We start from the raw sequence: 72089 nt of genomic DNA, 5'->3' as shown, positions 1-72089 counted from the left end.
CTCTCAATACCCACCACAGCCTGAACAACGGAAGAAGATATAATCATCGAACACGACAATATCTAAAAAAAATCTATTCAGCTAAAAACCAAACGTGTAATTCAAATATTACTCCTTTATCAACACGCAACATTTTGAGAGTTTGCATTTATGTTTTAACATTTATTATTAAAATTCACCTGTAAACAACTGTTTGTTGCACTGAATTATTGTTTCTTTACCTAATAAATGTTTTCTTCTTTTTCTTCCCTTTTAGTTTTAATTATTATCTAACACAAAGACTTTATAATACTTAATTATACAAAAGAAATTATAACCGGGGATAGATAATGTTTTGTTCTTTTGTGTGGCCTGCATCTCCATGCTGCTTCTTTTCGCAACTATTACAGCATTTTTATTAGTAGCCGCAAATAAAAGCAGGTTAGAACAAAAGCGGCGTTGAAACTTTTTATTTAAAAACGTTATTTTTATTTAACAAGTTGTTGAAGAAAATATTTGTAAAATAAGACCAATCTCTGTTTTTAAAAAGATCGAATATCAAAGGAAAACACGTTCGTAATTGATATTTTTGACAAAAACACCCCTACACATCGATAATCATGCATTGCACGATTCGTGTTTTCTAAAAACTGTATGAGCCTTTAATAAAAAAAATATTTATTCATTTTCTAAAACGCCTTTTCGTTTACTATAACGAATAACATAAATATTTTCATTTGGTTATAGTTCGTATAAAGTATGGTCAAATAATTCATTTCACTGTCACTTATCGTGTTGCAAATACAAGTAACGCGAAGGAAGACGCCAGCTGTCTACGTTACAGACAACTTCTCGGTATTGGGTACGTCAAGTAGGATGGCCTTTATTGTGAAACATGATCGGCTTCTGACATACAAATCAAAAACAGAAAGGACAAGTACGTCAATAAAATATTTTATTCTCTGCGAGTTCCGATTATTCAATTTTGATTGAAACGAATGCGACCATATCTCTAACAGATACGGTTTTATTGCGACTGTTGTTTCCATGGGTAGAAATGACAAACCATGATGTCTCCCTCACAATAATTTGCTTAAGAGACGATCCTCAAGGATAATTTACTTTAAGAAGTATTTATACTTTAAATATGTCTCTAGGTCAGCATTTTCTAAAGCGGTGATGCAGAATATTTCTGTTTTTGTATAGACGTAATATTTCCTAACTAAATTTTCTTACAATGATTAAGGTTTATTGAGTTCTGCAAATTCCTTTTATATTCCTGTTTTGCAAGAACGTTTTAAAGAAATTGCTAAATTTTCTAAAATCTCAATATTTGATAACGAGATAATATTATACCGATATTTGTTTTGAAATGACTGAAATTCATATGTTTCAATAACCATACGTTTTATTATTTTTATTTAGTATTACTAACTTTATAAATAGTTATTGTATCATGTTTGTTGTGCTTGTCCTTATGACTACTCACTATTACATAACATTTTCCAAAGTGACATTTCGAGTTTACATATCTGTGTATTATTGCTACAGATTCCATGCACGTACCGTTAAAATAGTCATTGATTAAAAAAAAACACAAAAAAAAACATGTTAAAGCATTTCAGCAGTAGGTCTTAGTAATTTTCTACCATAAACGTGTAACCCCGTGCGTCCGATGATGACACACTGACATTGACAGGTGCCAGTAACAATAGCAGTGTGTGTATACCACATGATAAATTACGTCATATATACTACACCGGAAGGCAACATTTTGCTTAAACTTAAGACTTACGACAAAGATTATAAGTATCTTCCATGGCCGAGAGTGTAAGATAGGTTAATCCCGACCAGAGCGTAGGGTGTTTTGCGGAAACGAGGTTTACCGCAAAACACCCTGCGCGAGGGTTGGGATGAACCTATCTTGACACGAGGTGGAGCGGCTATGGAAGATGCTTTTTCTCCCACCTCAGTTAAACAGAATTAAGAAAAAATGTACTTTTTTACTGGAACTCTTTTTTGCGTAGTGAAAAGAAATGAGTATGGATATGTGATAATTCGTGGTTGTCATGGATATGCGCGCAGTGATTTAGATTATGTTTATAGTCGTATCTGTCTTTAAATAGTTCTGAGGAGAGTGAAGCATTATTTCTTGGAAGGTGCGTGAAAACTGTTTTATGGTGACATTCGAAGCGAGAAATAATTAATAAGCTTTCTAAATATTACAACAAGACAAGGTGTCTTTGATGCTACAGACGATAGCCTTCAACAAGGGATGCCCGTATGGAACTTCTTTTAATGGTCACCACATTGTAATTACCTCCCTTGTTGAAGATTGTCGTCTGTAGCGCATCATGGAAACCTTGTCTTGTACTTCTAATCTTCATGTTTAAATATCAGCGGGTCTTTCTTATTTTGTGCCAGAAAAGTGTACCCCGTGCGTCCGATGCCACACTGATATTGACAGGTGCCTGTAACAATAGACACAATAACAGTGGGCAGTCAATATTCGGTTTATTTTGTGTCAACGATGTATTGCTTGGTCCTCTATGTTATAAGAAAATGGGAAACAAAAAGTTCTGCTTTCCAAAATGAACATCAGCGCGCACTGGGCGCAATATCACAATAGCAACGACGTCATTTCCGGAATGACTTTCCGTGCGCATATACAGCAGTGCGTTCAGTTAAGATGTTTGCGGCGAACGTTCGCTGTTTGGTTTCCCGCTTAACGTGTATGCGTAGCGTTGCAACAGGGATACAAAACAAAACGTTTGCGAGCGTTTTGTAAACGCTCGCCTTACTGAACGCACTGCAGGTGTGACGCGTATTTTTAAAATACAATTAAATGTCTTTTAATACGAATTTTAGGCTATCTGTTTGATAAAAAGAAAATAATGTTCATTTCGGTGTGAGATCACAATATATTTCAGCTCGTGAACATCTATCGTGAAATATATCTTTTGGTGCTCATCATATTAATAAAATACGATCTTACACTGAAACAAATAATCACCCTCTCATTATTATGGCAATAGTGTTTGGTATGGTCGACTGGATTCGTTCAAATCCTGCTTGTATGTATAGAATGTATCATGTTAATTACTTTTAATAAAACCACATACAAAATACATAAAACGCAAAAACAAGACAAACAAAAAATGCACCCATTGTCGTACAGTTGCCGTCAATACTCAATCATAAATCGGCATACTATGTAGCACAAAGACGCGCGTTACACACATTGCGACGAATTTTACAGCTAAACATCTGAGCAAGAAATTTACTCAAAATAACTTCGTAAAAAAATGTACTCAAGTGTGATTCGAATATTCCAAGACCTTATAATAGAAGTAAAACACAGAATTGTATAAAATAAGAAGAAGAAGAAGAAGAAGAAGAAGAAGAAGAAGAAGAAGAAGAAGAAGAAGAAGAATTAAAAATAAAATAATAATAATAATAATAACATTAATAATAATATTAATTATAATAATAATAATATTAAATAAACTTTAGAATTATTAGAATTATAAGTATTTAATTTCTTTCTATTTACTTTCTATACAGAATTTAAACATTGCACTCAGTTGAGTAAGAACGTCAGAATTTTCGGGAAGTTGGGCATGTTGTATGGAAACAAATAACACCATTGGTAACCTAAATGACACGTGCTAAACTTCTCTCATTATAAGTATTATTTGTTAATTATACTAGTACAGAAAACTCAACACATGTAAAATAGGGTAAGCTCTGTATTATTTTTGTAGCCATGCTTGCTATATATCCTGTAGTCCACACTTCATGGCAATGGGATGCACTTCCATCGTCAGTCCTGAAATTGAGGTTATAGTGGTCCTTACTTCAAATACTTTTTGTAATAATGAACTAAGGTGGTGATTTTAATTGTATTATATGCATATTCATTCTTATATATTGTCATAAAAACCACTTGAACACTTTCGTTTCCTCGTTCAAAACGTTTCCGCAAGCGACTTCTCAAATCGGTACCTTTCTTGTAACTACACAAATTATTATATTGAAACACCTGGCCATACATCCTTGTAAATATAAAATTAGGTAATGGTGCGAAAATATCAATGATTACAAAGGATCAAAGAACGCATAGTACTTCTGATTGTATTTTTCATCTTGCATGCATCAGTAATTCAGAATACTGTTCTGAGCAAGCATAAAACTATATTGTGCATGTGTTGATTGCGAAAAAGCAATTGAAACTGTTATCCAAGATGCATTGTGGATAGAATTAGTAGAATCGGGAGTTAGCTCTAAGATAATAACTATTAAAAGCTGTGCATAAAAGTGTTGCGGCTTGTAGTAAGGATGCTAGTAATATGTCTTACTCAGATTTGTTTGATATATCACTTGTTTGTTTTTTTCAACAATGGTAGCCATAACCTCCCCTTTTATTAATTTTGTTTATCAATGATGTAAGACTGACTTTGACAGTTTAACAGAGTAAGATATTGATACACTATCTATTTTTATGTTATTGTTAGCTGATGATATTGCATTTTTTACTACTGATCCTGTTATAAACAACATATGCTTAATTATCTTTAAATGTATTCTTGCAAATGGGGTTTAAAAACATCATCAACAAAACTAAAAAGTGTGTGTTTGAAAGCAGGAAAAGCTATTGTAGTTTTAGATGGACAGTAAATGACGGACTTGTTGAGGAAAGAATGTGTGGTACTCCGCCTTGTATGAATTTGATTATAATAATATTCCTATGTAAACCCAAAGAGTAAGAGACCAATTTGTTCAAACGTGGTATAAAAACTGTACGTATCAGCCAAAAAGGGAATACTTTTGTAATTTCAAACACGATTTTTTATTTGAAGAATATTTAACGTGAGTTAGAAATGACAACCATCGTAAAGAATAATCAAGATTTAGACTATATAACCTCACTTACTGGTGGTTGATATATTAATATAAGAAGAGAAATTGTCTGAATACATTTTCAGCTTGTTGTACAGCCTATTCAAAACTTAGAAATAAATATTGTATTAAATATAATTTAACACAAATCGTTAAATTTAAATGTTTGATGTCAGTAAAGAGGGATTTATTTTTACAAAACTTAGCTCTATATGTATATAGTGCTATGAAATTGAGTCAAGAAAAGCAAGAAGTTTAGCTGCTTCTACTGGATGTATAATAGTGGTTATATGTTCTTGTATATTAATAGGATATTGTAAATATGTTTTTTTGTCATTATGTAATTGCTGTACCATTATACTTGTGTATCTAAGCCGTAAGTAGATAGTTTGTAAATGGCCAAAGGCAAACATGCAGATTCACCCATAAACTCTGTGAATATAAAAAAACTCATGGCATGAATATTTTTTTCTGTTTTTGGTCACGTAAGTTTCCTTTGGATTATTGGATTATCCTTGTGTTTTCTACAAAATTATGACAAGCAAAGCATCGATCTCTTATTCGAAATTAAGCACGAGTACTTTTGTTTGAAAGAGTTGAAGGCATGAACTTTATCAGCTCATCTTAAATTATCTGTGTGTGTGTTTAAATGTGCAATTAAATATATACGATAGTTTATACTAATTAGTTAAGATTTAAGTACGTGATGATTTTTGAAACGATTTCTAGTGTTTAAAGAAAATAAAACAGTTAAGCCATGCCAGAAATTACGGAGTGATAGCTAACAAACTCAAGTTCTTCCCTGAACTGACGCTAAACAAACACCATGTGTCAGCACGTTGACATGTAGTGGCAAATTGGAGCATAAATAGTCTTTAATTTTCCCTTTTTTGACATTCTAGGGTTTGTAGTTCGGTGTTTTTCTGCCCTTAATTGTCAGCAAAAACGTATAGCAAACACTTGTACGTTAGTCAAGTGAGCTCTCGAGAACTCGAGCGCGTTGGTAATGACCGGCGTACCTGCACTGAGAGGCTAGATCACTGAAAATGAACATTTGTATCTATTTAACCAGCAATGCTTTTAAATTATTCGTCAAAATGACATATAATTACTAAATATAGAGTAATATTTAATGTTCGCGTGAATGGCCTTTTCTGGTTCGAAGACTTAATTCATGATTGTGTTGCTTATTTTTTTGCGTTTAAAATTGCGTCTTGTTTATACGAGTAATGCGCTTGATGTTGGACACTTTCTGATGACACATTTCCTTAATTTGCTCGGACGAGAGGCGTCGAGTGAAAACTTGAAGATACCAATAGGAATGTTGTATCTGAAGTTAATGTCTGTGTCGTGAACTTACAGGTTATGTTCGAGGATCACGAAGCCATACAATAGGCACCACATACAGTGTGTGTATACCGCGTGATAAATTGCGTCATAAATGCTACGTCGGAAGGCAATATTTTGCTTTGAAGACTTTAAACAAAGATAACTTTCCTATTTCTTCACCATTTTATATGAGACATAGCGCAGTCTATACCGCTTACGGGGCCCAGCCTTCTGTCTTTTCCAGAGATTGATTGAGAGTTTAGTTTCTTAAAACACTTCGACAAATCTTTTTACTAAACGACCGTCTGACGGAGCACTGTCAAAACATTATTTTGGAAACAGGTGTTTGGTGAATCTAATCACCTTATCAAACCCCGGAAGTTAAACGAGGGCGGGGCTCTTTAAGCGGCATAGACTGTTCTTTGTTTCATTTAAAATGGAGTAGTAAAAGAAAAGTTATTTTTGATTTAAGTCTTAATTTCAAAGATGCGCAGCACATATTGAACGTTTTGACAACTTTTTTTTATTTTTTGTCTTGGAACGAGCCAATTTTTGCGAAAATCCGTTTAGTTATATACGACTGCTGACAAAAATAAGATCGCAATTTTTATATTTAAGTTCAAAAATTGATGACATTATGCCTTTTTCTTAAACCGTTAGTGATTGTGTAAGCCATAATAAATTAACTTTCGAGAAGAAATATGAAAATCTACGATCTGACTTTTTGTCAGCAATCTTTTATCATCTACTGACGTAGCATGACGTAATTTATTTAGCGGTATACACACACTGACATTCCTCCTCCTACATTCGTATCCTAATAATTATTTTCTGTTTTGTTTTGGTGTCGGCATGCTCTCAGCGTTGGTATCAGGACACGAGCGTTTAGAGGCGTGCAAAGAATGTATGGGGGAATAGGGCGATTTAAAAGGAAGCTGAAGAAAGTGCTCATAACATGTCTAAGACAGGTCTTGATAACAATGGAAAAATACCACTAAATGCAAAAGATATGAGCCAATTGGATCAAGACTTGGGAAACATTTTCACCAAAATGCCTTTGGAAATGGACAGTTTGCCTCGTATTTCTGCGAAGTAGTGCTGTACAGTAGTTATTCGTGAAGGGGTTTCCTCTAGTACCGATAACGTATCATTACGTATTTGAAATATGATAACTAAGTTTATTTGTTTTTGAAATATTTTCAAATCAGGCGCACAATATAGGTTGATTGTGTTTGTGTTTTTTTAGAAATTTCAATGCGTTCATATTTTGAACTTATTGTACCTAAATGATCAAAATGAATAAAAAACCTATAACTGGTGTAACGAAAAATAATTTGGCGTCTTTTACTAAGGAATTCGTGGCCACGTAGCTATTTATTGAAAAACAAAATTATTGGATACTTTTTTTTATCTAAGCACAAATCATATGTTTTTGTTCTGACCATAAAAAGTCAAATGAGTAGAGAAACAATTGCACCAGCCTATCAGCGAGCCACTTCGATGTTGAATATATGGATATATTTTTTTCTTAATCCTTAAAGTTTTTTTGACATTGGAATTGTCATAGTTTGATTCATTGATTGGTGTATACTGACGAGGACCTCAATTATTCGTATTATCATTAAATTGTTTTCTTAATCATTGAAACTCGACAATTTTGATTGCGTTGTTTCCTTAAAACCATTGAAAGAACATAAGTTTTAGCTATGCTAAAGCTTCCACAATGTATGTTCGTCTTGTAGATTCATCGTTTGTCAAAAATATGTAAGTCGATCGGCATCAATAAAGCATGTCACAGAATGATTCAATCATTACTTTGATAGTTCCTGTATGTCGGCCGTGATCGAAGGTGCAAATGACCGGGGAAAATAAGTTTACAGTTGATTAACGTAATTGCTGATATTTTGCTTTTTACGTATGTGATATCAATATGTTATATAATGGTAATATGGGTTTCATAGTTTATTCGATCTTAACAATACACGCACGCACGCACGCGCGCACGCGCACACGCGCACACGCACACGCACGCACGCACGCACGCACGCACGCACGCACGCACGCACGCACGCACGCACGCACACACACACACACACACACACACACAAATACATGCATATGAATATATGATGTAAATATAAAGGAGTTTTTACCCCACTGTGTACCAAGCATTGCACTTTCATTCAAAACAACGACACTGCATTTGCATTGAAGCATAGAGTTCTTTAACAAAATAGCAATATATTTTAATAAACATTTAAAAGAGATTGAATATCACATTTCGTATACAACCTTTAGGCCATATCATATGTTGATGTAGGACAAGCACATTTAAAACCACCGAATGTATTCAAGATGTCGACAATCAATATGATATACAGAAATTAGCTTAAACGTTGGCCTGGCCGTGTTCCCCGTATTAATTACGAATCATTCAGATGTTTAACCACCGGAATAGACGGCGCTGCAACTGTTATCAAGAATTGACTTAATAGTGATGATAAGAGATAAGTAAATCGTGTCATGGCCGACCAAACACTTGACGAGCATCTAAGAAACAAGTGTACTATCGTGCGTTCTGGTCAGATGCATAGACTATAGTAAAAAAAGGTCTATGTACAGCCGAAATGGAACTAACTCCTGACCTGTAGTACATTCCCTTTCAAATGACATCAGTGTGTATCAGTGGACCGTACCAAGGTGATGAGTTTCTATTTGCTTCTTTTAGAAACTAACTTTTTTTTCAAATAGACGCATGTTGAGGTGAGAAGTCTTTATTGGTGATTGTTGGGATAAGAGTGAGGTTTTGCACACGAACTAGTTTAAACCCCCAGTAAATTTACATTTTACTGACTGTTCCAAGGCGGAACCTAACCATCCTTAATAAACACCCCAAGTATTTTATATATAATACATTATATATGTCGTTCCATGTTTCTGGGTTGACAGTGTTTGTTTTTGTATTCTATGTCTATGGCGTTGATCCTGCGCCATTAAACGGGTTTTATCTACTGCATTTGTTTCTATCTATAGTTTTTCATATAAATAGTGTTGTCATTGTAGGATTTATCGTTATAGATCTGCGTGTTAGCTGAAGGGTTTTGTTGCATCTGCTCGTTGAAGTGTTTTTGGCATGTGCTTCGGACCCATCAATCTTGGCCGAAATCTGAGTTGATAAACTTAAGGCTTTTTAGACCTTTCGATAGAATGCCTAGTTATGTCATAGTAGATCGTTGGCCCCTAGAGTGACCCCTAAAATTAAATAAAGTTTAGGTTTTAAATGCCAATGAATGTTTTACAGGTCATATGAGACAACAGCAGGAGTTCATTCCCTACAAATGAGTGTGTATTTAGTCTGGGGCTAATAACAAGCATACTCCCAAATTTTATGTACTTATGCTACAACGCCAATTATTTGCAATAATTTACTTGTAGCATTTTAGTCACTGAATTTTATTTTATAAGAATACATATATATTTTGCAATATTCAAATGTACATTGCATATTAATTTTACAATGTTCTTTTGTTCGTTACGTATCCACCACGTTACAAGTACATGCTTTAGATATTTATCTTTAATGCATATCGCCCTAAGCGCATTTTGTTGTTAAAACGTCTTATTTCTAAATGCGGCGGTCCAGCATGGAAACAAGTTATGTAATATTAACTTATTAATAGCCTTGTGACAGTGACGTGGTAGATACTGACCAAAAGATACTGAAAAAAAAACATTATTCTGGTTTTGACAAGCGTCGAGGATACACCTCTGTTAGGATTTCCTATCAAAATTACAAAATATATGAACATTTTAAACTAGTGAAAAGGAATTGTTACCACTGTTTTCATTATTATCACAATCAAATACAACACTTAAAACTTGTATGCTGTTTTACTTGGATACTTTCGAAGTGAGCGTTGGACGACTAATAGTTATAACAACATTGCTTCATAGTCGACTAAGACTTCGTGACTAACCGTGTATTCCGGACATTACTTTTACTACTACTACTACTTTTAAAACCCGTTACACGACCAGTTTTTCATCCTGTCATCACTCTGGCCTGTTTTACAAGAAGGTAAAATCAAATAAACAACTCAACTATGGATACTGTTTAAAATCTTTAAAAGCTAATCAAATTAGACGAAACTCGGAAAGGACAACATTGATATTTGTTTTCAGAACTGTGAACATGCTCCTAATTTCGTTGCTGTCGCTTCAAAAATAAAAGAAAGTACACAGCCATGTATGTCATAAGGTCACAGCCTAAGTCATCCGAGGACACCATTGATATTTGTTGTCACAACTGTTAACATTGTCCAAATTTCAGTGTTGTAGCTTCAAAATAAGAAAGAATGTCAAAACGGGTGGGCCAGCATATAGATTCTATATGTTAAACAGGTGACCCCCAGGGCATGGTTAATTTTGCACATGTAGCTTTATTTGGACAATCTTGGTAGGGGTCCACTCGACAGTTCTGCACACCAAATATATTTTGTCCAGAAGTTTGTTTTCCTTTTGGAAGCCATGGCAACCAGAGTTCTGCATGAAGTTCATTTCTTTGAACACTTTTGAAAGGGCACCGCCTAAAGAACATCCCGGTGAAGTTTTATCTAAATTGTCCAAGTGGGTAAGGAGTAAATGTTGTTTAAAGCAATTACTGACAATGGACAGCGGACATAGACGATAACAAAAGCTCACCTTGAGCACTTAGTGCTCAGACAAGCTAAATAGAAGAAAAGGAATAATAGCTTTGACCTCAAGAGTTGGTTTTAGATATATGTCTATCATTACTTATTTCATAGAAAATATGATAGAAATCTACTTATAATGGTCAAATATGTACATTATTTCTTTTCCGTTTCGATGATGCAAATGCACAAAAGCATCTGGCGTTTCTATTTGTAGCATACCTCATTCAAATTATCCATATCATTTCATACATGATGAATTTAAGGCTTTAGTTTACAATAAATGGGATTTTCAAAACGATGCATATATAGGATCTGTCACTTAAGACGCAATTTTATTAAACAAGTTCAGGAAATGTGTTAGTTAGCAGCAAGCAATGCTATTTCCGCGCTACATGCATTGCAGAAATGTAGTACCCGGAAGAATTGAATAATTGTACTGTATAATCGATCATTTTATTTACGTTCAAAGAAGAATTAATTATGTAGTGATATACAGAAGGAATCACAATATAAACACTATTACTTCAACGAAATTTGTTTTCTATTAAATGGTGACTTCACATCTGCTTAGATGACATCACCATACAAAAATGCACTAACATATATGAAAAGGGTTTATGCTGGTGTAGATAAACCATTATGACGTCTGCTTTCATACATGTACACGTTCATATTTAACCATTGCGTATGTACAAATTACGCCGAGTGTGGGGTTCGAACCATTGACTGCTCGCTGATAAGGTAAGTATGTTACCAACTGAGCCGACTTGTAAATGTGTTGATCTTATTGCAAACTACTAGCCATAAACTAAAATGCTGTGTAAACCATTTTGATCAAAGAAAAGCATTATTGACCTAGATTTTATACAAGAACAAAAATAACTAGCAATTTCTACGAACTATCTTGTGGACAGGCTGTGCAAACTCCACCGATACTGGAGATGGCTATTGTGACGTAATACCGTAATACGTTAATTAAAGTTATATTTAAGATATAATTAAGATTTAATTAAATGTATATGTGTCTACATACTGTATGTTTAGTAATGTAGTGCATATTTGATTGTCATTTGAATATGTAGGTGGTTGACAGCCGACCTGGTACAAATGTACAAAATGGTCATGTTAATTACAAAAACGTGTATTCCTGGGGTTGTAAAGCTGTCATATTAATACAACAAATTAGTATAAGAGAGATGATTTTAGATGTAAAAACAGAAGGGTTAGAGAAGGCAAGAAAGCGGCCTTGGGTCCTTAATGGACGGCAGTTAGGATGCGGGATTACCTTAAATGTCATGCTGTACTTAGACTTGATTATTATACTTAGAAAGAACGTGGAACAATAAAGAACTAACATTCGAACGGTTGTTGTTTAATAGCTTAAAGACTTCCAACAAGTTAAGTGAAAACTAGCATTACGTGACAGCTATGTACTCAAAATGGTTTATCTTTAGACCACTCATGGTTCATATAATGAAGTTTGAACCTTCAGGCTTATTAATTAAGGCGACCTGTGATAGAGGAGTGCATGCACCTTAGGGAGTTCATTTGCATGTTAAGTCCATCATGTCGCATGGAGTGAATTAAAGGCTGACCGTAAGTGTCTTCCTGGCTCCAACAAGGGCAGTAATGTCAGGTGCGTCCATGCTTCCCGGTTCATTGTTTTGAGTGGAAAACGTCCTCGTTTCGATGAGTATTACCACTGTTTTCTATATGTTTCAACGATATTTTTTAGAAACGACCTTGTGCACCGAATGAAGAGCAATTGCTCGTTTACGAAAACGCTTGTTTTAGATCAAAATAATGTCTGTATTAAACTATCTCGTGAAAACAATGCACGTTCTTACTAGGCTTCCCGACTCACTCAATGCATTTTTTGCTTCAAAACAACTATTTAATACCGTTCTCTTGCGTACAAACCCGACCCGATGCTTTGTTTTGGACGATAATAGTATTGCTATTGTTTTCCGAATGAAGACAGCCAATTTTGGAGTTAAATCGGCTTATTTACAAAAATGCTTGCTGGTTCATTCTGTACATTTTTAGAACCTAGGTTCATCCCAAATTTGGAAGATCTATGGCACATTAAAATAAAGAATAAAAGGCGTCGATTTTTTTAAAATTCATGTATATGTACTATAGCACGTCTAAGAAGGGTAATTTTGTACAGGCAGTGTGTGAATACCACGTGATAAATTACGTCATATATGCTACGTCGGAAGGCAACATTTTGCTTAAAATGAAGACTTAAATCGAGGATAACTTTTCAATTTACACCATTTTAAAGGAAACAAAGGGCACTCTATGCGACCTAGGAGCCCCGCCTTCGTTGTATTGCTGGATACAAGATACAAGATACAAGATACAAGAATCTTTATTTAAAGTCGGGTATGTGTTAGCAAGAAACTTTAGCTCATTGAGTTATTTTCCGACATGAATACCGGAGTTTGATAAGGCGATTAGTTTCAACAAACACCACGACAAACCTGTTTCCAAAATAATGTTTTGACAGTGCTCCGTCAGACGGCCGTATTGTGAAAAAAATTGTCGAAGTGTTTTAAGAAACTAAACTTTCAATCAAACACTGGTAAACGACCGAAGGCGGGGCTCTGTTAACGGCGTAGACTGCGCTATATTTCATTTAAAATGGTGAAAAAATAGGACGTTATCTTTGTTTAAAGTCTTCATTCGAAGCAAAATTTTGTTTTCGGACGTAGCGTTTATGGCGTTATTTATCACGTGGTATACACACACTGACAGGGCTCTCTACTTAAAGTAGAACTGTCATTATTTTTTATGGTTATATAGTAAGTCGAGACACGGTTATGTCTTTATATAAAACAGTTTTAGCAACAAAGGTATAACTTACAACATTTAAGACCTTAAATTGTTGACTGTTTCCTGCAGGTTGTCTCCCGTTTTATTTCGATTGCCAAAGTAAACACTCTTTAAGGTAAACTCTTATTTCCTTTTCATTGCTATTTCCTTAAAAGGTAGTTTAAATAATCCACAATTTTACCATACTTAATTACATAAGCAATTTTAAATGGGCTGTACTCCGTATGATGAAATAGCGAAAAAAAGAGAAAATTGTCGAAACCTGACATATAACTTCGAATCGATTTGTACAATGCATTGAAACTTACTAACTGAAGTACCACAAAGTTCAAAATTAATTTATTTTTTCGCAGTTTTTTTCAATTAAAAAAGATTACTTGGTATGTCTACCTAGTGGAATTCATTCCCGTAATGCGTGATTGGTTAGTTGATGTCATCACGTGATATAACCAAGTTAGGTATTTAGCTTAAGTATTCCAACCGTTAAGGGTAAGCTTTCGTAGCACATGGGATACCACACTGGACTGCAGTTTTGGCGACACCGGTTCCAACCCGGTCTCCGACTCGATTGTTTTTTTCTTCTTTTTTTTTCTACAATTATGATATGAAAGAGTAAAACATTTCTTTAAATATTTGTCCTGAATATCTTTCCAGAAAAAAACCACTTCAATCTGGTGTATAGTCCTTTTAATATATAAAGAACCTCTATTTTTATTTTATCATCAAGTATGCAGAGTTCATTAATTATGCCGTTTATATGGACTACCTTTAAGCGTCTTGTTTTTTTGTCTATTTAGATAATTAACAAAATTATTTTTTTGTGAAAAACTAAAACAAAACGACTGGTAATGCGGGTAAATACAGTGTACCATAGATCTTCAAGATTTGGGATGAACCTAGGTTCTAAAAATGTACAGAATTTACCAGCAAGCATTTTCGTAAATGAGCCGATTTAACTCCAAAATTGGCTGTCTGCATTCGGAAAACAATAGCAATACTGTTATTGTCCAAAACAAAGCATCGGGTGGGGTTTGTACGCAAGAGAACGGTTTTAAACAGTTGTTTTGAAGCAAAAAATGCATTGAGTGAGTCGGGAAGCCTAGTAAGAACGTGCATTGTTTTCACGAGATATTTTAATACAGACATTATTTTGATCTAAAACAAGCGTTTTCGTAAACGAGCAATTGCTCTTCATTCGGTGCACAAGGTCGTTTCTAAAAATTATCGTTGGAACATAATAGTAAACAGTGGTAATACTCATCGAAACGAGGACGTTTTCCAATCAAAACAATGAACCGGGAAGCATGGACGCACCTGACATTACTGCCCTTGTCCAACTGAGCATACGAGATTAACTGGTTCGATACTGCAGTTGTCGAGCAGTTAAGGATGTAATCCTAAACAAAAGCAGTTACTGTGACCTCCAGTGAATTCCTTTGTAACCATACAATAGCATTTTTTGATAAACTATCTTGTATCTCGTTTTTTCATCGTTTTGGTGCACAATATTGAATGATGTAAATGACTAACTATTTTTTTAATGCGTAACATGTTTTACTTATTTGACTTTAATGATCAAAACAAAAAAAATACATGATTTGTGTACTGATTAAAAAATAGTAGCCTAAAAGTTTGTTTTTTTAATACATAGCTTCGTTGCCAAAAAATCCTCATTTAAAAAAGTGCAAAATTATTGCTGATATTTTTTATTTGTACATAAATCTTTTTTTATCATTAAAGCCAAATGAGTAAATATGAGTATCTATCACATATCTATCACATATCTATCACATTTGTATTATATATGTTAACTCTTTTTTTCGTGTATAGGCCGGTGGCCAATCGTACAATAAATATGAACATGAGTAACATGATAATTCATAAGAAATAAATTAACATCGACTTATATTGTGCGCCTTTAACAATATCACAGTGGGACATGTTTGCCTGCTGTGTCTCTATTGTTTCATGTATGCCATTTAATGCTAAGTTAAGAACTAGTTCAATATGTAAAAAATCCCTATCTGAAGAAGTTGACAATTATAGGGTCGAGGGTATTCAAATATTCTTTTGAGGTACTTGAAAGCTCTGTCTAGAACCGTTCTTCAGAAAATATGTACATCCTCCAGAGTAGGTCTAGGTCAGTGTATTGGTCTATTCGAATACATTCAAGTGTTTGTGCACAGTTGACACAGTTCACCATGATTACTACATGTATACAAACCCTGTCGCTTGTATCAATGAACACAAGTATCTGCTCTTTGGGAATTTATTCAGTAACAAACAATTGAAAATGTGTTTAAATACAACGGAAATGAATATGCAAAGTACAGGTAAAAATATATGTACAATAAAACACACACCAATTTGATCAACACTCTAGGAGAAAACAGAACATAAGACTCTTACATTCGAAAATGATAACGTATCAAAGAACATTTCTGTATCAAATTCAGATGTACATTTAATCTGGGATGAAGATATTTGTCCCAGATTTTATTGATTTTTTTCTTAGTGTTTATTCAATGAAACAATGTCAGTCTGTTAAATGAAACAATGTCAGTCTTTTAAATGGAGCAATGTCAGTCTGTTAAATGAAACAATGTCAGTCTGTTAAATGAAACAATGTCAGTCTTTTAAATGGAGCAATGTCAGTCAGTTAAATGAAGCAATGTCAGTCTGTTAAATGAAGCAATGTCAGTCTGTTAAATGAAACAATGTCAGTCTGTTAAATGGAGCAATGTCAGTCAGTTAAATGAAACAATGTCAGTCTGTTAAATGAAGCAATGTCAGTCTGTTAAATGAAACAATGTCAGTCTGTTAAATGAAGCAATGTCAGTCTGTTAAATGAAGCAATGTCAGTCTGTTAAATGAAGCAATGTCAGTCTGTTAAATGAAGTAATGTCAGTCTGCTAAATGAAACAATGTCAGTCTGTTAAATGAAGCAATGTCAGTCTGCTAAATGAAACAATGTCAGTCAGTTAAATAAAGAAATGTCAGTCTGCTAAATGAAGCAATGTCAGTCTGTTAAATGGAACATTGTCAGTCTGTTCAATGAACTAATGTCAGTCTGTGAAATATAAATTTTTTAGTCTGTTTACTAAAACAATGTCAGTCTGTTAAATGAAGCAATGCCAGTCTGTTAAATGAACAAGTCTGTTTCAAACATTTGATGCTAACTCTTACATTTTTTCAAACCAAGTTTTTACCAATAAGGTACAGTACCAATAAAACGTGAATAAGAAAACATAATATCCACACCTCACTTCATACAACAGTCCATACAATCCACCCCTCACTTCATACAACAGCCCATATAACCACACTTCACTTCATACAACAGTCCATACAATCAACGCCAAACTTCATACAACAGTCCATACAATCAATGCCGAACTTCATACAACAGTCCATCATATATTCCACCACTCACTTCATACAACAGTCCATACAATCTACCCCTAACATCATACAACAGTCCATACAATCTGCCCCTCACTTCATACAACAGTCCATACAATCTGCCCCTCACTTCATACAATAGTCCATACAATCTGCCCCTCACTTCATACAATCCACTCTTCACTTCATACAACAGTCCATAGAATCCACCCTTCACCTTATACAACAGTCCATACAATCCACTCTGCACTTCATACAATAGTCCATAGAATCCACCCTTCACCTTATACAACAGTCCATACAATCCACTCTGCACTTCATACAACAGTCCATAGAATCCACCCCTCACCTTATACAACAGTCCATACAATCCACTCTGCACTTCATACAATAGTGCATACAATCCACCCCTCACCTTATACAACAGTCCATACAATCCACTCTTCATTTCATACAACAGTCCATACAATCTGCCCCTCACTTCATACAACAGTCCATACAATCCACTCTGCACTTCATACAATAGTGCATACAATCCACCCCTCACCTTATACAACAGTCCATACAATCCACTCTTCACTTCATACAACAGTCCATACAATCTGCCCCTCACTTCATACAACAGTCCATACAATCCACCCTTCACTTCATACAACAGTCCATACAATCCACCCTTCACTTCATACAACAGTCCATACAATCCACCCTTCACTTCATACAACAGTCCATACAATCCACTCTTCACTTCATACAACAGTCCATACAATCTGCCCCTCACTTCATACAACAGTCCATACAATCCACCCTTCACTTCATACAACAGTCCATACAATCCACCCTTCACTCCATACAACAGTCCATAGAATCCACCCCTCACCTTATACAACAATCCATACAACAGTCCATAGAATCCACCCTTCACCTTATACAACAATCCATACAATCCACTCTTCACTTCATACAACAGTCCATAGAATCCACCCTTCACCTTATACAACAATCCATAGAATCCACCCTTCACCTTATACAACATTCCATACAATCCACTCTCCACTCCATACAACAGTCCATAGAATCCACCCCTCACCTTATACAACAATCCATACAACAATCCATACAATCCACTCTCCACTCCATACAATAGTCCATACAATCCAATTCTCACTTTTATACAACAATCCATAGAATCTGCCCCTCACTTCATTCAACAGTCCATACAACTGCCACTATACAGTACTTTCTGTTAAGCTACATTAAAATTAGAAGTGCTTTAACAGATATAATGCACAAAAACAAGTAACCATGACAAACAATGGTATGACAAAAATGTAAAAAAATCTGTTAAAAAGGACATTACTTTGAATTACACCAGTACACGCAGTCTGCAATCTATTCTGACAATACTACCATATTACATGCATTATTCAATGCAAATTACGTCAAAGAAGTCTTTCTTCAAACACAAACTTTAAAGTCAGTGTTTTGCTTAGAACAAAAAAAGGAGCTAAAATTATTTCAGTTGTAGGAAAATGTTTACGTGAAATAATACAATGATAATGGTACTGCCAGTTTCCCTCATACCACAGCATATCGTATCAATATCATACCTCAAAGATTTCTTCGAATATAATTGCATTTAATTACAGTCCTTAAACTTGTAAATTCAGTTTTATATGAAATGAAATGTCGAAAGTAATTTAACTGATCAAAGTAATAATGTAAAATTAAAATCACAACGAAACATTTAAACAAATTGATTGCTAGTTTCTATAGTTAACCATATTCATAAAGCATAATAAATGTTGTGTTTTATTTCATGGAATCAAAGATGACCTTATAACAGCTGAAAAAAGTTCAGCCATTTCACAGTCATTTGAGCAGCTATGATGCATAGGGGTAAAAAATGAAAATCTTCAAATGGTATTCATTTTACATTTGAAGTTAAGTACCCTATTCTCTTTTCATAATCGAAAGTGATATTTGTCTGAAACTTCAGGTTTCTCAGATGTGGCCATTTGTAGTGTCCATGATGTATTATCTTTTCAAATTGTAAACATTGTGTTTATTGTTTTGTTATCACTTTGTGTAATTTAAACCTTGAACGCTTGAAGAAAAAAACCTTAGTGTATTGCATTTCTTGCTATACATTTTTCATGAGAAAGGCTTAAAACTCTCCTACTTCCTACATTGCAATCTTCAAAAAAATATATGATTATGCTATTAAATATAATATGTATTAGGACCTTTTGTTACTCCATTAAGACCTTGAATATATATATAGTAAAAGTTTATGAAAATAATTACAGATAATGGGAGTAACTGTTGACTGTGTCACGGACACTACCGTGTCACGGACACTACATCAAGCTTTTGCATCAGAATTGTGATTTTATCAAAAACAGAAATATCTCAATATTTTAAGTGGTTTCTCAAACCCAGAAATAGTTGTTCATAATAAATTGATTGAAAATGATGTGTTAATAATGCGTCACGGACACTACAACTTTCGTCAAATGTTAGATTGGCAATATTCTATAAACTGTGTATACACTACCTATATTATTTTTTTTGCAATTGATCTTCAAAAGTTGGATTAACAAAATAGGAAATGTAACAAACCCATGAATCTACTTAATTTATTTTTTTCTAAACCACTCAAATGATAATCAGAATTTGAATAGTGTTTTAAAGCTGATAAAATTTCCTACCTAGAAATATTCATTTTGACTTGTCCATGGTTACTGAAGGTTGTGTTTTTGTGTGAAAATATCTATTTGAATATCACTGGATTAGTAATAATTTCACCCCGGTCCTTCAGGGTTCGAATTTAACTTTGAGGAACACTCGCAAAATTTTGCGAGTGCATTTTGAGGCAACTCGCAAAATGACAAATCAACTTGCAATTTTATTATTTGCTTTATTCCCTTATAATATTGTCTTATTAAAGTAGAAATTAACACCTAAGACATATTATGAATATTTAAAAGTGACTCGACTACTAGAACTTGTTGATGCTTATTCTATTTGGGGGGTATGGAAAGACTAGTCTGATGCTGGCAGCTTTTTGATAACAAAGCTGTCCAATAATTTGACATTGTTCACTTTGTATATTTACCCTCGCCATCGGGTAATTTAATACCCATTCGACAAGCACACTACAGATTTCATTAAGCTTGTAAGTATTAAAAACAATAAAATAATAAATTTAAAATAAAAAAGCAACAGTAAATGTAGCGTGGATACTTTGGACCATTAACTATATCGATCAACGAAGTCTATTCAATTTGACAGTTGGGCGGAAATGTATTCAAAGGATGATGGGGTTTACATATAGTGCGCAAAAGCTCTAAATTTAGCCAATGATTGAGCTAGGTGATTACGTCATTCGTATTTACTTTGTATTATGCACGCCTCGGAGCATCCTGGAAAGATTCGAGATAAAACTCGGCCTTTTCCGTATTTGTTCTATTTTTGAAAACCTACTAGAGCGTGACTCCGTACTGTCTTCTTTATACCGGTAGTGTAAACATGCCACTTATAGGCTGTTCACACTCGACTACATAGCGGAATTAAGTTCATGTTTATTCTACTTTCCTTTTAACATTTTGTGGTCTAGAAAAAGCCACTCGCAGAATTTTGCGAGCTTCAATAAAAGTCACTCGCAATTTCCAAATATCGCTCGCATTTTGCGAGTATGCGAGTCTAAATTCGAACCCTGTCCTTGATTCAGTCTGATTTTGACAATAAATGCACAGAGGCTTGTGATATATTCAGGTGTATCACAGATTTTATTAAATGTTGGACTTAATCAACTGAATCCATATCAGTATAACCAAGGTCCCTGCAGTCTTCAAAGTCATTGTCAAACACCATACCATCTTGTCTGTGTGTGTCAAGATCAGGTAACATGTCACTGTCAGACTCTCCAGTAGTGGATGCTGGGGAGTTGTTTGTGAGTAGTTTCCCTTGATTGTCACCATCAGATACATTCTGGGAACTGTTGTCGGCCTCCTCATGATCTTCTGGTGCAGACTGAAATTCTGCTTCATCATCCTCATCAGACAGGCCAACAGGAGAGGCTGTGGGTGGGGGGATGAAGGCCTGCCGACGTCGGTAAAACAGGAGGTAAGCTGACTTGGTCACCACATTCTTCTCATGGCTGATTGAACTAACTCTACTGTCATCACATAAGCGCCATCCTTGAAGATAAATAATATGTCAGATTTCTTTTTAAAAGAACACAAACAAGAGGCCCAAAAGGGCCTATGCTCTACTGGCATGGCTCTTGTGGTCATTTTCAATCCAGAGCATGTACGTTTGAGTAATAGGCAACAAATATATAGTTCACTTTTAGTGTTTGGGTTAGCTGAAAACGCTGCACATTCAACATCTGAGGACAGGAAGTGTTGTAAGCAGATTAGTTGCATGAACTATTTTAATATTTGCTAAGTAAAGGTATTCTGAGGGTAAGAAATATTTGCTTTTAAAACTGTACTCATTGTCAAAATTTCATTTCTGTAGCCTTAAAAATAAAAAGTCGGTCAAAGGCCAAAGTCAAGGACATTCGAGAACAACATTAATGCTTGTTTGCAAAACCGTTCACATGGTCAAAATTTCATTACTCTAGCTTTAAAAATTAATAAGTAAGTCAAAAGGGGTGGGGCCAGCTTTTGCCCAAGGGGCATTATTTCAAATGTTTTCAATTGCAGCATATGATGCTCCACAACAAATATCAAAGGTATGGGCATTGTGGTTTGAAACAAGAAGATTTTGAAAATATTTCTTAAACAAGAGATGTTTGTCAAACATTATGCCCCCCCCTGAGCGCCATGTTGTCAGGATTATATGGACAATTGAATGAAATATGCATGGACCGAAATGACAGCTGATTTGTTGCCGTTAAGGCAGTTTTAAGATTATGACAATTAAAGTGTGAGGATAGAGTGTGTTATGACCATGACCTTTGACTCTATGAACTCAAAATCCAGTCATCAGCTGGTCACCAGAAACCTAAATGTCAAGTTCGAGGGCCATGGGTGCAGGCATTGTCAAGTTATCACACAGACAAGTTTTTTTCGTTCAAGGTCACTGTGACCTTGACCTTTGACCCAATGACCCCTTAAATCATAAGGGGTCATCTACAAGTCAGATGCAACTCCAAGTCAAGTTTGAAGGCCATGGGTTCAGGCATTGTTGAGTTATCACTCGGACAACCTTTTACCATTCAAGATCACTGTGACCTTGACCTTTGGCTCTATGAATCCTAAAATCAATAAGGGTGATCTACTGGTCAGGCTTAACATCCATGTCAAGTTTAATGATCATAGGTTCAGGCATTGTTGAGGTAGCAGTGGGAGAAGATTTGTTAACTTTTTTGCGTTAAAGGTTACTGTGACATTGACCTTGGCCGGATGACCCCCAAAGTCGATAGGGGTCATCTACTGGGCAGGCCCAACCTTCATGTCAAGTTTGATGACCATAGGTCCAGGAATTGTCGAGTTCGCTTTCAAGGTCACTGTGACCTTGACCTTTGACCTCTAAAATCAATGGGGGTCATCTACTGGTCAGGCCCAACCTCCATGTCAAGTTTGAGGGCCATGGGTGCAGGCATTGTTGAGTTATCACTCGGACAACCTTATACCATTCAAGGTCACTGTGACCTTGACCTTTGGCCCAATGACCCCTAAAATCAAAAGGGACCATCTTCCGGCCAGGCCCAACCTCCAAGTCAAGTTTGAGGGCCATGGGTGCAGGCATTGTCGAGTTATCTCTCTGATAACCTTTTACCATTCCAGGTCACTGTGACCTTGACCTTTAGCCCAATGACCCCTAAAATCAATAGGGACCATCCTCTGGCCAGGCCCAACCTCCAAGTCAAGTTTGAGGGCCATGGGTGCAGGCATTGTCGAGTTATCACTCGGACAACCATTTACCATTCCAGGTCACTGTGACCTTGACCTTTGGCCAGATGACCCCCAAAAACCATAGGGGTCATCTCCTGGTCAGGCCAATTCTCCAAGTCAAGTTTGAGGGCCATGGGTGCAGGCATTGTCGAGTTATCACTCGGACAACCTTTTACCATTCAAGGTGACTGTGACCTTGACCTTTGGCCAGATGACACACACAAAAAAAAAGGGGTCATGTACTGGTCAGGCCCAATTCCAAGTCAAGTTTGAGGGCCATGGGTGCAGGCATTGTCAAGTTCTCACACGGAAAACCTTTAACCATTCAAGGTGACTGTGACCTTGACCTTTGGCCCGATGACCCCCAAAAACAATAGGGGTCTTCTACTGGTCAGGCCCAACCTCCAATTCAATTTTGAGGGCCATGGGTGCAGGCATTGTCGAATTATCACTCTGACAACCTTTTACCATTCAAGGTTACTGTGACCCTGACCTTTGGCCCGATGACCCCCAAAAACAATAGGGGTCATCTACTGGTCAGGCCCAACCTCCAATTCAATTATGAGGGCCATGGGTGCCGGCATTGTTGAGTTATCACTCGGACAACCTTTTACCATTCAAGGTCACTGTGAACTTGACCTTTGACCCGATGAGCCCCAAAAACAATAGGAGTCAGCTACTGGTCAGGCCCAACCTCCAAGTCAAGTTTGAGGGCCATGGGTGCAGGCATTGTCAAGTTATCACTCGGACGACCTTTTACCATTCAAGGTCACTGTGACCTTGACCTTTGGCCTGATGACCCCCCAAAACAATAGGGGTCATCTACTGGTCAGGCCCAACCTCCATGTCAAGTTTGAGGGCCATGGGTGCAGGCATTGTTGAGTTATCACTCGGACAAGCTTTAAAATTATTTTACCATTAAAGGTCACTGTGACCTTGACCTTTGACCCGATGACCCCCAAAATCAATAGGGGTCATCTACTGGTCAGGCCCAACCTTCATGTGAAGTTTGATGACCATACGTCCAGGAATTGTTGAGTTATCACTCGGACAAGCTTTGGTCTACCGACGGACTGACCGACCGACCGACCGACATACCGACATGCCTGTGCAAAGCAATATACCCCTCTTCTTCGAAGGGGGGCATAATAAGTCTCTAGGAAAATTGTGACACCCAAGGCAGTGCCAGTTTTGACCCAAGGGGCATAATTTGAACAACCACTTGTGGGACAATATCCGTATCGTGTTCACAAGCTAGTGTTTACACAATAGCATTTTTATATAATATCAAGGGCCATAATCTAGGCATGCATGGGCGGATCTGGCTGGTTTTCGAAAGGAACCGAGCTCTAATGGATATCTAGATACTGTACAAGTTTCATCGAGATACAATCAAAACTGAAGACTGTATCGTGTTCACAACCAATTGTTTACACAATAGCTTTTTTTATACTATCAAGGGCCATAATCTAGGCATGCATGGTCGGATCTGGCTGGTTTTCGAAAGGAACCGAGCTCTAATGGATATCTAGATACTGTACAAGTTTCATCGAGATACAATCAAAACTGAAGACTGTATCGTGTTCACAAGCAATTGTTTACAGACGCACGGACGCGCGGATGAACATACTACGTACACATTACCATCGCATAAGCTCTTCCGGCCTTTGGCCAGTAGAGCTAAAAATTACACTCTTTAAAAAGATGTTTATGCCTATTTGATAGTGGAAAGTGTTCACCAGTACAACTGTATGATAACAACACAGTGACAAATGGTGACAAGCTTTTCCCATTTAATATAAACAAAATACATCATTTGACAATCAACTTGACCTGGATAAGGCGAGCAAAAACACTGTCAGCAAGTTTCATGATGTTTGGAAGATAATAACTAAGTTAAAAATCTGAACATGCAATAAAACAGCTACCCGGTATACTTTCATGTTAGAGCATAACCCTTGTGGATCAAGGGCATTTCATCTGGACTGGCCATTATTCCAATGTTTTCAAAAAGTTCCAAGACAATTAAATAATAAATAATTGTCTGCACAATGTATAAATCTACAATTATTTAAGATTAAATGGCATTACTCTGATGTTACTGAAGCAACAGATCTCACAATGGTACTTGACTGAGACAGTATGCCTTTTTAAAGCTGCACTCACAGATATACCATTTTTACAACTTTTTTATTTTTTGTCTTGGAAAGAACAAATTTTTGCGTAAATATCTGCAAACCAATGATATAAGATTGCTGACAAAAAATCAGACCGTAGATTTTCATATTTCCATTCGAAAATTCATGTTTTATGGCTTAAACGGTTTAAGAAAAATGCATCAAACATCAATTTCTGAACTTAAATATAAAAATCTGCGATCTAATTTTTAAAACATCTCTAAAAGTCTTATCATAATTTGATAATAAGTAATTCAAATTATTGTCTGTACAAAAGATGAACCAACTATTGTGTTTGAAGGCCAATACTGATATTGACCTTGACAGTGTGCACATAAACACTGTCACCAAGTTGTACATATTTGGTAATCATTAAGTTTTTGTATGCACAAGATCTGCTATTTTTTAATGTTAAAGGAGCACAATTCTCACTGGATCAAACTCCAGTAAGACATTATTCCAACAAACACTAATCTACAGTTTTATAACAATTGGATAATAAATACTGAAGTTATTGTCTGGCCAAGGTTTAGCTGATGCTGCCATTGACGACCACTGGAGCCAAAAGCAATACTTAAATGTTGCAAACAAATGCAATACAACAGCATTTTAAATCTCTATTGAAATTTAATTTAAATAGTAATATGCAGCCTAAGAAAACTCACCCACTTCACTCTTCAGTGTGTTACTTTTCTCCGCACACCTGACGAAGGCAGTGTAGTGGCCGCCGAGAATGCCTCCATGGTGGTTCACGACCCCGTACAGGTCGTAGATGGGTGGGGGCTCATCCTGTGGTCGGCTCCCTATGTAGTATGATGAAAGGTCTAGGCCCCTAAAATGAAAACAATATAGCACATGGATAACAAATAAGATGGTTTAATGACCATTCCAGACAAATGATATCATTAGTGTCAACTTTGCATTCAAAGACGATATCAAACGTACATGTTCCATTTTTCCCCTAGAATAGAAAACAAAAGTTTCATCCCCAACACGAAAAACCTCCCGCTGAAAATAGGTACCAAACATTTTTTTAAGTTATCGAAGTTATAAGTCCATATTTACTTCTTCCCTGGCTTGGAACCAAATATATTTTAGCGTTGATGGCATACAGACAGACAAATAAAGTTGCCCATAAGACATCTGACAGAGTTTGGCAGACAGACAGGTATGTTTCTTTACTCAATAACTGTATCATTATGTTGTATTTTTTTATCTCATGTCATTGCTTGTTGTGAGAGTAACACAAATGATCACTATTTCAATAGTGAAATCTTCACCCTAATGATTTAGCGATGAGCTTTTACTGACGAATGAATAAAATCATTTTTTTTGTGATATGTGATTTAAAGAAGGTTAGAAAGTTGGCATTAAATACAGAAAACTATGAAACTCATTACAAAACACAGTTATACAGCTTCAAGGAGGCTAACTTTTGCTTTTGTATTAAAAGGCAACTCATTAAGATCCAATGTATCTTGTCAGAGTTCTGTTAAAAGCACATTAAATAATAAATAGCCGTAAAATTAGCACTCATTAATCATAAGTTCATTTGCAAATAAAAGGCTAGTTTCAAAGGAAAAACAACATATAACAGGGTAATTACCATATGAACCTGTTCAAGACATGCAAAACACTCCACCCATAAACAGTTCTAATTTGCTAATTGAAATGAATTTCAATATATTGTCATTAACATGCCATATTTACGTCACCATAATGCCCAAGGATTGGCACTATAAATATTAATCAGTAAGTGACGCAACCAACTAATGTATATAATTGGATTATTAATCGAATCCTATTGTAAATCATTATGATTACACAACAGTGGAAGTATTTCAAATACAGTTCACTCCCTCAGTTCATTTTCGAACAATGAACAAACCGGATTTCAAAAATTAGATTTAAATTAACGCTATAGAATCAACAGTTAGATATTCCAGGATTCTTATGGTAATGTTGTGTTGTAAATGGAAACTATGCCTCATTAACTGTTTTACCATTTTGAATACTGCAACACACAATGTTCATATAAATATTCATAACTATTAAACCGATGGACTGAGTGACTACTCACATGATAAAGTATGACAAATAAATGTACTTTGACTTGGATTCATCATACTCGTGTTTGACTACAATTCTGAGAGATTGGATATGTTGCTTGTTTGCAACGCCCATTATCACATTAGAATAACAATTTCAATGTTAAAGCAGTGCTCCAGCTAGCCCATCGTTTGTGTGGTGCTCCGCTTCAGACAAAGATCTCAACAGACTACAAAGTTTTACTCCTAAAAAGAATTGTTTTTGTCAATTGAGGACTTGCCTGAAAATTATACTGTTAACAATAAGTAAGTCAGCTCCATTTTAATGTTAAAGGGGCATTACTTTGGTGTTACTTGAGCTATTTATCTCAAGACCAAACTTGGTCAAGTCATTAGGCCTACAAACACTATCCCTAAGGTAAATACTGATTGGATAAAAAAGAATTTGTTGTTTGCACAAGCAATATAACTCAACTAAGTTTTATTGTAAATGGGGCATAACTCTGTCAGTTACAAAGGCAACTTAACCCACAATTAAACTTGGCGTAGACATTATGCCCACAAATACTGTCACCAAATTGCATCATAATTGGATAATAAATCAGTTATTTTCTGCAAATGGTATTAAAGACACTGACACTAAGGCAGACACCAATTTCAATAGTAATACCACTATGTTGACTATTCAAGCGGCAAAACAAAGGGAGGTATTTATCAAGGGTCGTGATAAAAATATTACCCTAATTTTAATTTCTCAGACCAATCATGTGTGAAGGCTGTTCCCAGCATTAAATAACTATACAGCTTCAAGTGATTTCATATCATTTTATTATATGTGTTCTTATACAGCTGTTGACAAAAAACAAGACTAATAAATACAAACAAAATAAACACTTCATTGGTCACCTGAATGGTTGTCTTTTGACCAATAGCAGAGTAAATCCATTATTTTAGTTAGCTTGTTAACACATGTAGTTGGTGTGGTTACCTGGTGGGGAAGTTGACCATCTTGTCTATTTTGTCTCTCCAGATGAAGTTCCTAAATGAGAACCTCTTTAACTGGATGATGAGGGTGTGGGGCAGTCTCCATGTGGACAGCTGCTTGGAGGCCTCCCTGTGCTCCTTACACTGGGAGCAAAACCTGCAACACACACCATCACAATACATTAACTAACAACACCTCTCTGGTCATCTCCACATGATATCTGATCATCTTTGAATGATTGAAGCAAAGATGAACAAAGTACTGGTAAATCACACACAAATATATCAACTAAACACAGTATGTGTATAATGGGGCTATTTAGGTATGCAGTAATAATAACCCATTAATTATATACATTACTGGTTTGAATCAAGTTTAAAGACACCCTATTATATAATATACTAGTATAACAATTTAATGACACCCTTTTGTGTTTTATAGTATTATTTTACCATCGCACCATGATATTCAGCAGAGTGGAAGACAAGTCAAAATATTGGACATTTAGGGTTCCCATAAAATATCATCAAAATAATAAGTATTATTTGTTTTAGATTCACAAACAGAAACAAATAATTCTAAGATACACATAAACATATATTAAACCAGCCCATATTACAAATATAAAGACTCCAAACATTTATTTAAAAGGACTAAGTTCCAGATTTATGACATGTATAATATATAAGTAAGTCAATAGCAATTAAATAAACACATTGATTGTTCAAATTCAACCAAATATCAAATTTCTACAGAGAATTCCAATAAATTCTAGCACAGTTGCATCCGCAAAAAGCAATCGTTTGATTCCCATATAACCAACTTTCATTCCCTTCATATGGGGTATTTGTTTTTTTATAGCTAGACAAGCTAGACAGTATTTGTAGACAATTGATTAATAAAATCTAAGAGACTGGACATGCTTGTTGTACCCCCTTTTCAATTCTGAATGTTTCAGACAAATGTTTGTAATTATACTTTGTATATCGTTACAGAAGAGTTTCTTCCATTTTATAATATATGAGCCAAATTTAAAGTTTTCAGACAAGTCTAATATAAAAGTATGATCAACGCTGTCAAAGGCTTTTTGAAAGTCGGCAAAAATAGGAGTCCGGGCATATTATTTTCTTCAAGATATTGCATGAATGCAACTATCAGACACACATTTTAAACTATGCATTTGCCTTTAATAAAACCTAATTGGACCTAAAAACCTAAATATTGGAAATCAGTTATTTTTATTTATTCTATTTGAAATTGCCTTCATAGCTACTGTGAAATCATTAATGTTCGTGGGCATGAAATTTCGTGGTTTGCCAAAAAAAAACACAATTTCGTGGGTACTTGAATTCGTGGATTTTCATTTTTGAAAAATAATAATCGAAGATGCGATCGTCCTTGATCGTCTGCATAATATCCACGCGCTGGCCCGTGATTTCCGTCTTCTACGTCACTCGGTTTATGACACTCGCTAATGTGGTACGACATGCCAATTAGTGCATATACCCATGTCACTTATCGATTTAATTGGAAATAAAGGTAATAAAAGAGATGTACCCTGATCATAAATACAGTTAGGGGAAGCCATTGAATGCCAATTAAAAACTTTGCAAACTGTGAAAACACCGAAAATGTGCGTATATTGTCACGTCCGGTGCATAGTAACCTTTAATGTACTAGTAATCGATTAATTATTTCATTAAATAAAAAAATCGAGTACAGACACTCATCACGCACATCTTATAAACTTGGAGATTTTCATTAACAGCACACATTTAAACACGTGCTTATAACTGTCTTTTGCTGCATAAAACACATTTAATTGATTTGGTTCATTATTTTTTAAAGGCAGTTATAATATATTAACAGAATAATGATCGTAAATTATACAGTGAGACAGGTTTTAACACTGTATACTGCGACCTCTGTAAATAATATACTAGAGTATGTACGTATGACAAGAGCTGTCACAGGGACAGCGCAGCGACTATTTCGCCACTTTAAAGTTTGAGGATTGCAAAGTTTTGGTGAAACATGCATAGATCACTATAATATTAGAATACATGCAAAACCTTAACCAGAACCAGAATTTTAAAGTCAATTAAAAAAGGGGCAATTATTTGTATTATATTCATGAAAGAGTTATCTGACTATTAATTAATTAGGTTGGATAGTTGGGGACACATGTCTGAAATTTCAACGCAATATGTGATGTATTTGCTGCGATATTGACTTATATTAATATGTGGTAGGATGGAAATTTTCTAAGTCAGATAATGAAGGACCATTATGAGCATTATATACAAGATAGAGTTATCTAACTTGGTTATTTCAGTAGGTTGAATGGTTGAGTACAAAGTATAAAGTCTATTAAGATATTGACTTATATAAGGTAACATGCAAAACATTAACAAGAATTTCCAAGTTTAATAAAAAAGGCCCATAATTTGCATTATATTCAAAATACTGCTATGTATCAAATCCTAATAAGCAAAGTTAGATAGAAGGGAACACATATCTACGGTAGTTTCAATGCAATGCATCATAAAACCTTAACCAAGGTCTTACGCACACACTAGGTTGAGTAGTATAGCTCTACTTATTCTTCAATAGTCAAGATAAAAATGAACCTGTAGCAAGTAGAGCTTCATTTTATTCTGATAAACATACTCCATATTCTCGATGTCAAATTATGTATACAGTGTACCAAATTTAAGGAACTAAAAATTTGCCGCCTGGTTTGTTTTACTTTTTTCAATATCTAGGAGGTGAATAAAACCTCTGCCCTATAATTCATTATAATTCATTTTTTCATAAGCACAGTATAAGATATTTTTCACAATTGGCAATATTTCACTTTTGAGAAGCTGTAAGTTTCCAAGGGAGGGAGACTATAGATTTAATCTATCGTTTGACCTATGGAGACAGTGCTGACATAGGCCGCTGTGAGATGAATTGGTCTGTCTGACTGGCTAGGGGGGCCCATTGACCTCACCAGCTTATTGATGTCTATTTAAATATTGACACTGACAACATTCCCTTTCTCATTGACTGTCGAAAGGAAATTTGTGCTGTGGGCATATTTTTTAGAAAAGGGGAACCAAATAGACTACAAAGGTTTATGGAGTTGCAACTTTTGTCTAAACTTATCAGTGTCTGGTGAACATATGTCATTATTTTATGACATCAATGAAATTGTTTTAGTTTTTTTGAAAGACTAGAACTCCGCGAGTCGGATGTGTCGCCTGACGAATTATTTACTGTCGACATTATAGCTGTTAGATTGGCATTTTATTCATTTATAGACAATGATGTTGCCATTTAACTTTCAAGTGTAGGTGGCATTTGAACCCTCAATCAGATATACCTACGGAATAAGTTTTAGGTTGAAACCTCCTATAGTTTACGAGATATGCCACGGACAAAACCTAAGCAAGAAAATTAACAAAGGGCAATAACTCTAAAAATATGGCACCAAGAGTAACAGTTCTTGTGCACTGCACTTGCCCTCAATGAGGTCAATCTAGCTATGAAGTTTCAAGTTGATACCTCTTATATTCTTCAAGATATGCCCCGGACAAAACTTTAAGCATGAAAATTAACAAAGGGCAATAACTTTAAAACTAAAAAAGCAAGAGTTACTGTTATTGTGCACTGCACTTGCCCTCAATGAGATATATCTAGCTATGAAGTTTCAAGTTGATACCTCTTATATTCTTCACGATATATATATGCCCCGGACAAAACTTTAAGCATGAAAATTATCAAAGGGCAATAACTTTAAAACTAAGAAAGCAAGAGTTACTGTTATTGTGCACTGCACTTGCCCTCAATGAGATCTATCTAGCTATGAAGTTTCAAGTTGATACCTCTTATATTCTTCAAGATATGCCCCGGACAAAACTTTAAGCATGAAAATTAACAAAGGGCAATAACTTTAAAACTAAAAAAGCAAGAGTAACAGTTCTTGTGTACTGCACTTGCCCTCAATTAGATCTATGTACATATGAAGTTTCAAGTTGATACCACTAATAGTTTAGGAGATATACCCCGGACAAGCGAAAATGGGACGCGGACGCCGCCGCCGACGCCGCCACCGCCGCCACCGACAAAAGTAACCCCTATATGTCGTCTTTTCAGGCGACACAAAAATCAGCAGAAAACAATTTACTTGATTGTTATGAAAAGCATGATAGTGTTTCCTGACTGCCAACTACATTGTACTTGACAAAGATGGTAGCGTTTCCTGACTGTCAATTACATTATTATGAAAAAGCATAATAGTGTTTCCTGACTGCCGAATAGATTGTCCTGTCAAGCATGATAGTATTTCCTGACTGTCAACTACATTGTAACGTAAAGCATGATAGTGTTTCCTGACTGCCAACTTCATTGTTACATAAAGCATGATAGTGTTTCCTGACTGCCAACTACATTGTTATGTAAAGCATGATAGTGTTTCCTGACTGTCAACTACATTGTTATGTAAAGCATGATAGTGTTTCCTGACTGCCAACTACATTGTAATGAAAAGCATGATACTGTTTCCTGACTGCCAACTACATTGTAACCTAAAGCATGATAGTGTTTCCTGACTGCCAACTACATTGTGATGTTAAGCATAATAGCATTTCCTGACTGCCAACTACATTGTTACGTAAAGCATGATAGTGTTTCCTGACTGCCAACTACATTGTTATGTTAAGCATAATAGCATTTCCTGACTGCCAACTACATTGTTACGTAAAGCATAATAGTGTTTCCTGACTGCCAACTACATATTTACATAAAGCATGATAGTGTTTCCTGAATGCCAACTACATCGTTACATAAAGCATGATTGTTTCCTGACTGCCGAATAGATTGTCCTGTCTAGCATGATAGTATTTCCTGACTGTCAACTACAAAGTTACATAAAGCATGATAGTGTTTCCTGACTGCCAACTACATTGTAATGAAAAGCATGATAGTGTTTCCTGACTGCCAACTACATTGTAATGAAAAGCATGATAGTGTTTCCTGACTGCCAACTACATTGTAATGTAAAGCATGATGGTGTTTCCTGACTGCCAACTACATTGTAATGTAAAGCATGATAGTGTTTCCTGACTGCCAACTACATTGTAATGTAAAGCATGATAGTGTTTCCTGACTGCCAACTACATTGTAATGTAAAGCATGATAGTGTTTCCTGACTGCCAACTACATTGTTACGTAAAGCATGATTGTGTTTCCTGACTGCCAACTACATTGTTACGAAAAGCATAATAGCGTTTCCTGACTGCCAACTACATTGTAATAAAAACATGATAGCCTTTCCTGACTGCCAACTACATTGTAATGTAAAGCATGATAGTGTTTTCTGACTGCCAACTACATTGTAATGAAAAGCATGATAGTGTTTCCTGACTGCCAACTACATTGTAATGAAAAGCATGATAGTGTTTCCTGACTGCCAACTACATTGTTATGTAAAGCATGATAGCGTTTCCTGACTGCCAACTACATTGTAATGAAAAGCATGATAGTGTTTCCTGACTGCCAACTACATTGTTATGTAAAGCATGATAGCGTTTCCTGACTGCCAACTACATTGTTATGTAAAGCATGATAGCATTTCCTGACTGCCAACTACATTGTTATGTAAAGCATGATAGCGATTCCCGACTGCCAACTACATTGATATGAAAAGCATGATAGAGTCTCCTGACTTCCAACTGGCTGGGATTTGACAGGCCCTGGTGAGACCTCCTTCAGGGAAATAAGACTTGGCTGGGATTTTGACAGGCACTGGTGAGATGTCCATCAGGGAAATAAGACTTGGCTGGGATTTTGACATGCCCTGGTGAGACCTCCAACAGGGAAATAAGACTTGGCTGGGATTTTGACAGGCTCTGGTAAGACCTCCATCAGGAAAATAAGACTAGGCTGAGATTTTGACAAGCACAGGTGAGATGTCCATTAGGGAAATAAGACTTGGCTGGGATTTTGACAGGCACTGGTAAGACCACCACCAGGGAAATAAGACTTGGCAGGGATTTTGACAGGCACTGGTGAGACCACTACCAGGGAAATAAGACTTGGCAGGGATTTTGACAGGCACTGGTGAGACCACCACCAGGGAAATAAGACTTGGCTGGGATTTGGACAGGCACTGGTGAGACGTCCATAAGGGAAATAAGACTTGGCTGGGATTTGACAGGCCCTGGTGAGACCACTACCAGGGAAATAAGACTTGGCTGGGATTTGGACAGGCACTGGTGAGATGTCCATCAGGGAAATAAGACTTGGCTGGGATTTGACAGGCCCTGGTGAGACCACTACCAGGGAAATAAGACTTGGCTGGGATTTGGACAGGCACTGGTGAGATGTCCATAAGGGAAATAAGACTTGGCTGGGATTTGGACAGGCACTGGTGAGACCACCACCAGGGAAATAAGACTTGGCTGGGATTTGACAGGCCCTGGTGAGACCACTACCAGGGAAATAAGACTTGGCTGGGATTTTGACAGGCACTGGTGAGATGTCCATAAGGGAAATAAGACATGGCTGGGATTTGAACAGGCACTGGTGAGACCACCACCAGGGAAATAAGACTTGGCTGGGATTTGACAGGCCCTGGTGAGACCACTACCAGGGAAATAAGACTTGGCTGGGATTTGGACAGGCACTGGTGAGATGTCCATAAGGGAAATAAGACTTGGCTGGGATTTGGACAGGCACTGGTGAGACCACCACCAGGGAAATAAGACTTGGCTGGGATTTGACAGGCCCTGGTGAGACCACCACCAGGAAAATAAGACTTAGCTGGGATTTGGACAGGCACTGGTGAGACCACCACCAGGGAAATTAGACTTGGCAGGGATTTTGACAGGCACTGGTGAGACCACCACCAGGGAAATAAGACTTGGCTGGGATTTGACAGGCCCTGTCGAGACTTCTACCAGGAAAATAAGACTTGGCAGGGATTTTGACAGGCACTGGTGAGACCACCACCAGGGAAATAAGACTTGGCTGGGATTTGGACAGGCACTGGTGAGACGTCCATAAGGGAAATAAGACTTGGCTGGGATTTGACAGGCCCTGGTGAGACCACTACCAGGGAAATAAGACTTGGCTGGGATTTGGACAGGCACTGATGAGATGTCCATCAGGGAAATAAGACTTGGCTGGGATTTGACAGGCCCTGGTGAGAACACTACCAGGGAAATAAGACTTGGCTGGGATTTGGACAGGCACTGGTGAGATGTCCATAAGGGAAATAAGACTTGGCTGGGATTTGGACATGCACTGGTGAGACTACCACCAGGGAAATAAGACTTGGCTGAAATTTGACAGGCCCTGGTGAGACCACTATCAGGGAAATAAGACATGGCTGGGATTTGGACAGGCACTGGTGAGACCACCACCAGGGAAATAAGACTTGGCTGGGATTTGACAGGCCCTGGTGAGACCACTACCAGGGAAATAAGACTTGGCTGGGATTTGGACAGGCACTGGTGAGATGTCCATAAGGGAAATAAGACTTGGCTGGGATTTGGACAGGCACTGGTGAGACCACCACCAGGGAAATAAGACTTGGCTGGGATTTGACAGGCCCTGGTGAGACCACCACCAGGAAAATAAGACTTGGCTGGGATTTGGACAGGCCCTGGTGAGACCACCACCAGGAAAATAAGACTTGGCTGGGATTTGGACAGGCACTGGTGAGACCACTACCAGGGAAATAAGACTTGGCTGGGATTTTGACAGGCACTGGTGAGATGTCCACAAGGGAAATAAGACTTGGCTGGGATTTTGACAGGCACTGGTGAGACCACCACCAGGGAAATTAGACTTGGCTGGGATTTGACAGGCCCTGTCGAGACCTCCATCAGGGAAATAAGACTTGGCAGGGATTTTGACAGGCACTGGTGAGATGTCCATCAGGGAAATAAGACTTGGCAGGGATTTTGACAGGCACTGGTGAGATGTCCATAAGGGAAATAAAACTTGGCTTGGATTTTGCCCTAGTGGTGGTGGGGGTGGGGGTGGGGGGCAATACTATTGACAGATTGTCTTAATCCCTTGGGGTTGCTGATTTTAAGGTCTTATTAGGAGATCAGCTTTGGCTCACACCAAAAGATTAGAAGTATCTTCCATGGCCCAGTGTGTAAGATAGGTTCATTTGGACCAGAGCAGAGGGTGTTTTGGGGAAACAAGCTTTACCAAGTTTCCGCAAAACACCCTGCGTGAGGGTTGGGATGAACCTATCGTACACGAGCTGCTATGGTGGATGCTTTTTCTCCCACTGCAGTTAAACAAAATAAAGTAAAAATTTATTTTTTGCTGGAACTCTATTGTGCCTAGTGAAAATAAATGCATATGGATATGTGATAATTCATGGTTGTCATGGATATGTGTGCAGTGATTCATCAGATTATGTTAAATGTCAAATCAGTCCTTAAATAGTTCTGAGGAGAATGAACAGTTTTTTTTATAAAGGTGGGTGAAAACTTTTTTTTGGTGAAAGCGAGAAATAATTAATTAGCATCTAAATATTGCCACAAGACAAGATTTTTATAATTGTACAGACGACAGTCTTCAACAAGGGAGGTAATAAAAATGTGATGACCATTAAAAAGGAGTTCCATACAGGTACTTGTTTTATCTTTGCCTGTGGGCAAGATAAGAATTTCTAGCATGGTTAACATTTTGTATCTACTTATCTGAGGTGGGAGAAATACTAGTTACAATTTTTAAATATTTAATACATTCACTTTACACTTAAACACTAGATTTAACATTTTGTGAATCCATACACAGTATATCAAACGCAACATTTAAAGCCAACATTTTGTGTGTATATAAGTGGTATATTCTAACGCTACATGTAACTCCAACAATACGTGAGTAAATACGCGGAATATTCAAACACTTCATTTAACTGTTACACTTCATATGTACATACGCAGTACAATCAAAAACTAAATTAAACTCCAACATTTTGTGCATACATACCAAGCCTCTTCAGGTGAGAGAACCTCGGGCTCGGTGAACAGCTCCATACACTGGGCCAGGCTGATCTCATTATCTGTAACACACAAACACTGGTAACATTCAAGGATATTGTACATGGAATGCCAACACAGGGAATTACTGAAATATAGAAAATCTAAATGCAAAGCCAGATACATGAAAATAAAGTAAATCTACTTTATTAAGTATTCAAATATTAATATTAATTTTATTGAATAACACAGCTAACATTAAACACTTTTTTTAAACCTTAAATATTATATCATCCAGTCCTTAGTTTTGACCTTATACAGATCTTAAACCGTTGAAATGTTTGGATTGGCCAGCTATATCGCTTGAAATATAATATACATAAATCATAGTGTAATGGATATTTTACGTGGGAATGGAAGTAGTACTCGAATGAATTACAAAGTTGACATCTTCATTCATTTGTTGTTATTACTACCAGTATATATTTCTTTTTTTATTTAAGTGAAGCAAATCTTAAAAGTGTAACTACTTTTTCTTATTTCTTATTTTGTATTGCATCTAAAAATGACATAAAATTAAAGTTTGCATAAGGTTTACTATCTAGATGTTTCCCATAGCTCTCCATTCCAATTATATGTTTTTTATGTGTCATCAAGACCAAGAAGATTGTAAGTTATGAATTAAGAAAAGGGAGCCTATATTACTTATCCATTTAACCAAATGTTACAGTTACACCAAAATGTACTGAACTAACCTTCAACTGAGGCTGTCACCATGCTACTATCACAGTCAAACTCCTGAAAAAGTTTATTTCAAACAATCATCACTCACAGTGGCATTATAATCTGCGAATGGAAGGCTGAATATAATGTGGCTTTTAACCAGCAATAAAAGTAAAACCACTACTTAACTATCTAAGATGACAAAATATTTTCCCGCCAGAAATCAAATAATTAGACAAAAAATAAAGCGCTCTCAAATCAGAAGTCTTTTGGTGAAACCATGCCCACAAACCAAAGGAACACGTTATTTAAACTATCTAGAATCATAAAGGCAAGTAAAAATAAGGGTCCATAAGTTACCATTTCCTTCGATTGTATGAGGACATATCCCGTCAGTTTGTCATTGTTCTTCCAGTCAATGGATAGGAAAAACTTGCTCGTAAGGTCTAACGAATTGTCACCTAAAACATACAGAAAAGGCAATATAGTCTTAAACTAACCTTCAATATTGTGTAAGAATAAAATAATCTTATTAAGCAATTAAATAAAAGTATGATTTTAACATGATGGCCGCATAGCGAAACCCAACGCTCTGTTAATGTTTTTCAGTAGAAAAGGGACATAACTCAACAATCATCACCAGGCCTTGCTACACATATCCATATTGTCTCTGGTAACATGTGTACCACGCTCCATGTGGATATCAGCTACAGCCTAGAGGCAAGCTAATAAAGTTCTATAAAGTAAGTATGTTTATTCAATTATATGGAAGGCAAAACATATTTTGTTCATATGATTACAGAAAATTTAATTACAAATACAACAAAACTCACCTTTGTCCTCTAGCCTCTCCCCATCTGACCCAGTAAGCCCCACCCCATCAGAATTGACAGGTTTGATGTAAAACATTGGAGTGGGCCTATCTGGGTCCCCAGACTGGACACCCAAGACAGGCCTTACTGGCGATGTAAAACTCTCAGGCTCCCCCTCGGCCCCTATTGGCCTGCTGGTGTCAGGTGCGTTAGAGGTGGAAGCTGAACTGGTGTTCAATTCTGATACTGAGCTGTAACCTATATCAGGTTTACTTAAAGAGTCTTTGTCTTTTATATCAATGTCTCCTATAGAAATGTTAACTTCAGGAGAAATGTTCCTGCTTGACATGCTTTCACTGGCACATACACCAAGGCGGGAATCACTGAAAACTGCTGAGTCACTGTTGACAGGAAGTGAAGTGAGCGGCGATTCTGGGATTGTTGTATCACAGATGTCAGGAGATCCCAAGTCGTCACGGTGCTCCTGCTCTGCTGTTATGGTGCATGAGCTGCTGAAAGACGACTGGCTATCGAGGCTAGTCTGGCTGCCGGATGATTGGCTGCTGCTACTGAGGTTGGAGGAAGAGGCGTGGCTTGTCAGTTTGGGAGCATGGTCAGCTTTAACCGGGGGCTGGAACATCTCTACAGAGTACCTGCAGCATGGGGCGGGATTGTAAGCATGGTATGAATGTATGACTGTCTATGAATGTATTGCTCTTCAAATACTGCTTGGCAAAATCTGTAATTTTTTCAGAGCATCAATCTTTACTAGGGATGCAAATGAATATTCGAATATTCGATCAAACGTTTGGTATTCAAATATCAAAATTGGTATTTGAATATTCGATTTTTGTTGGTGAATGAATAGAATAATAATAATAAGTTTGGTTGTCTTGTTTCTACAACGATTGTCCCGTAATGCCAGTGGTGTGATGTGATGTCATTAAGGGACATACCGTCGGGTACTATAAAATAAGTCCGTTCTAATTTTACAATGTTTGGCTATTAGACAAGTGACATTAACAAGTTTAATCATTTTCGGAAAAATCAAATGCCTTTACCAATTAAGGATTTAACGAATTGGCCTTCACACAAATGTGCTGTCTTCTGTGCAACATTGCTCAAATCGCAAATAGAGGTCAATCCCAGAACGAGGCTACTCGTCCTTCGGATAGACCTTCCATTGGCGCATAATGCCATTTGACTAGCAATCCATCTAGAGTCATATTTTTACAAATATGAAGGCAGTGAAATTGAAATAATTCGATTTATTTTGTTTGTTCGTATTATTATTTAATTGCGTATTTCAGAGCCGGCTCATTTATGGAAAGTCAGGGTTCGTCGAGCATACTGGCTACAATGAAGTAGGGTTACAATGACTCCGCTATTACTTTAGCAAATGATAATAAAAGTTTACTATTACTTTAAAATATGTATTTTGGTAATCGAATATTCGATAAAAAGAATTGCCGAATATTCGAATATCAGTTTTGCCATTCGTTTGCATCCCTAATCTTTACTAAATATTTCAACAAAAAAATGCAAGCATTTTCACAAACATATTGTCTTCTTTATAAAAACTAAATCATGTGAATCATATTTTAAGAGTGAGTCTCTTTCATACAAAATTGGTTTTGTGGTATGTTAGGGTGACAATGTATCTAATGTTGTGAATTTATCCACTTATTTTGCAAACAGTCATCTACTTGTAGCTATCCAAATAAAAAAAAATCAAAGTTCTTAGATTTTGAGCCTTGCATAATTAAAAATATGTATTTGAACATGACTGTAATTGTCGTGACAAAAAATGATTAAAAGTCAAGACAAGGCTGCTAGTCAGTCTACCAAAAGGAACATTTATTCAGCCTACTAAGTGCAATTTTGAATGATTTATGTCAAGAACATAATCCTCTATACATAAAAGTATTGCCCAGACAATGACTCCTTCAAATGTTTTTGTCATATCATTGAAGGTTTATACATGGGGAAATGTAGGACTAGGAGTGCCTGCTGTACCTTCCACATGTGAAACCTGTTCTCTATAACCATAAGTACTTATCCTAATAAACAGATCTTGCAAATTATGAAAAAACATTATATTTTAATGAACTCCTTTGAATAGTATCTAGCACCTGAAAATCCTATGCTTTCCCAAACATGATCATGAATAAAAACCATAAGTACTTATCCTAATAAACAGATCTTGCAAATTATGAAAAAACATTAAATTTTAATAAACTCCTTTGAATAGTATCTAGCACCTGAAAATCCTAGGCTTTCCCAAACATGATCATGAATAAAAACTACAGTCACTGCCTGTTTTCTTTCCAAAATGTTGGTTCAAAGCAGTTCAAGACCTATATAATATCATTCTTTTTGAAAACAAAGAAAGTATTAAGTGCAATCACCATAGAAAACAAGAGTTGTTGTAGGACAGCGCACTTGACTTTATACTGCCTTGTCTTAAAATGAATATGATAATGATGTAATATGTGCCTGTGAAAAGCAATAAAAAAAGGCAATGAAAAAAGTTACCAAGAAACGCCGCAATGGGACAATACAAAGTTTCAATAATTGACAGATGGACATCAACCTTCGTTGTGAGATTCAGTTTCAACTGTTTCTTGTATTTTTAGTAACAGTGACCTTGACCTTGACCCTAGGGGCCCAAAATGCATTCCCATGAAAGTCTCAATAAACTCCTCCTATATACCAAGTTTGGTGCTCGCCCATAAAAACAACGTACATCATCTAATAACCAGGTTTCACTTTGTAAAAAATTATAAAAATTTGCCTGTCAAAAGCAATAAAAAAAGAAAGTAAAAAAAAGTAAATCAAGGGCCATAATTTGTTTTTAGAGTCAATACGGAGTTATGTAAACTATTAATACGGAGTTATGTAAACTATTACCCCGGTATGTGTGATGGCACTGCGTAAATATGAAGGCCATTGAATGAATAGTATCTGAGTACCGAGTTAAAAAACCAATGTTGCCACTGAAGTTTAGCCGGACACAATGTGCCCTAAAACTTAAACCTTAGTTAATCATGGGCCATATTTGAAGTTGGGATGAAATTGTATTATGTAAAATCAATGTAAGATGGTTGTCTATTATTGTGTGTGAAGTATAAAGGCAATTGAATGAAGAGTATGGAAGTTATTAGTAAAAATCCCAACTAACCCTTAAACATAAACCTGACACAATGTGCCCTCAAACTTTGGCCCGAGTTCCTAAGTCGATCAGGGGCCATAAATTGTATCTAGGAAAACACCCTAATATTTTACCTCATTGTGTGATGGTCCTGAACAACTGTGTGAAGTATTAATTAAAAGTATAAAGGAGTTATAAGTGAAAATGCTAACTTGCCCTAAAACTTGAACAGGACACCAATGCCAACACAGACGTTGGGACAAGTACTTAAGCCTTCATATTCTTCGAATAGTCAAGCTAATAATCTATTTTGTAATCTTCCAAAGAACAACAATGTAAAAGAGGATAAAATCAATCATTGTGACCTTAATATTCAAGCAAATCAAACATTTTTTCTAGATTCAATCTAACTCAATACAATACCTATCACTCTCACCTTGCATATGACTCCATGAGGTGGCAAAGTTTGGAGAATGTAGCCCTGGACTCCGGTACGCTAACGATGAATGGTGTACCCACGGGCTCGGGGCTTGACTTACACGATGCCTTGTGAGACGGCCAGTGCTGCTTCTGACACACCCTGGAGGAGGGAGAGAGCAGAGGGATGGTTTAAGGTGTCCACATTTGAGAATGTTTGTTCTACAAGTTACAGAGCTAGATCATGGCTGCCATGGCCACTGTTTCACATTCAACTCTCTAACTTACCTTGAAGGGGTATTTACAGGTTCAATCTTCTGAATATAAATACACAAGTCAGAGACCTAATGAATACTTTTGTTTATATGATATACAAATGATAGCTTTTGTTGCTCAACCAATCAACAATAACAGTTTTGACCTATGTTAGCTTGTATTTGTTCCAATTGAAAAGACGCAGATGTGTAAATATATGTATGGCACAGACAGAACAAGGGAGAAAAATGTATCTTCAAAATATACAGGGTAGCAGTATGATCACCTGTAAGTACAGGGTGACAATGTGATCTTTAACAGGTTGAGGGTGACAATGTGATCTTTAACAGGTTAAGGGTGACAATGTGATCTTTAACAGGTTGAGGGTGACAATGTGATCTTTAACAGGTTGAGGGTGACAATATGATCTTTGGAAGGAACAGGGTGACAATGTGATCTTTAACAGGTTGAGGGTGACAATGTGATCTTTAACAGGTTGAGGGTGACAATATGATCTTTGGAAGGAACAGGGTGACAATGTGATCTTTAACAGGTTGAGGGTGAAAATCTGATCTTTGGAAGGAGCAGGGTGACAATGTGATCTTTAACAGGTTGAGGGTGACAATCTGATCTTTGGAAGGAACAGGGTGACAATGTGATCTTTAACAGGTTGAGGGTGACAATCTGATCTTTGGAAGGAACAGGGTGACAATGTGATCTTTAACAGGTTGAGGGTGAAAATCTGATCTTTGGAAGGAACAGGGTGACAATGTGATCTTTAACAGGTTGAGGGTGACAATCTGATCTTTGGAAGGAACATGGTGACAATGTGATCTTTAACAGGTTGAGGGTGACAATCTGATCTTTGGAAGGAACAGGGTGACAATGTGATCTTTAACAGGTTGAGGGTGAAAATCTGATCTTTGGAAGGAACAGGGTGACAATGTGATCTTTAACAGGTTGAGGGTGGAAATCTGATCTTTGGAAGGAATAGGGTGACAATGTGATCTTTAACAGGTTGAGGGTGAAAATCTGATCTTTGGAAGGAACAGGGTGACAATGTGATCTTTAACAGGTTGAGGGTGAAAATCTGATCTTTGGAAGGAACAGGGTGACAATGTGATCTTTAACAGGTTGAGGGTGAAAATCTGATCTTTGGAAGGAACAGGGTGACAATGTGATCTTGGAATGTACAGGTTGACAATAAGATCTTGGAATGTGGTCTTTGATATATAGAAATAAAATTGAGAAACACATCACCTTTTAAAGAATGATATTATACATGTGTTCCACATTTTAAAGACACACAAAAACAAAACAAAAATGTAATATATTAGGTTTTATAATTTAACCATAAGTTTGAGTTAACCATAAGTTTGAGCAAAGAAAAGCTACCCATAATTTGCCAACCAAAATTCTTAAAATGCTGGTCAATGCCTCTGATCTGCTAAAGAGTCTAAAAGATATTGAAATAGACATTTCAATGAAATTCTCAAAGATACTCATTACAGCTTCAAGTGTCTCAGAAAAAAATGCTCAAAGATAATCCTGGTATTCATTCTGAGGTGGTTATTAATATGAAGAGAGCCTAATTGATGTGTATTTACTGGTCGCAGTATCCCACTTTAAGGCACTTGGTACATCGTTTCAGCTTGGAGCCCTCTGGACACAGTTTCCTGCAGCTGCTGCATCGCGATGGGAACTGTGTGGGCATTATTGTACGCTGTAATATACAACATGGGAATAGATTAACATAAGGTCAAGAAATCCATGGGAAAAGTGTCACATACATAAGGCCAACAAACATTTATCTTACGTTACTCAGGCAGTTTTGATAATATGAGGTACTGGTAGCACAAATTTGTTTTTAATTGCCCATTTTTTTAATATTGAATTTTGAATAAAACAATTATGATTCAAGTCTTTGGTTCCCGTTAGTTATTGTGTGCTGGACACACCTTTAATTATAATTTAGAAACATCATGCAGTTGAAGTTTGAATAGCTGTTAAAATTCACTTTTGACACATTTAAGAAATATTTGGCAATGTTATTAAATCAGACACATGTGTACTATTGGGTTTGAATGAAAGTCAATTTTCATTTATTTATGCTGAACAATTATAAGCTGTTCAAAGACCTAATATATAATTGAATATTTTTATAAAACTACTGTATGTGTATACTTAAAAAACACATTGTCACAAAATCATTTAATGTTAATATATCACAATCCAACAAATTACAATGAATGCTATGTTTAAACATGCATGTACTGCACATTTGTTTGTTTAATTGCATTAGTCATTTCTTATCACGCATTAAAAAAATGATACTTTAAGAGTGATCGTTACAGTTTAATACATGTTTTTGACTTACATCCTTATAAGACATGCACAATGTTTTAGCTTTATTGGCTTTTTCTCACTCCTAGAGACTTTGGTGGTGCTTATAAAAACTTATAAAGACTAATTGACCCAGACTAATTTGGATTTTACATAACAACATTAAAACTAAGAACTTACAGTAATGTTCCAACAATTGGGCCAATTTTATAAGAAATGCAAGTTTTTTATTATAACATAATATATGGAGAATATGAAATATCTAAGCAGGTGAAAAAGGAACGAATGTGGCAGTGTCTGATAATCTCAAGATTGAATGTTTTTGGCCTAAATGATGGGAACATGGCTCAAAATCAACAACAATTAGAGGCTAACATATTTTATTGCTTGTTTTCTTGTCTGAATCAATATTTGTTCATATAAATCCCTTTAAATTGCTTAATTACTGGGAATCACATAGAACATTAAAAACAAAATATATACATTTGTTAGTTTCATCACATGAACAAGTATGTTTTTTTTATCAAGATGTTGGTTCAGTTAATGCTCTTTGAATTAAAACCCAATTTTATACACAAATATTAAGTATTTAAAGTTTTTATAATCAATTGAAATGTTCATAGTTTTCAATTAGACCCATATTCAAAGCCTAAAATCCATTCTAGTTCATTCTCTCAATCAATCTGATTAATATATTATATGTTCAAGTTTAAATTGTATTTAATGAGAGTGAACCTTAATGATTACTATACATAAACATGTTGAATAAAATATGTTTAAATCAATTAATCTGAAACTCACCCCTACTGATAGTAAGCAGATTGGACCTAATTGACTTTGGAATAAGGTAATCCCATTTGAGTGTTTCATATATATTTTTCTATGAAATAATTTGTTCTGTAGTTCATAATATTGCCATTAATAAAATACAAAAAAAATAAGCAATTTATATTAAATTATAAATACAGTAGAAACTTGATGGCTCGATATTCTAGGGTCCGGCCAAAGTAGTTCGAGCCTCGAGAATATCAAGCCAAGCGGGATTGCTTACAGAATGTTATTTTTTCATTTGTTACATAAAGTCTTATTTACCTCGTTTGTTATTGGCTACGCTATCTCCGCAAGAGAAGGAAGAGTATTTATTGGGCATAGTTACGCACCCTAAATTTCGTAATATGACTTATTCGATTATTAGATAATATCATTTTATTTTTTATTAATAATAAAAATACTTTTATGCGAAAACAAGCAATTGTAAACAGTGGGTAACACAAACATAGCTTAAAAGTTATATCAAAATGCATAGTAATTTAGGGATGGATAACAATTAGAGACATAACTTAAAGTGATGGCATGTTTATTCAAACTGTTAAACCATTTAAATTCGACAATAATTATAATATCAGTCAAGCAATTTTAATCGATTAGCGCCTTGAGCTAAATGAAGCCAATCAAACAAATCAAGGCGTAAGATTCTTAACTGAACCCGCGAAAATGACATCGACCCAAGCAACCAAATCAAAGTGTGAAATTCTTGTTTGGGACCGCGAAAACCACTTCCGAGCGTGGAGAAATATCGACCCTCAAGATATCGAGCCATCCGATCAAAATTTATATGAACAAAGAGTAAATAAAAATCGGTCCTTTTAATTTGGTTCGAGCCAACGAGGATATCGAGCCATGAGATATTGAGCCAACGAGTTTCGACTGTAAAATACTTCTGGAGGTAGAAAAAGGTAAAATGATGCTCGCTCGGAAGCGATACATGTTGATCTATGAAAATCTTAATCCCCTGGTTTTCTAAAACAAATCTCCCTGGAAGCCTTCATGATATACAGCATGAATGAAAATTTACACACTTAGCACCTTTTCCCTTTTTTGAAGCACACAACTCTTTATATAACCTGGCTGAAACTCTACATTATGCTCGTACCTGTATGACTGCCACCTCATAGACTGGCTCTCCAGCCAGCTGTTCAGATAGAACCTCACACCTGCAACATCATGGAAAACCGTCAATTTAGCTTATATGATTTGTTTATGAAATACAGTCAATGGCAATCACAAACCCACTACCAGACATAATTAATAAGACAGGCAACATGTCCTATCATCTTACATATAAATGGATACCGTTTATATATTTATGACCATTGATTAAGCTAATTTTTTCTAAGTGATGAGAAGTAAGACAGGAAACACCCTTCTGTTACTTACGCTATTATTTGATCATTGGCCTGGACATTGACGAGACTTGCCCCACGACCAAATATCTTCTGTATGCGACCCTTGTAAGCTTCGAATACACGAATCTGGAACCCAGATGTTTAGGAATGAGGTTTTTCCATAAAAGATTAATGAGTGTTCTGTTAACATCCTGACTGCTCAAGGCAATTAATCAGGACATATCACATTTTTTATATAACAAAACCATTTGCTTTAAATATCTTAACAGTCAAGAAAACAACTGTTTCTGGTGATAAAATGGTTAATTTGCATTTTCCTTCAAGGAAAATACATTGCTGTTTTATCTTTTGGAATAGCTTTCAACTTGTTATATTTTTTGAGATATATTCTGTTGATGTACCCACCGACTCTGGCTGTACTCTGGTCTTCTTCTGCAGCTGCTCCTTCATGGCTTCAACCGTTGCCTCCTTTGCTAACCGCAACATGTACTGTAGAACACAGACATTTGTGAATAACAATTCACATAGGCATAATTTATTTTGTTGGGTTAAAGAATTAAAAAGCACTACACATGGATTGAAAAATACTTTTGTTTAAGATAATATTACATTCACAAGCTCACAATAAACTTTGTTTGAACTTAAAATCATTACATAATTAGAGATTGCTTTTTTGAAAAAGTGCTTGTCTCCCTCATTGTGTGGTCAGAGCTGAGAAATAATCAATGATGGACATGAAATTTGTAGTTTTGAACTGGAGAAAAACCAACATAGGGGTCATCTCCTGGTCATGAAAAACCTGCATACCAAGTATGAAGTTCCTGGGTCTGAGTGTTATAAAGTTATTGAGTAGAAACAAAAAGTGACGTACAGACTGGTTACCAACAAATCATTTTTCACCTTAAGGTCACTGTGAACTTCACCGGTTGACCTCAAATTCATCAGAAGCCATCTGCTAATCATGACCAACTAACATACCAAGTATGAAGTTCCTGAGCCCCTGCGTTCTGTAGTTATTGAGAGGAAACTGGTTTTTCACCTCAAGGTCACTGTGACCTTTAACCTTCTGATCTAAAAATCTATAGAGTTCATCTTCTAGTCATGACCAATTGGCATACCAAGTATGGAGTTCCTGGGTGCAAGAGTCCTTTAGTTATGCGGAAACTTTTTTCACCTCCATGTCACCGCAACTTCACTTTGAGCTGAAACTGTTTTTAACCTCAAGGTCACTGTGACCTTGCACTTCTACTGGTCTAAAAAGCTATCAGGGTCATTTTCTGGTAATGACCAACCTGCATACCAAGAATGAAGTTCCTGTAATTAAGCCATCTGTAGTTATTAACCAGGGGACAGTGCATCAACAATATGTCTCATCTATTCAGTGGGAGAGACATAATTCTGGTAAAGAAAAACACCATTTATATATGGGGAGTACATAACTATATAACGACCTTACTCTGGCTGTAGATAACTAAATATGGACCTAACCATGGCTTGTTTTCTGTACATAGATTAATAAAGACCTTCCCCTGACTGGTTTCCTGTACACAGTTTAATAGTGACCTTACCCTGACTGGTTTCCTGTACGTAGTTTAATATGGACCTTACCCTGACTGGTTTCCTGTACGTAGTTTAATATGGACCTTACCCTTACTGGTTTCCTGTACATAGTTTAACAGTGACCTTACCCTGACTGGTTTCCTATACATAGTTTAATAGTGACCTTACCCTGACTGGTTTCCTGTACATAGTTTGATAGTGACCTTACCCTGACTGGTTTCCTGTACGTAGTTTAATAAAAACCTTACCCTAACTGGTTTCCTGTACATAGTTTAATAGTGACCTTACCCTGACTGGTTTCCTGTACATAGTTTAATAGTGACCTTACCCTGACTGGTTTCCTGTACGCAGTTTAATATGGACCTTACCCTGACTGGTTTCCTGTACGTAGTTTAATATGGACCTTACCCTGACTGGTTTCCTGTACGTAGTTTAATATGGACCTTACCCTGACTGGTTTCCTGTACATAGTTTAATATGGACCTTACCCTGACTGGTTTCCTGTACATAGTTTAATATGGACCTTACCCTGACTCGTTTCCTGTACATAGTTTAATAGTGACCTTACCCTGACTAGTTTCCTGTACATAGTTTAATATGGACCTTACCCTGACTGGTTTCCTGTACATAGTTTAATAAAGACCTTACCCTGACTGGTTTCCTGTACATAGTTTAATAAAGACCTTACCCTGACTGGTTTCCTGTACATAGTTTAATAAAGACCTTACCCTGACTGGTTTCCTGTACATAGTTTAATAAAGACCTTACCCTGACTGGTTTCCTGTACATAGTTTAATAAAGACCTTACCCTGACTGGTTTCCTGTCCATAGTTTAATATGGACCTTACCCTGACTGGTTTCCTGTACATAGTTTAATAGTGACCTTACCCTGACTGGTTTTCTGTACATAGTTTAATATGGACCTTACCCTGACTGGTTTCCTGTACGCAGTTTAATATGGACCTTACCCTTACTGGTTTCCTGTACATAGTTTAATAGGTTTCCTGTACATAGTTAAATATGGACCTTACCCTGACTGGTTTCCTGTACAAAGTTTAATAGTGACCTTACCCTGACTGGTTTCCTGTACAAAGTTTAATAGTGACCTTACCCTGACTGGTTTCCTGTACGTAGTTTAATAAAGACCTTACCCTGACTGGTTTCCTGTATGTAGTTTAATATGGACCTTACCCTTACTGGTTTCCTGTACATAGTTTAATATGGACCTTACCCTGACTGGTTTCCTGTACGTAGTTTAATATGGACCTTACCCTGACTGGTTTCCTGTATGTAGTTTAATATGGACCTTACCCTTACTGGTTTCCTGTACATAGTTTAATATGGACCTTACCCTGACTGGTTTCCTGTACATAGTTTAATAGTGACCTTACCCTGACTGGTTTCCTGTACATAGTTTAATATGGACCTTACCCTTACTGGTTTCCTGTACATAGTTTAATATGGACCTTATCCTGACTGGTTTCCTGTACATAGTTTAATATGGACCTTACCCTTACTGGTTTCCTGTACATAGTTTAATATGGACCTTACCCTGACTGGTTTCCTGTACATAGTTTAATATGGACCTTACCCTGACTGGTTTCCTGTACATAGTTTAATAGGTTTCCTGTACATAGTTAAATATGGACCTTACCCTGACTGGTTTCCTGTACAAAGTTTAATAGTGACCTTACCCTGACTGGTTTCCTGTACAAAGTTTAATAGTGACCTTACCCTGACTGGTTTCCTGTACGTAGTTTAATAAAGACCTTACCCTGACTGGTTTCCTGTACGTAGTTTAATAAAGACCTTACCCTGACTGGTTTCCTGTACGTAGTTTAATAAAGACCTTACCCTGACTGGTTTCCTGAACATAGTTTAATATGGACCTTACCCTGACTGGTTTCCTGTACATAGTTTAATATGGACCTTACCCTGACTGGTTTCCTGTACATAGTTTAAAAAGTGATCTTACCCTGACTGGTTTTCTGTACATAGTTTAATATGGACCTTACCCTGACTGGTTTCCTGTACATAGTTTAATAGTGACCTTACCCTGACTGGTTTCCTGTACATAGTTTAATAGTGACCTTACCCTGACTGGTTTCCTGTACATAGTTTAATAAAGACCTTACCCTAACTGGTTTCCTGTACATAGTTTAATAGTGATCTTACCCTGACTGGTTACCTGTACATAGTTTAATAGTGACCTTACCCTGACTGGTTTCCTGTACATAGTTTAATAGTGACCTTACCCTAACTGGTTTCCTGTACATAGTTTAATATGGACCTTACCCTGACTGGTTTCCTGTATGTAGTTTAATATGGACCTTACCCTTACTGGTTTCCTGTACATAGTTTAATATGGACCTTACCCTGACTTGTTTCCTGTACATAGTTTAATATGGACCTTACCCTGACTGGTTTCCTGTACATAGTTTAATATGGACCTTACCCTGACTGGTTTCCTGTACATAGTTTAATATGGACCTTACCCTGACTGGTGTCCTGTACATAGTTTAATTGTGACATTACCCTGACTGGTTTCTGGTACATAGTTTAATATGGACCTTACCCTGACTGGTTTCCTGTACGGGTCTCTCCACATAAATGTGACGGGCAGTAGCCGTTGCCGCTTTGGTAGTGGCAGGGACAGATACAGGAATGGATCAAACGTGACTGACACCTGTAAAAACGAACTTCGATAGATACAACTGTCGTATTGAGTAAAATTATAGCATTTACCAATGCCACATTTTACTATATAAGAAATGTTTTTTTTTATTATATTTATTTACAATAAACATTGGGTTATTCATCAAGTTATTCTTTCTACAAAAACTTTCAATACTAATTTGCAAAACTAGAATTTTGTGAATCTGATCAGAATTGAAAACTGCCATAATTGTTATATTTAATGTTACCATGAACTTGACCTTTCATCTTTAGACACAAAAATAAATAGGGGCCATCTACTGACCATGCCAAGTTTGAAGACCCTACACCAAATGGTTCAAAAGTTTGTATGCCAAATACAGGAACGACAAAAAAGACAATTTCAAAGTTAAATTATTTTACAAAACTCTTTTAAAGTGGTTTGACATAACTAAATTTCTTTAAAAACCTCCAATAATCTTTATCACATGTATGTCCATGTTTAACTTCATTTATGGTAAAAAGCATGATGTAATATAATAAACTGCTTGAAAAACTTTAAAATAACATTTAATGATTAAAATTAATGTACAAATTCTATTTAAGGGCTTGCATCAATGAATTAATGTGAAACAACGATAATTGGATAGCAATTAGAATACTTCCTTAGAGTGCTCATTATATACAATTATATTTTTACACTAATACCAGAAGCATGCCACTGTTCCAGAGGATGAAGTTCTCAACAGCCCAGCATCTTTAAAATCTTAGATTCTTCAAATGTTAACTTAACACTGAAATGCTTGTTAGATTTTATTAAGGCCAATCCCTGTAAAAAATGTAACCCACAGGGGGAAGGCAATTATTTAAATAGTATATAGCTGGATGACTTTTCGCTAATTTAGACCCCAAATGGGTAAATTTGCTTCTGTAGGGGGGTGGCATAATTCAAAAGTGCCTTCCCTCCGGGGTTATATGTTTAAATGGAATAGCCCTAAGTAGTAGTGCATGATATGGAGCTTGTTGATCCAAAACACTAATATCAATACTTGAACTGTTTCCTACCTTGCCACAGACAGGACAGACAAGCTTGGACTTGTACTGCCCTTGGAAGAGGTCCACAATGAAGGAGTTGTTACGTTTTTTGTGCACACTCCACGCCTCATTTGCCACAACATCATCCGCCCGACCTCGGTCCTCGACCGTCTCTGTGTATGGCTTTGTCCTCACGCGATTCAGGTCCTAGATGGACAGTTAACAGGGTATATAATAAGTATACATTTTTTAAACCTCCGATCTCCAACAGTTTTCCTATCTGATTGCCAAGGAGTCACATGATTGCCAGATGATTGCACATGTGAGTTTTAAAAGACATGTGCTATTTCACAGCCTACGCAATTAAAATTGTATTTTAAATTGTTTGAAACATCATTATTTTTTCTTTCTTTAAAATAAACCAATTATTTAAAGGAGAATTGTTTGTTAAATGTAAAGTCATTATAAGTCCACAAAGTGGGCATGCACAGTTATCAATGAATGCTACAAGTGCAAACACACTTAAAATATTCTTCCTTTCAACTCATCCCTGTAATTCATTGAAAATGATATTTAATTGAACTTAAAGGGACTGTACACCAGATTGGCACCAAAAAAGGTTTTTTTCTGTAAAGAATCTCAGGACAATTATTTAATAAAATGATTTACTCTTTGATATAATAATTGTAAATAAAATACCAAAATGTAAAAAAAAATCGAGTCGGAGACCGGGTTCGAACCGGTGTCGCCAAAATTGCAATCCAGTGTTGTACCCACTGTGCTACGAAGACTTTTGGAATATTACAGCTATATACCTAACTTAGTAATATCACATGATAACATCGACTAGCCAATCACACATAAGGAATTAATTCTTCTAGGCAGACTTACCTAGTAATCTTTTTTAATGGAAAAATACAACAAAAAATGTGAAAAATAAATCAATTGTAAACTATGTGGTACTTCAGTTAGTAAGTTTTAATGCATTATACACATTGATACCAAGTTTATGTCAGTTTTCGACAAAAAAAATTTTTCGCTATTTCATCAAACGGAGTACAGCCCCTTTAATAGTACTGTACTGACATTCAAATATCAAGTATTCATTGTAGTATTCTTTGAATGCATCTCTTGCGTAAGATTTTCCTATCTACAGTATTTAATAGTACCCCCCCATCCACACAATGCTTGTCCGCACATCCACACAAGCACACATCCAACAAACACACATCCAAAAAACACACATCCACAAACACACATCCACACAAACACACATCCAAAAAACACACATCCACACATCCACAAACACACATCCACAAACACACATCCAAACACACATCCACAAACACACATCCACAAACACACATCCTAACAACCACACTTCCACACATCCACAAACACACATCCACACAAACACACATCCTAACAACCACACAAACACACATCCACAAACACACATCCACACAAACACACATCCTAACAACCACACATCCACACAAACACACATCCACAAACACACATCCACACAAACACACATCCACAAACACACATCCACACACACACATCCTAACAACCACACATCCAACAAACACACATCCACAAACACACATCCTAACAACCACACATTCACACAAACACACATCCAACAAACACACATCCACAAACACACATCACACATCTACACAAACACACATCACAAATCAACACAAACACACATCCACACATCACACATCCACACAAACACACATCCACCAAACACACATCCACACAATCACACATCACACATGTCCAACAAACACACATCCACACAAACACACATCCAACAAACACACATCCAACAAACACACATCCACACATCCAACAAACACACATCACACATCTTCAAACACACATCCACAAACATATCCACAAACACACATCACACAAACACACACACATCCAACAAACACACATCCACACATCACACACCTTCAAACACACATCACACACATCCAACAAACACACATCCAACACACACACACACACACACACACATCCAACACACACACACACATCCAACACACGCACACGCACACGCACACGCACCCGCACCCGCACACGCACACGCACACGCACACGCACACGCACAAACACACATCAAACATATCCACACACACATACACAAACACACATCACACACATCCACACAAACACACATCCAACAAACAACATACAGAGTGGAACAAACCTCATGAAGCCCGTCCAAGAGGAAGGCCATGAACTCCTGGGCATCATGCTGGGCAAATCCTGTAAACTGGCTAGCCTTCTGTGCTACCAGGTTCTACAATATTGTAAACAGAGTAATGAGAAATATGTGTTTTTAAATACATAACACAGTCTGATGACTACCAAGTTCTGTAACTAGGTAAATACAAGAACAGAAATGTATGGACTGCTGTAAAGTGCTGTGCAGAAAATACACATCCAGGGGTCAAACTAGCTACAGAATTTAGAGAGAAAAGATTTTACCCTAGATTTTCTGTAGATGATTGTTAACTAAACTTAGCATTAACTGGTTTATTTTCTTTTGAAGATGAACCTCCAACTCCTGAGTGATGCCCTATGTCCTTCCACTTGTTGACTCAATAGACCTTGTCTGACTAATTTCTCCAGTTTCCCCCACAACACAAGACCACGCTCTTGTGCCAACTAGAGTGACTCAGTATAAGTTAATATAATTTTCTTCACAATCATTGTAAATTAAATAAAGTTTTAAGCTTTTTATTTAATTTACAAGCCTAACAGCTTTAGTAACTATTTACTATTGAGTCAGTGACCTTTCATTGTGAAACTTTTCCAGTTTTCATCCAATATTCACTAAACCTTAAAATGTAGACAGTCAGGTGTAAACAACAGCAGAAGTTTTTATATTTTCTTACAGATCTGTTTCTATTTTTATCACTTATTCAGACAATTGAAGCAATATATGCCAAATCTTGGCCAATATCAACCAAACTCGGCCAATATGAGTTTCCTTCATTTTGATTGGCTACAAAACTTGCCTAATATAGGATTTGAGAAATGAACAATTTTCATTGGCTTACAAATCTCAACTTATATGAGAAATATGCTGGAAATTATTTTAAAAGGTAGCCATTTTGTTTTCCTTTTTCCGTCTGTTTTGAAAATTTGTGCTTCGTATAAACCTATTTGGAATTACTAGCCTATTAAATACTTGAGCCACTTTGTATTTAACTCATTGCGGATTTTACGACTCCAGTAAAACTGCAGTTGTTCGAATAATGGGTTTTTTCTTTTACATTTTGTATACGACAGTCTTTGAACATGAGCGATTTCCACAACGCAACACATAATCGATGTCGTAGTAAACAGTCGGTTTGTCGAATTTTCAAACTTAAAATACACTGAAAGATATTTCATAACAAACTGGAAAATTGAAACTCGGGTCGTTCGGAACATCGGTTCCCTTGAGGTTTCAGCTCTGACCCCGGCGTCCTCAAGCAATTGCAGTTCTACTGTATTATGTTTTTGTACACTGACAAAGTGAAAGATTTGACTTTTATGCAATCGATTTATGAAATTAAGACGAAAGACAAGCTTCCTTACACTGTACAGCACTTTTTTCAGAACTTTGTACAATGTCACTTTAAGATTACATGTCAAAATCAGCAAAGTCAAGTCTAGAAAAGCAGACACCATGAATGAATAAGGGATAAATACAGCTTCAATAAATATGATCTTAAGGTAAGTTATTAGAATAAATTTAACCAAAATGTTGTAAAAGTTAATTAATAAGGTACTAATTAATTAGATGACTTCATATTGGCTGAATTATTTGGTCCTCAGCCATTTCGGGCTCAGGCAAATACAGCTAACCTCAAACAAAAACTGGGCCAATATTAAATCACCTAATTAATAACATTAAAGTAAATCTAGAAGTGCAATTGTATCCTCAACAGGTGAATGCCTTAAGTATAAAAAACAAGAGCACCAAAAATTATGTTGTTTCAGGATTTGCTAAACATGTGCTTATTGTAAACGGTCACATACATGTTATTTAGTCAGCTATTCCTACCCTACCTTGAGTTTAGACGGAGGGTATGTCATGTATTTCCCACTCCAGAGGACCTTACACAGCACAGCGAAGGATAGAGCCAGCTTGCCTCCACTGCCCAGAACATTGTCTGTGTTTAGGTCAGGCTTGAAGTCTCCCTCTGAAAAGGAATAAATGTTACAAGACCTATTTTCAAAGTAATTGAACAGTCTATTTATTCAATCAATCTGAAAACAAGATTTCTTTTATGATAATTTTGGCCTCTTGACCCACAGAAGCTGAGGCAAACAAGACTGTGCATGCAAACAAACCAGGTACTAGGAGATTAGTCAGCACATGGCTGTTTCAACGAACAACATTAATTTACTGGTAACCCTGTTCCCTTACCAAGGAAGAAATCCCTGAACTCGCGAGTGTTGACAAGACACTGCAGCACACCGTTCATGAAGCACGTGTTCCCTAAATTGTCGAGCCCCGTATATCCAGGGCTCACTGTGGGCCACAAGTCATCCTTCTGGGTAGTCAGTGGCTGAACTGTACATGTAGGTTTCTAGAATATAAAGCAGACAATTATATCTCTACTGAAATGAAAACAGGGTATAACTGAATATTGTAGGAGTATCATATTACATCCATTTATACATTGCAGACAAAGACAGTAGTTTTCTTGACAGAGATTATAAAGATACAACAGCAATCACATTTGGACATAGCAAAATACATATCATTCGATTTTCAGGTGTTAAATATTACTAATACCAGGGCTTTTCTCGGGAGTTTTCAGCTGGGAGTCCTTGCACCCTAATAGATGACAAATTGGAATCATTGTCCAAAACATTCCCAGGGATGCACATAAGTTGAAATGTGGATCACAAGCATCACATTTGACTTTTATGTAACAGGGCTTCCCTGACGAACAAATGTAATAAAAGATGCACCTTGGGTGATTCCTTGGATGTGGAAGCAGAATAGCCTTCATCTGGTGGTTTCTGGTTCAGGTTTTCCCGCTCAATGTTCTGCCTCATCTCGTCAAACATCACCTTCCTCTGTGGTTGAGTCTCTTCACCGGCTCCCCTCCCTTGACCTACCTCCCCACTGGTTCCCTCCGCCCAGTCACCCTGGCCTACTGCGCTCACATTGCTCAGGGGGAGCCAGTCATCAGACTTCCTCACTGCTGGGCTCTCTGTCAGTTGTGATTAACAATCATGCTTTTGTGTTGCTGATGGAGTTTGTTTATTCAATCATTTACAATCATTTTTTAGTAAAAAACTATACTTATTCAGTTAATAATAAATGGCTTAAAATGATAGCATGTTAGCAATCTAATGTCTTTACCAATTTATGACATTTGATTAATTTTCGCTGTTAGGAAGTTCTTCTTAGTTCAACCATGGTGTATAACTCGACTTAGTGACAATATTTGACTGCCTGTTTGATTCTGCTGGCATCTGGTAAATATGCAAGACTCAATTCTTTGGCTATCCCCAAAAACAATGCAAATCCTTAAATGTTCCAACAATTGTGGCTTAAAATGATGATAAAGATCACATACTCACTACGAGACTAAGGCAGCAGTTTACAAAACAGGACAATAAATATCAATGTTTCTTAATATCTTTTAACTATGATTGCCTTGTTAATGCTACAGATTATGATATTGGTCATGTAGTCGGTCAGGCTGCAATCTGAGCCCTACAAATATAATCATTACTGCATGCAACATAAACAACAGTTACCTGTTCTCTTGAGGTCCTCTAGATCTCCCCAGCGGCCAAACACCTTCTTAGTGATTGTCAGGGAAACAGTAGATGGCTTGACCTTGAACGAGCACTTGTCCTCTTGTGCCTGACCCCTGGAGGGTTACAATAATTAACAAGGTATTGATAGAAAAGTGCAGGTAAGAAGTGTACAATATTGGTGGCATTGTTTTCAATTGAATGGTTATATGATCTGTTAATTGTAAATGGTATATTTTCAAGCTAGTTATACACTTGATTTTAAAAAGGTATTTTGCAATATAGAAAGCACCAGAACCACTATAATATAATTACATAGATGGAGACATCTCTTAATCACTCTTATCCTTTATAATATGAATTTGTCTCCCTCTGTATACTGCTTACTTGAGTCTGATACTCCAGCTGAACTTGGTTTCCTCTGTACTACCCTTGTGTAACTTCAGAAACTGGGCATTCCTGTAAACACAAGATTTAACATTCATATGTACTGTACTTTTGTCTTAAATACAGTCACTGCTAAATTTCAATTTTAATCATTTCAACAAAATTTATGAAAAGAACCTTTTTATTATAATACTGATGAAGTCACATAATAGACTTGTTATACAATAAAAACAAGGGACAATGTACACCAGTATAGCCGGATTTTCATTTTTCAATTGGATGTATGGTTTGTGGGCAGTAATCAAAAACTGCTTTATACAACCATTTATTTTCTAGTTTGGAGCAGCACTATAGGGAAAAAACGTCCTTTATTCAAGTATTATGACAAAAGTCTGCAAGATAGGATAAAAAAGTTGAACTTATGAAGAAAAAATGAAATTCTGCGTTGGTGTTTGCATTTAACAGTTTATAGAATAGCAGGTGAAGTTAGTTGCTGACAAGTTTTATGGATATTTTATTAAAAATTTTGAATTTATGACTCTTTTTGTCCCCTCTTCATTCTGACCTACATTAATAATTGTTTAAGACAACATGCAGAAAATCATTCTGACCAATTTCATAACAGTTGGATACAAACTATTCATTTTATGGCATATTAGATTAAATACTATAACGCAGAGTTATAAAAATAATGCAGAATTGTTAACGACATCTGACCACCTGCACAACAGCCATGTTTATGGCATTCTATAACCATCATTTTTCTTTGAAACATGTTGCTAAAAAATACATTTTAGCTATGTTCACAAAATGTTGTGTTTTGACATCATTTGAGCAAAGCGCAATAATTATTGTTATGATACCTCACTTATATTCTCTATGTTAAATTTCCTATACCCGAGCGGTCAATATTTTTTAATATTGCCCGGTAATGTTGACTGGCAGAGTAATATCACATGCGCAGAAAAGATGCACGTTCGCTTTAGAATTATTAATGGCCACATTAATAATAAGAGCTGATGCCCGCACCATAAATAAAATTGCATAACAAAACCGTTCAAGTTATCGACTACGATATAAAAAAAAAAATTATAATATTTTTGTCAGGACATCAGAGGCAGTGGAAACTGAATTCTTAAACTTTTGCCTCTCATACAGAGGCCGATGGAAATACATTAGTTGAGTCTATAAAGATTCCAAAACTACAAAAAGGTCTAAAAATTGACATTTTTTGGTTTCACAAGGCTGAGATGGTAATTGCTTATTAAAATGTGTTGTTAATCTGGTTACAACCGGTGTTTGCATTATTTCTAAATGTCATTTGCAACTAAATGACAGCTAATAATGTAAACAAACACTAATTACAGAATAAATTGATTAAATTTGAAAGTTGTGTAATGGTAAAAATCTTATATATGTATATAAATGTAACTGTGTTCGGTATAATGAAATAAATATTGCATGGCTTCCAGTGTGACAGTACATATTGTCAACATTCTGGTAAATACTGTTACCCTCGGCTTCGCCTCGGGAAACAGCATTTCCCTCATGTTGACAATATGTACTGTCACACTGGAAACCATGCAATATTAATATATTAAGACGTATCAACAGAGTTGTTGAAAAAAGCTGTATTGCAATAAGTGGCATATGGACAGATGTTTTTTGAGATATGTACTGCTGACTTATGATGCCCATATAATATAGTTCATGATACGACAGTAAGCACTAGCACTATACACATGACTTTTTCCAACTATCCCACAGGTCAGTTGTACCTAAAACATCATGAACAATTGCAACATGATTACATTTCTAAGTCCTGAAATTAGGCTATGTGTCATTACCTAGTCTGGAACTTGATGTGTACGGTATCTGGGCGGAAGTTGACCATCAGGCTGTCCTTGTCCACCTCCTTCACATACATGTCCACTACCATCACATCATCCTGCAAACACACCACAGGGAAACAGTATGGAAACTGTCCATTCAAGGTAGTAGGTATTTCGGGATGTAGTAATCTGATCTTACAGTTTTTAAAGACAGATTAGAGATTTCCAAATAAGGAAAATAAATTAATCATATTCTACATCATAATTTGATGGGCACCTAAGAGAAAACACAAACTTTGTTAACTTTTTTTTTTACATGGAAACTAACCTTCTCAATGAAGCTGTGTTTCAGAAGTTGAAGTTCGACCACAGGCTCTGAAATATGTGTACATCCATTTTATGGAAGAGAAAGTTATAAGCATTATTTAATAATCAATGATGAACAACTGAAAAAATTTTTTTGAAGAATATACCATAGGTGATTTTTTTCAAAGCTTTCTTCTGTTAGACCTCATTGAAATTAATACTGCCTCTGGTGCCTCAGCCATTTAAGTTCTCTTTATTAAACAAAACTCAATCAATAACAAATAAGACAGGCTGCAGAGTTGCTGACACATAAACTGACCTTCTTCTTTGATGAACTTCTCCCCAGTGTCCTCCCCACATGTTTGTGTGAGTTCGATGTAGGTGGTACTTGCATCAGGTAGACTGGTTCCCAGCTTTCCACTCACTGAACCCATGTCACTTCCTCCTTCTTGCGCCTGGACATCAGTTCCCTGCACAATATCAGCTGGATCCGGCAAGATTGTGTCTGCCGGTACCGCATCATCTGACTCTGTCTGCAAACGTTACAACAAGATGTAATTTCCATTAAAAATTATCATACTTCATGTATGTTCATATCTTTATTTCTGAAAAAAGGCAAGTAGTCCTTTCAAGGTTAAACTGTGGGATTTCTGATATCAATTTATAATGACGTTCAAATTCTATTCCAATAAAAAGAAAATATTTGCACATTTCTAAACCATGACAAACTTTCTTTAATTTAAAGAATTAATGTCGTGTTTAAGAAATATATAACTAAAAACTTCAAAGGATTAAACACAAAATTAAATCATTGATGTAATAAATATCCTAGAGTGTATAATTTGACTATACCTCTAGCTGCTTCCAATGCCCAGGTATTTTTTTCTTCATGTACAGACTGATGGTCTGCTTCTTGACAGCAACCCTGCTCCTTTCCCTCTCAATATCACAATAGAACACCACAGATATACTGCGCCCATCTGTAATCACATTACCACTTACATGCATACGGTCATTAAAAAAGATCATCAACACCATCTTCAATGTTTATAATTTAAACAATTATTACATGTATACTAATTTGAATGAATCAGATATGTCAAAAAAAAAAATGTTGATGATATAGTAATTTTCTTTATAAATAATATGGTCCATACCTGGCAATGTGACAGCAACATCAGTATCTGCAAACTGGACATCAAGATTTTCAACATCGGTTTCCTTAAATCCATCCACCTTCAACCTCACTGTAACATCTTCTGCACACTGGGTCCATGTTTGACGAACTGAAAACAAACACATCGTTGATAATTTCTGAATGGTGAGTTAACTTTGTGTCAGCCTGATTTATCAGTTGAACATAATGTTTCAAGGTATCAATAGCATTTAGTCCCTTTAATACTATCAGATGGAACAGCAGGGAATAAAAGTTTTCTAAACCAAGAGAACATTAATTACAATTCCTAATCAATGATACCATGCCAAATTTTTTACAGAAGGCAAGGGCCTATTTCAGTCATCTAACAGGTATTCAAAGGAAGGTATGGTATTTGCAAATAAAGGCATAAATTCAAATTAAGGAAAATACCAGCAGTTCATGGACAAACTCAGCGGACATTGGCTTGCGCAGATTGCAAGTTAGATCAAAACTATTGCATTAACCATATATATATATATATAATGGTATCAAAAGCAATGTAAAGCAAGTAGTTCACCAGAATTTATATGTGTATAATACACTGTATTAATGAGTGAAACAGAAGGGTCTCATGGCATTATTTTGCTTACCGTATAAATTAAATACAAACCTTTATAAATGACAGAACAATTCTAATGGATATTGCCCTTGAGTAATCAAGATACAAGAATCTTTATTTTGTTTTGTTTTTTAGTTTAGTTTGCTAAAAATATCTTTGCATAAAGATTATTTAAACATTGAGCATTTACACGAGGTAACTGTCCAGGTGCCATTCAGCCTTCTCAATTCCAGGTAATTTTGAGAGTACCTTATTTCATTTGGGAGGCTATTCCATACCTCACTGGCCTCAAAATGGATTGAGTTCTTCCCATATTTAGTTGTTCTTACTGATGGCATATCTACACAGTTTTCATATCTGAGATTAAAATTACAGGTCTTAAAAGTTTCAAGGTTTGAACATATTCTGGTGGGATACCGTACAGACATTTGTAAGTTTCAATAGCGATGCATCCTACCCTGTTCAGATGTAATTGCACCAGTCAATTGTAACCACGACCCTCCAGGTCATACCGGTGATTGTCGGGGAAATGGGCCGTGTTTTTACCTTTCAGGTGGCCCGGCAGTGCCGGGTAAATGCGGTGTTTTTGTCTTAGCGCAAAATATAGCAGGCTCCCTGGGGTGCGGGGGTATTAGGTGGGGATTTGACCATCAGTTTGTTCCCGTGAGGCGAGGATTTTACCCAGGGTTGGCTTGACCGAAAGTCAAAGTCCCCGCTATTCCCCGGACCTGGGGGGGCCGTGGTTACAATTGACTGGTGCATAATGTTGGCAATTGAATAAAAAAGGATGACACAAAAACATTCATCGTGGGATTAGCAAGAATATAGATGAAAATGCTACTGAATCCAAATGAATGCTGAAAGAGTTGAAACTTACTACCACTTGTTTGTTCGGTCTGTTGTCCTTTTATGTTTTCTAGTTGTTTCTTACGTTTTGACAGTTGAACCGGTTCGTCTCGAGTTGTCTCACCTGCACCAGGTTGTGTCTTGTCCGGCGACATACCCTCAGAAATTCTGATGTTCTCAGACAGAAGCACACTTTTTGTGTGCTTCCTTTTGCGCACTGGTTGATCTATCTTTGGAAAACCAAAGGTAATCCAAATCGGCCAACAACGATGTAATAGTTAACTTTCTTTTCGCTGCCTTTCTGCACTAGGTATCTTACTCTTAGTCTGAAGTATCTTGGTGTTTTCCTACTACGCATTATTGACCAATCAATTAGCATTTGACAAACTTTTCACCAATCACAGCGTGTGTACCAAAGGTGTTTCCAACATGGACGCAAGTGGTTAGTTGTTAAAAGAGAAAGTTTGTCAGTTTGACCATAGTTGTAATATTTCTGACTATTTTTGTATTATATAAACAACACTGATTAGTTTCTTTTCATGCAACTATTAGATGCTTTTATTTTTTATTTATCGGTTCACGAAATTTACTCATTGTAATGCATTTTCGCGACCCTAAGTATGAAACTTTTTATTGGCTCTGAATCCGGTGAAATTATCTACTGTCAGCGACTTATGTTCTCCTCTATTTTAATCAGACAATCATGTGCGAGCTACCATGCTTACTGCAAGATCTAACCCAGAGTCAATATCTCTAAATGTGAATTATACGGATTTTCAGAATTGTTGTTAAAAATCTCATCTGATAATGTAGGAATGTGACAACTGTGACAAGATACAGGAACAAATATTCCACGACTGATAAAAATAAATTGCAACACTAGCTCACAGAGCTATTTTCAGACAAAAGATAAATGTGGGAGAGTAAAGGTTGCCTGCGAATACTGAATAGCGTATGTTTCCCTTATATACAGTAAAAACCACAGGTGCTTGGTAAAAACCCATTCGGACTACTTATTAGACTTTGAGAAAATGGTCTTAAAAGAAGGTGGCCTCAATACTGAGTTTGTGCTGATATAGTTTGTGAATGGTCAAGTGGTGGACTTTATTATATTTCTACTATGTGCATTTACATGTTTCACTGGGTATTGGTAATGTGGGGCTTAAGTGAATACTATTCAAGTAGAGAAAATAAATAAAAAGTTAAGTCATTTATTAATTTACATCATAATTTGTTCAAAGTATAACATGATTGAAAACAACACAGTTTCAATGTCCTACATTATATTTCCACAGAATGTTTCCCCGAAAATCCAATCAAAAGCTATCAATAATAAAATACTTCAGCGTTTTTCACCCTTATCTAATCTTGACTTGTATCGTAAAGCGGCTACTTGTTGTCGTAAAGTGGTCTGTGATTATCCTTAAACTGGGATATGTGTTGTTAACTTCTTTATATTGCGTGTCAATCAAGGTGTGAACACAGCCATGTATAGTACCTATCAACAAATTGCCTGCGGTCGGACTGTCCATTAATTGACCAAAAGTTGTGGTTATGGTTGGATTCAAACCTACTACATGCATGTAATATTCCAGTTGCTCTGCAGTCTGCTCTTGTCAGTATTTCAGTTACAACTACAAGGATTATAATTATGTTTTGGATTAGGTCACCTGTGCAATACTGTTTCATGTCCTATAGTTTTTTGTGACAATTGTATTAATAAGATTAATGAAATAAACATATATTCAGCTTGTATTTTTAAGAATAAAAATATTAAGTGTGCAGTATTTTATTGATTTGAACTGAGTGCAAGCTGATGACAACCAACGCTATGCAAACATAGCAAATAAAGAATGTATCAGCATTATTTACAAGTAAAATTTCATTGATATAATGATGACATTTAACATATCATAAGTTTGCATATTTTATAATTTCTTAACTGTGGCATGCTAAACTTAATATTTCAGATGTAGAACTTGAATCAGAGAACTCACTTTCCTCCAGTCCTCGAACAGCAAGGAAGAACATCACCTTAAAGTTGAAGTCTGAGAAACAAAGCACCGGATCCCGGGGCAGACCAAGGAAACAAAGAGTTGGGAAGGACGGTCAGGATAGTGCATCAGCAGGTAGTTTGTATTATTCAAAATGTCTGTTGCTACTTGTGCTACATTTGCTTAATTAAAAAAATAAGCTTGATTAAACTACGAGTTATTGCTTCTGGTAGTTAAAGTTTGTTTATAAGATAATGTTAGTAAGTCTTGTTCTGAAGTTTTTTCTCCTACGAAATGTTGTATAACAAACCTAAAAATGTGTTTTAAGTCATAAAATCAGTTTTTATTTCTACTCTAATTTGTAAACCTCAAACTATTTATAATAGGTTGAAGTTGTAATTTTATAATAAATACATTCTATTTAAGATGATGATGTTTTGGAGACTTCAATTTTCAAAACCATGGAACCTCGGGAACCAATACACAACAGCAAGAAACTGAAATGGAACCATAAGGTTGGCATCATCAGTTGAGATTTTAATTTCCACTGTAATTGAAAACGCATAACTTTGAGAAGCTTCACATTGCCAAGTAGCTACAATCAATGTCAATTTTTGTTGTTGTATATTTTAAAAAGGCATCAACCTAGAAATTGGTGGTCAAATCTGCTACTTGTCTGGTTTAATTATGGCTGTATATGCTATTTGTTTGTTGCTTACAGGTGAATCTTATTGGAGAGAAGGTGGTCGACCCTCTAATACACTGCTGTGAGCTATGCTTCCTCCCCATCCTCATCTACGGCAGAATGGTAATACATACACATGCTCTCATAAAGCTTGATGTCTAACTTGACTCAAAGTTCTGCTCCTTTATTTCACCCCCACAACGTCATGGTGTAGTCTATATAGGAATCTCCTTGTCCGTCCGTCCATATGTCCGTTTTAGGACATTGGGACAAGTCTACTTATCTCCATTACTCCATATGTAATTTTGAGATATTGACTTCAAACTTCACATACAGATAAGTCCATTGAAGAGAAATGCAGTTTGCAGGAACAATATTTCTGGCTTCAGTATTTTGCCTTTTGTTAATTTTAATACTTTTTTTTCCTTGGAGCATAACTTAAGAAATCTTTGAGGTATTGACTTCAGACGTCATATACAGATAGATTTTATTTAAGAGAGGGACAGTGTACAATCATGAAGTTGAACCATAACTTTGGGTGCAGATTTGACTATGCGGCTGCCCTTGTTATACTATATTTTACTTCCCTCCAAATCTTTATATGTTTTGAGGTATTGACACAACTGTACAAAAGAAACGATCGGTCAACTCAATCAAAAATTATGCTATGCTTCTAAAAACAAAATTTCATGCCTTATTTCCGCGATGTTATAATCCTTTATTTTCAATATAGTGTAGCCTAATTGATGCCTTCTCTCTGACATAGGGCATTTAGTGAGCATAAATTACTCCCAGTGATACTTCTTTTTACAAGAATGTGGTGTAGTAGGGTTATTAAACACATCCATTCTCAGTCTTGTTGATAATGCCTTTTAAAGTAGATCAAGTAACTTAATGTCAATGCCATTGACTGACAATACAATCACTTCTGTGATTTGATATCAAATATGATTATATACACTTACGTATGTTTAACAGTTAGTGTTGTATTTCACATAAGAACCACACAATTTGTGTTGGGGTTAAAAGACTGGATATTTTTTGATCTTATGATTTTTATTTGTTTAATGACAGTGGTAATGTTGGATGTTTCAGATCCAGTGCAAACATGTGTTCTGTTTTACCTGTGCCCAAAAAACTGAGAAGTCATGTGCGAGGTAAGAGCATGTGGTCTGTGCAAACCTGAGATATGGTTCAAAGCTTGCAAAACATAGTAAAATGCAGTAACATGCAGTAATCAAAATTAATCTTGAATTGCACAAACCTGAATACTGTATGTTGATTAAACCCACACGCTCAAATAGGTAAATATATAACATAACCCTGATATTGTTTTACTAGCCCATGCACGATTTCGCAGGCTTTTGCTAATCTCTATTACTGTACATTGAATACCATAGGAAAGTATTTATAACTCCAACCTCATAAGACAAATGTATTATTTTTTTGTAAACAATACAGGTTTTAAATCAACTCAATTGTTTCTTAGAAACTATAATAGCCTATTATCAATAGGAACGTAATTTCATGTTCTTTCGCCTTGAATGACTTGTTTTATTCCCTAGATGTGGAGAGACCGTGCAGAGAATAGAGCAGTCAGCTTTGGGGACAGTGTTCCTGTGTACATATGGGGGATCAAAGCATGGAAACAATGGGTGCCGGCGGACATATCTCTCTCAGCGTGATCTGAATGCCCACATAGGTCATCGGCACATGAAGTCTGAGATCAAGGACCAGACAGTGGCCAGTGTGGCCCACAAACCTGCAGTGTTACCAGCAGCAGGCGCTGCATCTAAAGTCGCCACCACATCTGTAGAGACACATGCAGCTTTATTGCAACAGTTTACAGAGGCAATGCGACAAGTGTCAGCCACAGCAGTGCTGCTTCCCCAGCGCTCCCTGCAGGAGGCCATATACCCTGCAGGCCAGGTTCCCCTGGGTCTTACTGTGTCCTCCCCCCACCAGCCTGGGTTGGGACTCACCTCACAGCCATTTCTCTCAGTCACTGGCTTACAAACTTCACATCTCAGCACACAGCCTGGCCTTACACACACTGTAGTATCTTCGTCAGCTGTACGTGATAACTTCACATCAGCCATACCAGTACTTGGGAGCACAAGAGTCAACAATTTAATAAGTGTTCCAATTCAAGATGATGAATACAGCAAGAAACTAGTTCAGCCATCTCAGCATCTATACACAAGCCATGCAGGGGCAGGGATCCCTAATATCAGCTACCCTCCCCCGAGCTACCCTCCTGTTGGCAGCATCGCACCTAATCTTCACCAGCCCCCACCAGGGGTCCCTCCCTTGTACTCCAGTCACCAGACACGCCCTACACCCTCCTTCACCAGCCCCCCGCCCCAGATGTCAGGGCCTCCCCGTGGCCCCCCTCCCAGGCTTTCAGGGGCCCCACCTCCCCGGTACTTTGATGGACAGGCACAGAGGGGGCCATGGACAGGACCTCCCAGACCACAGGGACCAAGAGGTCCACCAAGAGCTGACTATAATTATTACTAGTGCTTTTAACAACAATTATTTTATATTTTTGAAAATAAAAGAAATATTTAAGTTTGAAGCATTTATAGCTCGCTGCTATGCTTATTGAGAGTAAAATCAGTTAAATTGTATTTTGAGAGATAATTGCATTGGCACAATGGCTTTATCCATGGACACTGGAACAAATAACATGCATTTGTGTGGAGATTACATGAACTCGATGTTTCTATATATGTGCGTCTTGTTGATGTTTATCTAAATATCGTTATTAGCCCCATCTGCTTTTCAAGGAAAAAGTCAGGTAATTGTTGGAGCTGTTATGTAGGTGTCGTGCATAGCGAATAAAATGTTCAAGATATTAACATGAATCTTTGTACACTTAATATCAATCAAAAAGCGTAAACATGTAGCAAGGCCTTAAAGAACTCTGGCTGTAATACTGGTACCCGTAACTGTCAAATTATGCACTTTGATTGTCTGCAAAAGTCAGGCAAACATGAAATATTGTATGAAAACACCTGTATTAAGGGTCATAACTCTATAAGAAGAGTCTGAGATGGTTACATGAAATATTATATGAACATGTGTAGTTAGGGCCACAAGAGTCTGAGATGTTAACATGAACATGTGTAGTCAAGGCCTTAACTCTGGATTTAATCAGTGCTGAGTTGTAGCCCTTGATTAAAAGAAATTCAAATAAGAAACTCTTGAGTTTTTAGCTCGACTATTCGAAGAATAAGTAGAGCTATACTACTCACCCAAGCGTCAGCGTCTGCATCGGCATCACCCCTTGGTATAGGTTTTGCGTGCAAGCACACATAGGTAAATATCTCAGCAGCTACTTGAGGTATTGCATTGAGAATTTATACAATGGTACTCAACCATCCAACCTACTGAATTAACCAAGTTAGATAACTCTAGTTTGCATTAAATACAAATAATAGGCCTTTATTATTTGACTTAGAAATTCTGGTAAAGGTTTTGCGTGCAAGCACACATAGGTTCATATCTGATCATCTCGGCAACTGCTTGAGGTATTGCATTGAGACTTGATACACTGGTATTCAACCATCCAACCTACTTAATTAACCAAGTTAGATAACTCTAGTTCGCATATAATGCAAATAATTGCCCTTTATTTTTCGACTTAGACATTTTGGTTAAGGTTTTGCGTGCAAGCACACATTGGTTAATATCTCAGCAACTACTTGAGGTATTGCATTGAGTCTCAATACAATGGTACTCAACCATCCAACCTACTTAATTAACCAAGTTAGATAACTCTAGTTTCAGGGATGATAAAATTCCGGATTTAAGGCCTCACGGATCGATTTTGAGATATATGTAAAGCCGTTGAGTTTTTTCTAGGGAGGAAGGGGTACAGGGAGCGATTCGAGTTATGTTCGAACAATATGGGTACGAAAGGTGAGTTTTCCGGAAGTGTAAAGCCGGAAATTAACGAACCTATTTACGTCTTGCCAATCGAGCTATATAATTGGTTAAGATAGCATCGGGTGATTACGGAAATTACCGATTGGACAATAAGAAACATGTATCCGGATGGTTCGTATCCGGATATGACAGGCAGACGACGAAGATTAATAAACGAGTATTGGAATACACGACCACCACCAACTTCTAAAAACATCGATTTAAAGGTATATTTGCAATTTAGTTTTAAGAGAAATTCCCGAAACGTTACGTTTAAAGTTAAAAGAATGTGTTAAAACTGTTTTAAGGACTGGTTACTGAAATTTAATATTAAGAAATGTAAAATTGTGTCATTTGGTAATGAAAAATTTTACAATGACTATAACATGATAGATGAGAATGGAAATGTTCACAAACTTGCAAGGGATTTTTCTGAAAAAGACCTGGGTGTGCTCTTCACAAATAATTTGAATTTTGAAACCCACATTAATAATACAGTCAACAAAGTAAACAAAATCATTGGGCTTATTAGAAGGAAATTCACCTTCATGGACAAATCCTTGTTCTTAACATTGTACAAGTCTCTTGTTCGTTCCCACTTGGACTATGGAAATTTAATATACTTCCCATACACGAAGAAGTGTAAGCAAGTTCTGGAGAATGCGCAACGTAGAGCCACAAGACTAATACCTGAATTTCGTGGACTTTCCTATCAAGAACGATTGAAAGAACTGAATCTCCCAACATTGGACTACCGTAGAAAAAGATTTGACATGATACAAGTTTTCAAAATTATTCACGAAGTTGATGACATCAATGCAAGTGTATTTTTCAATTTTGCGGACAATAGTGGAACAAGAGGTCACTGTTTGAAGCTTGCAATGCCTAAAGCTCACAAGTCTATTCGATTAAATTCTTTTGGACATCGTACTATATCCATTTGGAACGGCCTTCCACATAATATTGTTACATGCAGCACCGTGAACAGTTTTAAATCACAACTGGATAAGTTATGGGCACACAAACGTTTTGATCTAAGTGATGTGTATTAATTTCATCAGCAAAAAATCAGACTGGAGTAAATTTCAATATTTTCATTGATAAACAAAATCAGATCGGAGTGGAGATTTGCATAGAAGTAGTCTAAAGGGATCAACTAGCCTAAAGGGCTAAACATTTCCCTAGAAGACACAAGGTGAGGTGGTGAGAATGGCTTTTTGCGCATGTAGCAATATTTCGGACATCCCGATTCGGATTTTTTTTGTAATAAACGATTTTTATTTTACAAATATTCTTTGGCCGATTGAAGTTTACGATAAAAACCGTTTCTTTATTGTTCTCATAATGTTTGAAGCATTCTTCTCAATAAGAAGTGGCTGTTGACCATAATGGAAGGTTCAAATGCAAATCACTATCCCCACCCCTGACACATTCAAGGTGACTGTAACAACCATTAAGCATTAGATAAGCCAGCAGTGTTTTTATCCTTTTACCAGTTCACCAATCACTTTTTATCATGTTACCTAAATTGTGTTCCCTTTTATACCCTAGTTCTCACTTTTCTGATGTGATTTGCCTCATCAGTGTTTTATTTTTTTCACTAACAAGCCGGCGCGCACCATTCATGTCATTAACACTCGGAAGAGGGGTTTACATTTAACAGAGATAGATAGATAGATAAAATTGGGTTGTTTAAAATTTAAAGAAAAAATGAATTAATATTTTGTAGTAGTAATATATATTAAGTATAGAGCAATCAGTTTATTTTCTATTTGAGACAGTTCAACAGACCCAGTTTGAGTGAGATTTTAATTTCTATAGTTGTAATTTGTATTTCCAGGTATGTTGATGGTTCCAAAAGTCAGGGATTAACAGACACCTCAGCCAGTGCATCCGGTTGTTCCTGTCAATGACCGACAATTCAATTCAGAGGCCATGATTCTTGGATTTATGGATTTATGGCTGATCATGACCTTCCATATTCCCTTGTACCACATGTAGTGAGTCTTACTTAAGACATTTGCCAAAGATACAAAAACTCTCAGCAAATTAAAACTTAAAAGGTGTACAGCATCATATAAGATGACTTACGGAGAGGCAAGCCATTTCAATGATGAACTTGTGGAGGAGTTAAGTGATACTCGGCTTTGTTTGAACTTAGTGTTGCATTCTTAATCTTAA

General features: G+C 36.4%; 2 protein-coding genes across 3 annotated transcripts; one reads left to right on the top strand and one right to left on the bottom strand.

The window, feature by feature from the left end:
- Positions 1 to 15992: 15992 nt before the first annotated feature.
- Positions 15993 to 63592, bottom strand: LOC128217067 (ubiquitin carboxyl-terminal hydrolase 19-like). Of its 2 annotated transcripts, XR_008258178.1 has the most exons (27): positions 63331 to 63592; positions 61854 to 61982; positions 61549 to 61676; positions 61016 to 61229; positions 60719 to 60765; positions 60406 to 60506; positions 58559 to 58630; positions 58172 to 58287; positions 57374 to 57618; positions 56823 to 56985; positions 56462 to 56595; positions 54609 to 54701; positions 52412 to 52588; positions 51267 to 51377; positions 47537 to 47620; positions 47163 to 47257; positions 46879 to 46939; positions 44210 to 44325; positions 42367 to 42510; positions 38801 to 39432; positions 38328 to 38428; positions 38000 to 38042; positions 37255 to 37327; positions 28258 to 28410; positions 25887 to 26053; positions 18163 to 21340; positions 15993 to 18063 (listed from the first exon to the last, which is right to left on the bottom strand). XR_008258178.1 is itself a non-coding variant. In XM_052923914.1 (26 exons), the coding sequence occupies exons 1-26, from the start codon at positions 63452 to 63454 to the stop codon at positions 20946 to 20948; spliced, it is 3918 nt and encodes a 1305-aa protein (XP_052779874.1). In that variant the 5' UTR covers positions 63455 to 63592; the 3' UTR covers positions 15993 to 20945. The 2 variants fall into 2 exon arrangements, 1 of the variants encoding a protein (XP_052779874.1); XM_052923914.1 differs by having other exon boundaries at positions 15993 to 21340.
- Positions 63593 to 63713: 121 nt separating this feature from the next.
- Positions 63714 to 68839, top strand: LOC128217068 (E3 ubiquitin-protein ligase Hakai-like). The gene is made up of 6 exons (XM_052923915.1): positions 63714 to 63741; positions 65270 to 65428; positions 65720 to 65808; positions 66015 to 66101; positions 67074 to 67135; positions 67544 to 68839. Exons 1-6 carry the CDS (start codon positions 63729 to 63731, stop codon positions 68496 to 68498), a joined length of 1365 nt encoding a protein of 454 aa, XP_052779875.1. The 5' UTR covers positions 63714 to 63728; the 3' UTR covers positions 68499 to 68839.
- The last annotated feature ends 3250 nt before the right edge of the window (positions 68840 to 72089 follow it).

This window comes from Mya arenaria, chromosome 14 (genome assembly GCF_026914265.1).
Source record: "Mya arenaria isolate MELC-2E11 chromosome 14, ASM2691426v1".
Classification (NCBI taxonomy): domain Eukaryota; kingdom Metazoa; phylum Mollusca; class Bivalvia; order Myida; family Myidae; genus Mya; species Mya arenaria.
The sequence above is the reverse complement of the archived record's forward strand: the minus strand, read 5'-3'. Positions and strand labels throughout refer to the sequence as shown.

Bases quoted from the DNA above. Each gene is read 5' to 3' on its own strand.
- LOC128217067 (XM_052923914.1), bottom strand. From the start codon at position 63,454: ATGTCGCCGGACAAGACACAACCTGGTGCAGGTGAGACAACTCGAGAC. The intron at 61,677-61,853 runs GTATGGACCATA...ATGTGATTACAG, and splicing joins TGTTGCTGTCACATTGCCAG to ATGGGCGCAGTATATCTGTG. The intron at 54,702-56,461 runs GTAGGGTAGGAA...ACAATATTGTAG, and splicing joins ACCCTCCGTCTAAACTCAAG to AACCTGGTAGCACAGAAGGC.
- LOC128217068 (XM_052923915.1), top strand. The intron at 66,102-67,073 runs GTAATACATACA...TGGATGTTTCAG, and splicing joins TCCTCATCTACGGCAGAATG to ATCCAGTGCAAACATGTGTT. The intron at 67,136-67,543 runs GTAAGAGCATGT...TTTATTCCCTAG, and splicing joins ACTGAGAAGTCATGTGCGAG to ATGTGGAGAGACCGTGCAGA.